We start from the raw sequence: 72,089 nt of genomic DNA, 5'->3' as shown, positions 1-72,089 counted from the left end.
GGATGTCTCAGTTTGCACAGATTAGTAAACTGAAGGGAAAAGTAGAGAAAATATCAATCTAACATGGAACCTATGAAGATCATTCAATGGTGGGCGCCAAGATCCCTCTGGGATCTCTTGTTCATTTTGGGACCAATCCGAAAACAACATGGCCGACAGACAGCCATTATCGCTAAATCTTAAATTTTATATATAGGTTCCCCTTGTTTGAAAAGTACTAGAGGGCTGTTTCTGAATTTACACAGATTAGTAAGACTTAGAGGAAGGGAAAAGTAGAGAAAAGATCAATCTGACATGGAACCTATAAAGATCATTCAATGGTGGGCACCAAGATCCCTCTGGGATCTCTTGTTTGGGGTACAGTGGCCTAAAGAAAAAAATCAATATTAAGGTTTTGCATTTCTTGCATATTTAGCTGGTTCTGGCAATCTATAAAAGCTAGAGAATCTGTTGCCTATACCTGGTATTGAGCCCATATGTATTACAGTTCAGTGAAATATGTTAACAATGGTTATTTCACACCACCCCATACTTACTGTCAAAGTTTAGGTTTTGGTCCCTGACTGATTTTAGGAGTGGATAAATACAGGCTAGGGTATTCCTTGTACTTGATTGTAAAAGCTTTTTAAAGAGCGATGGTCACTACTGCATTATTTGAAAAACATAAATAAAAATTGAGGCTTCAGGCTGCTGTTCCAGCTGTTCAGAACAAAAAAAAAATTGTTTCTGTAATAAGTCATGTTTTTAGTATTTCATAAATATGGGGGTCCTGGTCATTATCCATCATTACTTCATTGTTTGAATTTTATATGCCCATTACCTACAAATGGAATTATAACTGTTATTTTCCCCGATCGATCCTTTCATGATTTTGTGCTTATAATCTTTACATTTTGAGAAAGAAGATTGACGACTGCAAAGATATAACTCTCAAAAAGAAAGATTTCTACTGAATTTATACTTGACTGCTTTATGAGAAGATATTGTAATGTGGACAGGTGGAGGTCGTCTGGAGATTGAAGTGTCCCATACCCTGGCTGTAGAGGGATACATCATGGCCAATAGTGAGGATGTGTCTGGGAATCCATCTGACCTTTCCAGTGGTGGAAGTGGAGGCAGTATCCTCATCAACACTGTCAATTTCACAGGTAAAATAGTGTTGAATATAAACTTATTCTCATTTCTTTGATGTCTTTAATAGACCCCTACCAGTGAAATTGGGGGGGGGGGGGGGGGGGGGGGGGGGGGGACGGGACTGTAGGTTTCCTGCCTGTCTTGTATGTTCATATGTAATCATTAAGTACGTAACACTTAAGTTTGTCAGTGATCTAGCGGCTTCATTCCTTGAGAGATTTTGATAAAACTTCACAAAATGATAGAAGACCATAATATCTCTGACAAGTTTGAGTTACAGGGATTTTGGGTCAAGGTCAAGGTCACTTACTATTTTTATAGGGATTCAATAGGGGACGTGTATTACTACTATATAAAATAAAATGTTTGTTATGATTAAACTTTCGATGTTTTCATGGTTACTGTGGAATCACGAATAAAACTAAAAATAAATCTTGTTGTGTGTATTATTGTTAATAATTATTGCTGCATGGGCTAACCACAAAAGTTTGTACCCTCAATATAATTTGAAAGCTGCAAACCATGTAAGAAATTAAGCATGTACATTTCCTGTTATAAAGCAATATGCTTGTTAAGAGTAAAAAGAAAATCTAAGAATAATTGAATGACAAAGAAGAAAATCTTAAGAATGATACAATGACAATATATATATTCCTTTAAATTGATGCTGTTTCTCTGAAAGTACTGCATGCATCTGATTCAAATTCCATACATAGTTCTCCTTTTTGCATAGTTGTATTAGTTGAGACTGATCAGAAATAGCTGTGCTTCAGTCTTGGATTTTGACTGTTGGATAAAGATATTTCTCAAATTAGATGCCTGTAGATCCCCCTAAAATATCTGGTTGTGCATGTTTAATTTTGGGACAATTTAAAGAACAATCTCAACACCTGACCACCCAATGACATAAACTGTTTACTTAATTTATACCCAATATGGGATTTTGGATCATTGTATTGATTTCTGAATCGGTATTTTGTCATTTAAAAGTGTCAAAGTAAAGATGGTAAGACATATTCTGTGAATTCTTGTTATTCAACTTATTCAAAACCTACCTTAACAGGAAGCCACACTGGAAAGATCATGTCTAAAGGTGGTCAGGCTGACAAGACAAAAGGAGGCTGTGGATCAGGAGGAAGAGTAGCTCTGTACCATGCATCAAGCTTCAACATACCACCATACCGCGGATACTACGAGGTTCAGGGTGGGGCATGTGACTCAGGATCAGGGTCAGAAGCTGGCGCATCTGGAACTGTGCTCATCCAGAACACGACCTCAGGTCATACGACCCTCAGAGTGGATAATGCTGGACAGACACAAGTGCAAGAAGAAACCAGTATCAAAAATGAAGGACAACGCCTTGATCTCAGTTATTCTGGTAGGTTTTCAAGTGATACAGCTATTTATGGTGTGTGTTTCATTTTTTGAAATGATCATTATAACTTTGAATCCTTCAGACACTGTCATTGTAGTGGATGAAATATTTTCTCTAAATTCTGTACATACCAGAGTTGAGGTAAATTCAAGTATATCTCTAATTTAATATATAGATGGTAGAGTATTCATATCAATTAATTGAAAAGTTGTTGAGCAGATAGTGGCAGTGTAACAATGTTTTATTGTACACTAAGGAATATTACAGCTAGTGAAATAATACTAAGTTTTCTTTGTGGAATTTTTAGATCACCTGAGACGAAGTCTCTTTGTCTCAAGTGACCTATTCTAACCGTCTTTTGTCCGTCAATGTCCGTCTTGTGTCCTTAAACAATTTACCAATTTTGTGAATTATTTGGTCCCGACCCTCCCAGGGGCCTGATGGGCGGGCCAAATTGACTAAATTTCCAAAATCTTCTTCTCAACTTCCAGATATGGTAGAATCAAATAATCTTCACAGATAGAAAGGTCTTAAGGTTCTTTACCAAGATTGTGAATTTCATGACCCTGGGGTCTCATGTTTTTCCCCTGGGAAGGGGGTAAACTTTGCTTATAGTTTATATAGGGAAGTCATATTTTTGACTATCATTTGTATTGATTTCTATTGGAATTCATTCTAACTTTGTTCACACTATCAACATTAGATGAAAGCTCGAAGGTATGCACATGTTGGCCCTGACTGACCCCCTGGGCTGATGGGTTGGGCCAAAAAGGGTCAATTTAATTAGCTTAAATATTTCAAAACAGATTGCTTGATAGATACAAATTGACATACTCATCTATATTTACTTGTTGATATCTCTTTTTCTCCCTTTCATAGGTACATACTCCAAAAGTTCTAGTTTCACATCAGTTGGGGGACACACCGTGTCATCATCAGCTTCAACATTTAACTATTACCAATATTACTGGAGCACATATGGTTCTACCTGTCACTTCTCCAATGATGGGACATCATACTCGCTGATGAACCTGTTTGACCAGACGCTGTCTAGCAGTCGTTACCAAAGTTACCTGGCTCAATCAGGGTCATTTACTCTAACCATCACTCTCAGCAGTGCGAAGTTTGTCAACCACATCAAAATCTATCCCAGCAGCACCTTCCCATCAAGGTTTAAGGTGAGTAAAGTTCCTTCTGTATATGATGTGGGATGGCCTTGCATATACAAAATGTTAATTAGTTTTAGCAGTTCAGCCTTGTTGACGGATATGGATCCCTTTAATGATGGGATCCATATTCCTTTGATAAAGTTGATATAAATTTCAGAGTTTATTATTATTCCCTCCCCCTCCCCCTGGCGACAAAGTGGGAGGGAGGGGGGGGGGGGTATTTTTCATTTCAACATATTTTATTGTATAACATTTATACAAATGGGTTAGACAGCAGGCTTGGCCTATATAAGTCTTCCCCAATACAAACAGAACAATAGTAGAATTAAACTACAACAATTGAAAGTGAAGAAGTATAAGAAATATGTATATAAATTAAGTCAATGGAGATGAAATATCTATGGAGATGGAATTTTTTTTTATGAATATATTGATTTTTATATATGGTCAAAGGGAGGTAATTATAAAAAGAACTAACAATTAGTGGAAAAGGGAGGTAATAAGGTTCTAGTATATCCTTTGTCAAATTATGATCATGTTACAGAGTTATAAAAAGATTTTGTTCTCAGTTAATAGCTATTGCTTAGATACAGGATTGGCACCCAGCCTTAAATCCAGCAGCACTATAGATGTTCAGGGGGGGGGGGTATACTGGAATCAGGTTTTCCATCCGCCCGTCTGCCCGCCTGTCCCTCTGTAGACACAACGATCTGTCAGCTTTTCCTAAACTACTAAGGGGATTTCAACAAAACTTGCTGGCAATAATTCTTATACATTGTAGATGTGCATAATCTATATTGTGTTTCCAAACATTTATCCAAGATGGCCGTCACAGCCACTGATTTGCTGAAAAACTAATTTGCTATTTAATGGAATTCAATAAAAGTTTGGTGGAGGGATGGTTACAAGAGGAACCTTTAATTTTGTATTAAAAAAAGTTCTAGCTACATTTACAAAGTTTCAACATTAAAAAGATACTTCAATCATTTAAGTGGTACAGACAAAAATTATATTCTTATTAAGTATTTATTGTGTTGTTTTCTAATTAATATATTTAATTCTTAAATAGGTGACTGGATACGATGTTGCTGGAAACTCCTTCCCAGTAACTTCAACCTACGTAAGTTTGAGGAGCCCTGTAATACAAGGGTCGTACCTTGTGCTTCCTTTGATGCAGACAGCTACCAAATTTAAAGTGGAAGTGACCACCACGAACACTGGATGGTGTAATTCTTACGCTGGTATGACTGAGATTGAGATTTTTGTGGATGGACAGCAGTTAACAGACAGGTATAAAACCTTCCATAGTGTATAGGTAGTGTATAGGTACCAGTAGAAGCCTTTCTGTACTTGCAGGAAATCAGTTAGATTTTTCGAAGTTGGTGTACACTGATGCCTTTTCAAGGCTATGGGTATAATTGCAAGAGTGTACATAGAAGTTGTGTCTAAATATAATGGAGGTTGTAGAGGTGTTGTTTGTATATGTGTTCAGTTATCTCTGTTTTCTTTTGTGTAAGTGAACTACTTGGTGTGGGTCTGTATTTCAAAGGGTTCATAATATCACACCACTTTTATATATTTTTAAAATTCAGCTTGTTTCTGTTGGATTTTTATACATTTTGTAAAAAGTACATAATGGTTTGCATTAATGATTTCTGGAGTTATTTTTGTTGTCTCTTCATTAGTTAGTTTGGTTGTTTACGGTCAAATTTATAAACATTTTTGTTAGAGAAAAAATTGAAATTCAGGCTACTTATCCAAGATGGATATATTGATCTGATTGACTAAGTGCTGTTTAACAGATATGATCACCTGGACCTCAATGGAGCTGCCACCTGGATATTTACAGACAGTTACCAGGGCACCAATGGAAATTTTGTATTTGACACTGTCCAGCTCATGGGCAGTGCTCATTTAGCTTTTATGCCTGATCCTATAACCTCTTCTATTTCTTTGAATATTGGAGAGTTCGAAGGTGATAAAACAGGTAAGCTGTAAGTTTAAATCATTCAAAACTTCAAATAAGAAATCTTTGAACCGTAAAATACATATTTTACCTATGAAATATCACTTGAAATAGATGTGATCTAGATCTGTACACAACTTATTGTAATAAGTTACAATTTGTGAATGAAAATTTAATTGCTTTATCCACTACACAGGCTACATTCACGTTGGCTTCAATCAGCAAATGTTCGTCAATAAATCTGACTCGGATATTCCATTCAACACCCATGTTTACGAGACTGGATATGCATTATTTCCTCCGCGGGCATTCTTCTACAAGACACACCTACATACATCAGGGGAGGTAAGAGGCATACTAAACAGTCATGTTGAAGTTTAGTACATACAAGTAACGCTGGGTCCTGATGTAAGTTTGTGTAACACTAAACAGTCATGTTGAAGTTTAGTACATACAAGTAAGGCTGGGTCCTGATGTAAGTTTGTGTAACCCTAAACAGTCATGTTGAAGTTTAGTACATACAAGTAAGGCTGGGTCCTGATGTAAGTTTGTGTAACCCTAAACAGTCATGTTGAAGTTTAGTACATACAAGTAAGGCTGGGTCCTGATGTAAGTTTGTGTAACCCTAAACAGTCATGTTGAAGTTCAGTACAGTGCATTCTGCTTAATTGGGTTGCCTATTTGCAGGGACTTTTTACTCGATTAACCGACTTATGCAATAAGCAGAAATGCACGTCGCCATCTTAGATTTGGTCCATAATGGTTGTCAAGACTTGGTTCGATTTTGGATGAAAATACTTGCGTTATTATTGTTAATAAACGGTGTTGTTGTTTGTGCTTTTACTGATGTCAAATTATCAGATTACTATTACTAATTGTATAAAAATACATGTATTAAAATAATAAAAACTTAAAGATTGTTTCTTATTCGCGACACAGTACAATCGTAGCACCTCAAATCGGGGGTCGTACATCCCTGTTTCATCCACGTGTTCCTAATTTGACATACGATCTAAGGAATCGCCGACAATTACAGCTAAAATCATTTATGTTTATCATTGAGACATTCTTATGTTCGCTATGACGTTTAAAATATTCCATATTATTTTCAATTGCCAAAGCACAGATATCGGAGAAACCGAGTTTCGTTTCCGGCGGTATAAATTTATACGAACTTGACACTGGCAGTCACTGATAAAAAAACACGAAATCCAATGTAATGTTTTTAGCCCACCATCATCAGATGGTGGGCTTTTCAAATCGCCCTGCGTCCGTGGTCCGTCGTCCGTCCGTCCGTCCGTCCGTCCCTCCGTCCGTCCGTCCCTCCGTCCGTAAACAATTCTTGTTATCGCGAATCCTCAGAAAGTACTGAAGGGATCTTTCTCAAATTTCATATGTAGGTTCCTCTTGTTGCCTAGTTATGCATATTGCATTTTGAGACCAATCGGAAAACAACATGGCCGACAGGCAGCCATCTTGGATTTTGACAATTGAAGTTTGTTATCACTATTTCTCAGAAAGTACTGAAGGGATCTTTCTCAAATTTCATATGTAGGTTCCCCTTGGTGCCTGGTTATGCATATTGCATTTTGAGACAAATCAGAAAACAACATGGCCGACAGGCAGCCATCTTGTATTTTGACAATTGAAGTTTGTTATCGCTATTTCTCAGAAAGTGCTGAAGGGATCTCTCTCAAATTTCATATGTAGGTTCCCCTTGGTGCCTAGTTATGCATATTGCATTTTGAGACCAATCAGAAAACAACATGGCCGACAGGCAGCCATCTTGGACTTTGACAATTGAAGTTTGTTATCGCTATTTCTCAGAAAGTACTGAAGGGATCTTTCTCAAATTTCATACGTAGGTTCCTCTTGTTGCCTAGTTATGCATATTGCATTTTGAGACAAATCAGAAAACAACATGGCCGACAGGCAGCCATCTTGGATTTTGACAATTGAAGTTTGTTATCGCTATTTCTCATAAAGTACTGAAGGGATCTTTCTCAAATTTCATACATACGTTCCCCTCAGTGCCTAGTTATGCATATTACATTTTGAGACAAATCGGAAAACAACATGGCCGACAGGCAGCCATCTTGGATTTTGACAATTGAAGTTTGTTATCGCTATTTCTCAGAAAGTACTGAAGGGATCTTTCTCAAATTTCATACGTAGGTTCCTCTTGTTGCCTAGTTATGCATATTGCATTTTGAGACCAATCGGAAAACAACCTGGCCGACAGGCAGCCATCTTGGATTTTGACAATTGAAGTTTGTTATCGCTATTTCTCAGAAAGTACTGAAGGGATCTTTCTCAAATTTCATACATACGTTCCCCTCAGTGCCTTGTTATGCATATTGCATTTTGAGACCAATCAGAAAACAACATGGCTGACAGGTAGCCATCTTGGATATTGACAATTGCAGTTTGTTATCGCTATTTCTCAGAAAGTACTGAAGGGATCTTTCTCAAATTTCATATGTAGGTTCCCCTTGGTGCCTAGTTATGCATATTGCATTTTGAAACTAATCAGAAAACAACATGGCCGACAGGCAGCCATCTTGGATTTTGACAATTGAAGTTTGTTATCGCTATTTCTCAGAAAGCACTCAAGGGATCTTTCTCAAATTTCATATGTAGGTTCCCCTCAGTGCCTAGTTTTGCATATTGGGACCAATCCAAAAACAACATGGTCGACAGACAGCCATTATCGCTAAATCTTAAATTTTATATATAGCTTTCCCTTGTTTGAAAAGTACTAGCTATAGAGGGCTGTTTCTGAATTTACACAAATTAGTAAGACTTAGAAGAAGGGAAAAGTAGAGAAAAGATCAATCTGACATGGAACCTATGAAGATCATTCAATGGTGGGCGCCAAGATCCCTCTGGGATCTCTTGTTTATTAACCAGTTCTAATCCTTACCTAAATATGAATTAAAAGCTAACGTCGGGCGTCTGTCCTTTTACTGCTCGCTACTGTTTTTTAGCCCACCATCATCAGATGGTGGGCTATTCAAATCGCCCTGCGTCCGTGGTCCGTGGTCCGTCCGTCCGTCCGTCCGTTAACAATTCTTGTTATCGCTAATCTTCAGAAAGTACTGAAGGGATCTTTCTCAAATTTCATATGTAGGTTCCCCTTGGTGCCTAGTTATGCATATTGCATTTTGAGACCAATCGGAAAACAACATGGCCGACAGGCAGCCATCTTGGATTTTGGCAATTGAAGTTTGTTATCGCTATTTCTCAAAAAGTACTGAAGGGATCTTTCTCAAATTTCATATGTAGGTTTTCCTTGGTGCCTAGTTATGCATATTGCATTTTGAGACCAATCGGAAAACAACATGGCCGACAGGCAGCCATCTTGGATTTTGACAATTGAAGTTTGTTATCGCTATTTCTCAGAAAGTACTGAAGGGATCTTTCTCAAATTTCATATGTAGGTTCCCCTTTGTGCCTAGTTATGCATATTGCATTTTGAGACTGATCGGAAAACAACATGGCTGACAGGCAGCCATCTTGGATATTGACAATTGAAGTTTGTTATCGCTATTTCTCAGAAAGCACTGAAGGGATCTTTCTCAAATTTCATATGTAGGTTTCTCTTGGTTGCCTAGTTATGCATATTGCATTTGCAGACCAATCGGAAAAACAACATGGCTGACAGGCAGCCATCTTGGATATTGACAATTGAAGTTTGTTATCGCTATTTCTCAGAAAGTACTGAAGGGATCTTTCTCAAATTTCATATGTAGGTTTCCCTCGGTGCCTAGTTATGCATATTGGGACCAATCCAAAAAGAACATGGCCGACAGACAGTCATTATCGCTAAATCTTAAATTTTATATATAGGTTCCCCTTGTTTGAAATGTACTAGCTATAGAGGGCTGTTTATGAAAATACACAGATTAGTAAGACTTAGAGGAAGGGAAAAGTAGAGAAAAGATCAATCTGACATGGAACCTATAAAGATCATTCAATGGTGGGCGCCAAGATCCCTCTGGGATCTCTTGTTTAATAACTCACCTGTGTACCGGTGTTGTCACATTTCCCCGTGGCAAACCCCTCACTTTGGATTCGCCACATACAGTAAGCGGTGAGATCAATCGATCTGTAGCAATGTCAGACCCAGGTCAAAACCTATTGTTTTGGTTTCTGCTTCGAAGATTTTACATCCCAGAAGTAAAAGTTTAATAGTCTAGTAGCTTAATTATGCTTTTAAACCCCCATTACGTTGGCCTGCTGCTGACTCTAAAAATAACATTTAATTTTACCCACAATTCTTAATCGACTTCCTGTTGGGGAAAACCCCCACGAGGCAGAATTAACAACAACACAGTTCTGATCATGCAACATGACAAAACCCCGACATAACATTATCGTTTAAGGTAATATTTTACCGTTTTTTGACATTTTAACCATCTAAATTACCCTATTTGTTGATAAATGTCTAAAAATTTTACCCACAATTCTTAATCGACTTCCTGTTGGGGAAAACCCCCACGAGGCAGAATTAACAACAACACAGTTCTGAACATGACAAAACCCCGACATAACATTATCGTTTAAGGTAATATTTTACCGTTTTTTGACATTTTAACCATCTAAATTACCCTATTTGTTGATAAATGTCTAAAAATTTTACCCACAATTCTTAATCGACTTCCTGTTGGGGAAAACCCCCACGAGGCAGAATTAACAACAACACAGTTCTGAACATGACAAAACCCCGACATAACATTATCGTTTAAGGTAATATTTTACCGTTTTTTGACATTTTAACCATCTAAATTACCCTATTTGTTTATGAATGTCTAAAACTTAAAGAAATACGTGATGACTTTCGTGAAAATCGGAGCATATCTGGGTTTTTTTGTCAAATTATCGTATTCGAATAACCGAAAAATACGACTTTTCCAACCCAATTAAACAAATTTTTTTAACATGATTTAAGAGAAAATGGTTTGGGTTTTTGAAATTTTACCCAATTAAACGAAATACCCGATTAAGCGTTACCCGATTAACTGGAATGTACTGTACATACAAGTAAGGCTGGGTCCTGAAATAAGTCTGTGTAACATTAAACAGTCATGTTGAAGTTTAGTACATACAAATAAGGCTGGGTCCTGATGTAAGTTTGTGTAACACTAAACAGTCATGTTGAAGTTTAGTACATACAAGTAAGGCTGGGTCCTGATGTAAGTTTGTGTAACACTAAACAGTCATGTTGAAGTTTAGTACATACAAGTAAGGCTGGGTCCTGATGTAAGTTTGTGTAACACTAAACAGTCATGTTGAAGTTTAGTACATACAAGTAAGGCTGGGTCCTGATGTAAGTCTGTGTAACACTAAACAATCAGATTAAATCTATGTATCTATCACTAGGTAACACTGTATGTATTTCTACAGGTACAAGGTATGGAGGATATCTATGTATCTAGTACTAGGTAACACTATGTATTTCTACAGGTACAAGGTATGAAGGATATCTATGTATCTAGTACTGGGTAACACTATGTATTTCTACAGGTACAAGGTATGGAGGATATCTATGTACATGTATATAGTACTGGGTAACACTATGTATTTCTACAGGTACAAGGTATGGAGGATATCTATGTATCTAGTACTGGGTAACACTATGTATTTCTACAGGTACAAGGTATGGAGGATATCTATGTACATGTATATAGTACTGGGTAACACTATGTATTTCTACAGGTACAAGGTATGGAGGATATCTATGTATCTAGTACTGGGTAACACTATGTATTTCTACAGGTACAAGGTATGGAGGATATCTATGTATCTAGTACTGGGTAACACTGTATGTATTTCTACAGGTATAAGGTATGGAGGATATCTATGTATCTAGTACTGGGTAACACTGTATGTATTTCTACAGGTACAAGTTATGGAGGATATCTATGTATCTAGTACTGGGTAACACTATGTATTTCTACAGGTATAAGGTATGGAGGATATCTATGTATATAGTACTGGGTAACACTATATATTTCTACAGGTACAAGGTATGGAGGATATCTATGTATCTAGTACTGGGTAACACTGTATGTATTTCTACAGGTACAAGGTATGGAGGATATCTATGTATCTAGTACTGGGTAACACTGTATGTATTTCTACAGGTACAAGGTATGGAGGATATCTATGTATCTAGTACTGGGTAACACTATGTATTTCTACAGGTAGAAGGTATGGAGGATATCTATGTATCTAGTACTGGGTAACACTATATATTTCTACAGATACAAGGTATGGAGGATATCTATGTATCTAGTACTGGGTAACACTGTATGTATTTCTACAGGTACAAGGTATGGAGGATATCTATGTATCTAGTACTGGGTAACACTGTATGTATTTCCACAGGTATAAGGTATGGAGGATATCTATGTATCTAGTACTGGGTAACACTGTATGTATTTCCACAGGTATAAGGTATGGAGGATATCTATGTATCTAGTACTGGGTAACACTGTATTTCTGCAGGTATATGGTATGGAGGATATATATGTATCTAGTACTGGGTAACACTGTATTTCCACAGGTACAAGGTATGGAGGATATCTATGTATCTAGTACTAGGTAACACTATGTATTTCTACAGGTACAAGGTATGGAGGATATCTATGTATCTAGTACTGGGTAACACTGTATGTATTTCTACAGGTACAAGGTATGGAGGATATCTATGTATCTAATACTGGGTAACACTATGTATTTCTACAGGTACAAGGTATGGAGGATATATATGTATCTAGTACTGGGTAACACTGTATGTATTTCTACAGGTACAAGGTATGGAGGATATCTTTGTATTTAGTACTAGGTAACACTGTGTGTATTTCTACAGGTACAAGGTATGGAGGATATCTATGTATCTAGTACTGGGTAACACTGTATGTATTTCCACAGGTACAAGGTATGGAGGATATCTATGTATCTAGTACTGGGTAACACTGTGTGTATTTCTACAGGTACAAGGTATGGAGGATATCTATGTATCTAGTACTGGGTAACACTGTATGTATTTCCACAGGTATAAGGTATGGAGGATATCTATGTATCTAGTACTGGGTAACACTGTATGTATTTCCACAGGTATAAGGTATGGAGGATATCTATGTATCTAGTACTGGGTAACACTGTATGTATTTCTACAGGTACAAGGTATGGAGGATATCTATGTATCTAGTACTGGGTAACACTGTATTTCTGCAGGTATAAGGTATGGAGGATATATATGTATCTAGTACTGGGTAACACTGTATTTCCACAGGTACAAGGTATGGAGGATATCTATGTATCTAGTACTAGGTAACACTATGTATTTCTACAGGTACAAGGTATGGAGGATATCTATGTATCTAGTACTGGGTAACACTGTATGTATTTCTACAGGTACAAGGTATGGAGGATATCTATGTATCTAATACTGGGTAACACTATGTATTTCTACAGGTACAAGGTATGGAGGATATATATGTATCTAGTACTGGGTAACACTGTATGTATTTCTACAGGTACAAGGTATGGAGGATATCTTTGTATTTAGTACTAGGTAACACTGTGTGTATTTCTACAGGTACAAGGTATGGAGGATATCTATGTATCTAGTACTGGGTAACACTGTATGTATTTCCACAGGTACAAGGTATGGAGGATATCTATGTATCTAGTACTGGGTAACACTGTGTGTATTTCTACAGGTACAAGGTATGGAGGATATCTATGTATCTAGTACTGGGTAACACTATATATTTCTACAGGTACAAGGTATGGAGGATATCTATGTATCTAGTACTGGGTAACACTATGTATTTCTACAGGTACAAGGTAGCGAGGATATCTATGTATCTAGTACTGGGTAACACTGTATGTATTTCTACAGGTACAAGGTATGGAGGATATCTATGTATCTAGTACTGGGTAACACTGTATGTATTTCTACAGGTACAAGGTATGGAGGATATCTATGTACCTAGTACTGGGTAACACTGTATGTATTTCCACAGGTATAAGGTATGGAGGATATCTATGTATCTAGTACTGGGTAACACTGTATGTATTTCTACAGGTACAAGGTATGGAGGATATCTATGTATCTCGTACTGGGTAACACTGTATGTATTTCTACAGGTACAAGGTATGGAGGATATCTATGTATTTGATGGCGGTTCTGTACGAGTAGACAGTAATGGCAGTATTGGAGTGGCCACCCCTGCCCACATATCTGCTAATACACTTCACGTTCAGGACAAGGGCACATTTGCCATGCAGTCTTACAACGAGTCCAACATGTTCAATGTCTTCATCACTAATGTCACTGTAAGTATACTCTAGGAGTCTTGGGATAGAGGGAATGTCATCTTTGTCTGGCTACTTATATATTTAGAAAAAAATCAATAAGCGGTAATTCTGCATAGGATTATCCAGGATGTCTCTGTGAATTTTCTTTGTTTACATTTTCTGCAAGCCACAATGAAAACAATTAAATGATGTCACCATTTAGAATAAGTTTTACATTGTAGCTGCATTGGTGTACATACAAGGCATGCAATGTATTATTTTACATATCCTGACAAAAAACAAGAATTTCTGTCCTTTGGGATATTGGATAAAGGATATTTTACTTCAGAACCCTTTGATCTCAAACAATTGACAATTTAGGTTTTTTTCTCATTTGAGTTGAGTTATGCAAATTTCATCTCTAGATCTATGGTGGTGGAGAATTCAATGCAAACACGGGTGTGAACTTCACCTCTCACCATCTGTTGGCTATTTACTCTGGTGGTCTGATTGACCTGTCAGGAGCTGGACAGCGTAGGCCAGACGGAGTAGGAGGAGGCACAGGTTAGTTCTTCAGGCCTGTAAGAGTTCCCACTGACTGTATACAAATCTAAATAATTTTGTATGATTGTAAAATCTTAATGTTCAGCAGAATGCTACATATCTGAATTGACACATATCTGTATTTTCAATCAAATGTATCAAAACTCCTGGTCCTATTGAGATGAAATCACATATCTGAATATCTACATTAACGTACCCAGAGTGTTCCTGGTATGATACATTCTATCTACTGTTCTATTTGTCTCCTTTACTAATAATGATTTTGGTCTGTATGTAAATTATATTTCTAGTTATTGTGTTTTGGTTAAATAACTGAAATCCTATTCATTTGTAATGTGATACATATTTTTGAGTTAAAAACTATTCAGGAAATAAAATGATACTACTGCAATTTTGTGTCAAAGCTGTTTTCTTGAAATTTGAGAGCTGTATCAGTTTGTGGAGACATGAATTAGGAGTATGGTAAGCCTGACCATTTGTTATAGGTTCAACGTCTGGTGGTAGTGGTGGCGGTCATGGCGGCAGTGGAGGCCGAGGCTCGTCACAGAGTACTACGGGGCTAGGGCATGACTCCATCTACGGCCCAGACCAGTACGGTAGTGCTGGTGGTTATGGTTACTATGGCGGTAAGACACTTACAATGTAAACTCTATATAAGGAAATTTGTTGTAAAAGCTGTGACTTTGCTATTAATTTAAATAATGTTCCCTTCTAAAAGGATTTAAGATATGGTACAACTGTATTTGAAACCATGCATTAAACTATCACAACACATTTATATCGTGCGTGTTGATTATATTTATTGCTCTTCATGCTGGTTATACCAGTATTCTTGCTTTTACAGATTCTCTGTACTTTGGTGACAACTCTCTGAGAAATTATATTGTGACTGGTGATGTCGGTGGAGAAGGTGGTGGACTTTTGTACATAAAAAGCCGACATGTTGATATTGATGGCGAAATACGTTCCAATGGGAAAGAAGCACACAGTACTTTTGGTTTAGGAGCAGGTAAGAAAGTCTTTGTACAGTAATCTATACAATCAATTATAGATTTATTGTCCAGGAATCAAAATCTTTGCTCCAGACTGACTATCTAGTACAATGTTAGACTTATGTGGTAGTTGCTGTTGTGATGTTTATGCATATTTCTTTTTCTTAACAACAGCTGGCCATTTCAGAATTACTTCAGAGGAATTATTTGGTTTGCTGGACATTAAAGATACTTTGTCCAGGAAATGACTTACCTGCTATTATGTTCACCAAATTTTAAATAAAGTGACATGTTAAAAAGACCAAACTTTCTGTAATTGCATATTGTAGGAATACAAAGAATAGTGTTTGCATATTGGGACTGAAAGCCCTTCGATATTTTGTTACAGAGATTGTATTGGCTGCAAGTCTTCTTTGCTATTTCATTTCTGTTCCTCAAAGTGATGGAATTGCACACTGAACCCTGGGAAGATCAAAGATAGGGAATGACAGTTCACATGTCATGCTGATAAATTTTTTGTTTTTTTTTTGTTTTGAACTGATTGGATTAACTGATTATTGTTTGATGTATTTCACATTCATTTGATAGATTTTTCAGAAGTCATAAAATGTACTAGTAGAATGGCATTGATATATTTTTCAGAAGTCACAAAGTATACCGGTAGATTGGTAGAGTCTCAAGTGACCTATTCTAATCACCCTTTGTTCGTTCATCTTGAATCATACATCGTCAGTCGTGCATCGTCTTTTCATAAACAATCTACATTTTCAACTTCTTCTCAATAACCAAGAGACCTGATATTGGCCCTATAGCATGCTGGGACGAAGGTTATGCTATCAGGATTGTTCAAATGAATGACCTTGACCTTCATTTAAGGTCACAGGGGTCAAATATGCTAAAATCTTTAAACAACTTCTTCTCATTAACCATGAGTACCAGAGACCTGATATTGGGCCTATAGCATGCTAGGGTGAAGGGTTATCTAGGATGTTCAAATTTATTCAAGGTTACGAGGGTCAAATATGCTAAAATCTTTAAACAACTTCTTCTCGCTAACCAAAAGGCCTAGAAACTGATATTGGGCATATGGTACGCTGGAGTAAAGGGCTATCAAGATTGTTCAAATCAATGACCTAGACCTTCATTCAAGGTCACAGGGGTCAAATATGCTTAAATCTTTAAACGACTAATTCTCGTTAAGCAAGAGGTCCAGAGACCTGGTATTATGCATGTAGCATGCCAGGATGAACGACATTGACCTCAAATTCAAGGTCACAGGAATCAAATCTGTGAAAATGTATCACAACTCGGATAACATTTGGGCCTCTTGTTCAAAATGAACTGATAGCTCTCACATTCTGAGTAAGGTCTAAGTAACAAAAGTTCAAAATGTCTAATAATGGCAAGTTAATATCTAATACTATACAGGTGGAGGTGCTGGAGGAAGCATATGGATTGTCTGTGATGAAATTGTTGGTCATGGTATAATGAACGCCAATGGAGGCAATGGTCGGTCATATAACAGTACTAGTGTCCATGGTGGTGGGGGCGGAGGAGGCCGTATTTCTGTCCAGAGCGGCAACATCATCAAGATGAATATCACCATGAAGGCATATGGAGGTTTGTTAATGAATCTTGATTTTGATTTCATTTGTTTTTGTCAAGAAATGTCTCACAACGTAGCTGAAATCTTTTGACATTTTGAATTTAAGTTTTTTGTTAAGGAATATTTCACCATGTAGTTGTTTCGTTTTTTAAGGTTTTATCTCACACTGACTAATTTAAGCACAACATTGACAAGTACAAGAATCTAATGATACAGAGAAGATAAATAATTAATATTGGTATTCAGGTTTCATTACAAATGTTTAAGATACATTCAGAATGTTTCTTATGATATAAATCATAATGAGAAAACTAATGCTTTCTTTGAATTTATAGAGTATAATTATTGAACCGTTTGATGTCCTTTATGATACTGATATATAAAAGGTAAAGTAATTCACAGTGAATCCTGTCTAATCTGAAACCATGTGGGACATTACACATTGATCCAAAAGGATGCTGGAATATCTCTGCTCCAGAATATGCAGGAAAGCATTAGATGTTTCACTAAATGATTGTTTTGACTTTGAACACTTATTATTTACAATATTCCAGGTACAAGTTCTGCAGAGACAGGTGGAGCTGGAACCATGTATGTTGAGACATTTGACAAAACTCACGGAAACATTACCAATCGTGCCCTGTACATTGACAACAATGGCCACGCTTACCCTAGGGGTTACCAGTTTAGTCAAGGTGATAGACGAAACTTAAATGACGGTAATTATGTTGACCGAACAGAAGCAGGTGGTATCACCTGGTTGTACCATGATTTGGGAGACTTATACGAGTTTGACAAGATGTCCCTCAGCGGAAATGCCCATATTGCCATCCAGTCCGTCCCCCCATCTACAGCTACCCTTGATGTGGATGTCATCAGTGGAGACAGAACTGCTGTGTTACATTGTGGTGTATTTCAGACCTGCAAATTTTTGAAGTTGAACGAATATTTACCATTCAACCTACAGGCATATAGGTTTGTACCTCCTAGAATGCCATTAAGAATACTTTTGATTCAGTTATCAGATATTCTCATTATTCCCTGTATTGCACTATCATATTTCAAATCTTTTTCTTCAAATGCATTTTAAAGAAACATTTACAGTCAAACCTCGATGATTCGAACTTCGTTGATTCAAATTTCTCGCTGTATCAAACTTTTGGCTTGGTCCCGAATTTTCTCACTATATAACACTACTAACGAAACTATGTATGATTCAAATTTTTTTAAATCGAAGTTTTCGATGTATCAAACTTTTTTCATGACCCCTTAGCTATGATATTATAGGTAATTGACATCTCAATGATTCAAACAAAAAATTTACCTGTACTGACCACTGAACAGGTGTTTGTCGTGACCCCTGTGGCAAGATTTCACACCTCTCCCCCAAATGCCCTGACTGACAATAGGGATAACGATAGCGAGTGTTGTCACTCCCGATCATGGGGTTAATTAATAATCAGACCAAATTGATAGATAAAAGGTGTATTTAGAAGCCATGACATTAAATCACTCCGGTAAAACATTTCGGTAGTCGTCTTTGATAATCTCCGCCGCCATTGAAATCAGCGGTCGGTGAGTAAATTTTACGGAACTGTAAAACAAGCGGACCAATTTTAAACACAAACAATTAGCGATGTCTTCACTCATATTCAAAGTGTCACGTTTCAAACTTATACATTAATATCCAAGTAAATCGATTATTTATCATTCAATCATGCATTCTCCAACCGATCGGCATTCCGTATTTTATATGCACATAACGTAAACGCACGTGTCTTTAGCAGAAAAGCCTAACGACTTACGTAAGTGTGCATTGTACTTATGCTTTATCTGTTAAACGTGATATAAGTGTTTTGTAATCGATACATAGTTTGTTTAATTAATAAAATGCTTAGGTATAATTAATGAAAAGTATTTTTATTTTGTTGTGTTTGAGGTATAAATTAACTAAACTTTTTGAGCCTGACAGGCGACGATCAACACGAAGACACTGCATGAGGACATGTAACGTTAACAGATATGGTCATTATCAAGAAAACATCGATCTTTTGTCAACCATGAATAATTTGAAGTCCCGCTGTTTCAAAGTTTTTCTGTTAGTCCCTTGAACTTCGAAACATCAAAGTTTGACTAGTTAAAACTGTACAGGATATTTTTGAATTACTGTTTTTTTCAAAAGTTCTGTATATAGAGTTCAAGGAATCCTGGGCCGATTTAACTTAGACTAAATTTATTCATTAATGAAATAATGACAGACCATTTGATTTCATGTTACTTATGGATGAGCCTGGACAAAGACTTTCAAGGGCTGTATCAATATTTACAGGTCTGTCTAGAATTATACCTGAAATAATACAATTAAAAATGGACAAACTGGTTTGTCTGCATCAACAAACAGACCACAAGTGTGACGATTTCTGTATAAAAGAATGTTTCCTTTAAATTTGAAAACTCTGTTCTTCCATGCATAATCCCCTTTGATCACCTGTTTGATAAATGAATTCATTATTTTGTGAAACAATCTCTTATATATTGTTATATTTTGAGTGTAATACTGTGTCTTTGCTCTGCAGACTAAGTGTCATAGAAATTCCCGAGAAGATAACAGTTCGAGAGGTTTGGTCTGAGATTAACGGAACAGTTAAAGGATTACAAGACTTAGCAGTAGAAGATAAAGGAGAAGTCTACATCTGGTCCTATGTCAACACTGAGGGCTCGCCATTGGGGACGTTCTCCGTCACCAACATATCTGTACGAGCTGGCGGGAAGTTTGAGCCGCTGATGACAAATGACACACAGATCACTGTGGAAGCCATCAGAGTCATAGTAAATGGTAAAGGCTATATCAGAACTAACAGCCTTCAGATGAACGCCGTCAATATCACTGTGGACTTGTCAGGCAAGTATTAGCTGTAGTCTGGAGATTTGTTTAAAATAGCAAAATATAGCATTCATTGAAAATAGCAACATTCAGAGTGCATTGTAAGTAATGAGGGTGTGATAAATATTTATTATATTCTATACAGGTGACTTCCATGCAGACTACACCGGATATTCCTCCGGCCAGGGTCCAGGTGTCGGACGATCGGCTACAAACCACAGGGGAGGATCAGGTGGAGGTCACGGAGGCCGTGGTGGGAGGTCACTTTACGGTTACTACTCTGGTGAAGCGTATGACTCCTTCAGATTCCCTATTGATTTTGGTAGTGGAGGAGGAGAAGGTCTTCTAGGAGATCAGGGAGGCCGTGGAGGAGGTAAATCTAACATGCATTAAAAGCAGTTTTGTACCACAGGGTATTGCAATGTATTTCTGATCTTCTTGTGGAAAACTGTAACAGTTCTTTATAAGGTTGCCTGAAAATCTGTTCATCCGTTATTATTTAACAAAAATAACTACTTCTTAATTACTGATTGAAGTTTAACCTTATTTGACTAGAAGCATCTATAAGTGCTGGTAATTCAAACAGCTACAAATGGTTGGGATGACACCGGGGGTTGGGGGGAGGGGGGACTTAGCAATGTATATCACTTGTATATTATATATGACTAGTAGCATCTTTAGGTGAAGGAGATTCAAAAAGCTACAAATTGTGGGGCTAAGAGGCGAGGCCAAAAGGGAGCGATTTGCCTATATTGCTAGGAACAACTTCTTCTGTGGAACTAAGCAATGGATACTGCTCATAGTTGACTGGTAGCATCCCTAAGTGGTGGGTATTCAAAAATTTACAAATGGTGGGGCTTGCCCGAAGGGTGCTGAGGTTTGTGGCCAAAACATAGAAATTTTGCTCTATTGCTATAAACAATCTCTTTTCTCTGTGATTTATATTGATTACATTTAATTGGTTGCATCCTTAGGTGTTGGGGATTCAAAAATCAAAAATCTACAAAATTAATTGTGGGGCTGACCCCAAGGGGCTGAGGGGCGGGGCCAAAGGGGAGTAATTCGGCTATATTGCTATAGATGACTTTATGTATTATTGAAACCATTGAGATCCCCACTTCTTAACCATATATATTCGCTGTATATGTATATAGCATTGTTGGGAATCAACAGATAAATCATGATTTAGAAATAGGGCCTCGGGTCTTTCCCCAACCCTAGGGACTTAGTTTCTTGAGTATTAGCTCACCTGCCTGAAGAGTCTGCAGTATGCTGGTGTGAAGTGCTACCAAGTTTGTTCAAATGAATGACATCGACCTACTTTTGAGGTCACAGAGTGACACACAATAATTTCTTAATAGCCAAAAGACTCCCAATACATGATATTGAGCCAATAGAAGGCTGGAATGAAGGCTTACAAAATTCATTTACATGAATAAACCTAGCTTGCCTTCTCTGATAATAAGGGCCTAGTATCCAAGTTACGGGTGCCTTATAGGCCTATATAGTAATCACTTTGTCCGTCCTGATGGATGGGTGTCTGTCCACAATTTTTTCTACTGGCTACAACTTTGGTATTTATCGACTGATTCACAGAAAACTTGGTCAAGATGTTAAGTTTACAAAAATGCATAGTCATCCAATAAATCAAAGACAAGGTCAATAGGGTAAAAGGTCAAGGTCAAATTGTGCATCTCTTCAGTGATAAACATTTTATTAGGACATTATCAAGTAAAATAAGTCGGAATTTAACAAGAAATAAACAAGGTCAGCAGAATATAGTGTGCTTATTTTTGGTTTATCATCCCTTGAACAGCTTATGTTTATTGAAGCAGGGACTTCATATAGTAGATAGTGGCTACCTCACTGTACAACATAGGGAAGGCCTGTCGCATGCCATCCACGGCAATTAGGATGAATTAAAAGTGTCATTCTGAAAAATATCAAGAGCCGGGGTCATAGATCCACTTTGTCTTAGAAATATGGACCCAAATGACCTTTACCTTTAATCCAGTGAGGGGCTGCGATAACTCATATCAGAAGGTTAAGGTATTGTAGCTTATATCAGTTGGTTAGAGTGCTGGCCACAAAACCTCAAGTGAAATCCCATTTGAGTGGTTCAATATTCCATAGGGGAGATTTTGAAATAAAACCAGTATTTTCATTTCTGCCCATCAAATATGGAGGTGGAAGGAAACAAGAGTCGCATCATAGCAAATGTGAAATGTACCTTTTGCTTTCTTACTATTATTTTTGTCCAAATGTCAAACATCAACTTCAGCTATAGGGGCAGATGTCTTTTTAGCCCACCATCATCAGATGGTGGGCTATTCAAATCGCCCTGCGTCTGTGGTCCATGGTCCGTCCGGCCATCCGTCATCTGTAAACAATTCTTGTTATCGCTATTGCTCAGAAAGCACTGAAGGGATCTTTCTCAAATTTCATATGTATGTTTCACTTGGTGCCTAGTTATGCATATTGCATTTTGAGACCTATCGGAAAACAACATGGCCAACAGGCAGCCATCTTGGATTTTGACATTTGAAGTTTGTTATCGCTATTTCTCAGAAAGTACTGAAGGGATCTTTCTCAAATTTCATATGTAGGCTCCCCTTTGTGCCTAGTTATGCATATTGCATTTTGAGACCAATCGGAAAACAAGATGGTCGACAGGCAGCCATCTTGGATTTTGACAATTGAAGTTTGTTATCGCTATTTCTCAGAAAGTACTGAAGGGATCTTTCTCAAATTTCATATGTAGGTTGCCCTTGGTGCCTAGTTATGCATATTTCATTTTGAGACCTATCGGAAAACAACATAGCCGACAGGCAGCCATCTTGGATTTTGACAATTGAAGTTTGTTATTGCTATTTCTCAGAAAGTACTGAAGGGATCTTTCTCAAATTTCATATGTAGGTTCCCCTTGGTGCTTAGTTATGCAAAACGCATTTTGAAACCAATCAGAAAACAACATGGCCGACAGGCAGCCATCTTGGATTTTGACAATTGAAGTTTGTTATCGCTATTTCTCAGAAAGTACTGAAGGGATCTTTCTCAAATTTTATATGTAGGTTCCCCTTGGTGCTTAGTTATGCATATTGCATTTTGAGACCAATTGGAAAACAACATGGCCGACAGGCAGCCATCTTGGATTTTGACAATTGAAGTTTGTTATCGCTATTTCTCAGAAAGTACTGAAGGGATCTTTCTCAAATTTCATATGTAGGTTGCCCTTGGTCCTTAGTTATGCATATTGTATTTTGGGACCAGTCGGAAAACAACATGGCCACCAGACAGTCATTATCGCTAAATCTCAGATTTCATATATAGGTTCCCCTTGTTTGAAAAGTACTGGAGGGATGTTTCTCAATTTACACAAATTAGTAAAAGGAAGGGAAAAATAGAGAGAAGATCAATCTGACATGGAACCTATAAAGATCATTCAATGGTGGGTGCCAAAATCCCTCTAGGATCTCTTGTTGAAAATTATAGCGGATATATTGCCACAATACAGTGTCTTTGCTATCCTGTCAGAGTCCTAGTTTAATAAAGTGGTAATCTGCATTAGTTTGTATCTGCATATAAATGACCTAGATCGACTTCAGAGTTGCTCTGGAAGCAGGTGAGCAATTCAGGCCAATAAAAATGGGCCCCTTTATTTAAAAAAAAATGTTGAGATCCCCACCTCATAACCATATTAAACATTGCTGGGATCGAGAGATAAACACAATCCCGAGGGAAAAAAAATAGGACAAGGGGTCTTTTCCTCACCGGGTCTTTTCCTCACCCAAAGGGAGTTAGTGTCTTCAAACACAATCATAATGTAAAAACAATCCTTGGTTCTTTTGGACCCCTAGGGAGTTTGGACTTCATTTCTGGATTATATCTGTGAAGCTGTTGAGATTCCCACCACATAACCATATACAGTAAAACTCGGATAAGTCGAAGTCGACGGGACCTAGCAAAATATTTGACTTATCCGATGGTTCAACTTATCTGAGTCCGTTTGTATATGGAGACAAAATACCTGAATATCATCGGCTGTATGCTGATCAAAGTGCTTGATAACATGGTCGAAAATAAACAATAAATAATATCAAAGAAATTAATTGTACGTGATAACAATTATTCGTTTATCTTATAAACAATATTGTGCACGGTTACAGATCAAAACAAAATTCATGGGTAAAATTATCTTTGCCATACAGACACGCGATTTACACACGGAGTCGTACACATTACAGCACATTATAAGAATATAAATGTACATTGTGTATATATTGTACTCACATTATTTCTCTTAAAATCCGTTTATATTGTTCTACAATTTAACAATGTAACATTTAATAGCATTTGATAGCATGTATGATGGACACAGGCTGAAAGCCTATATATCCATATCATGTATAATAATACAAAACATAATCATAAATATAAATGCAATCGGAATTCTTAATGCAATTAGATAAAACGCTTATTTTTCCAGTGTTCATCTAAAATGATTTCGAATTCTAATACAGAATCAGCATCAATGACACTGTCTGATAAACTATTCCAGGAGTCTCTTATTCTTTGGCTAAAGAAATGTTTATGAATGTCTAGCCGACACCATAGTTTAAATATTTTTTTTAAATGACCCCTGGTTCTCATCGAATCGTCCATCTGGAAAAAGAGTTACTCTATAATCATATACATTATTAAATATTTTGAATACATTTATCATATCTTCTCTATCCTTTCGATATCGAAGTGATGGGAGATTAGATTTCTCCAAATGTTCGGGTATGAAAAGTCTTTGAACCTGGAATATGAAACAATAAACAGTTCAGGAAAATTTAATCGACTGTACACATGCTGATTTTTTAGCTCGTCTCTTCAAAGAAGAGTGAGAGCTTATGTCGTCACTCCGGCGTCGGCGTTGGTTTTCCAAATGTTAAATTTTTGGTGCAAGTGTTGAAAGGCATAGTAATTTATAGTAATATGGTCCCTGTGGGGGTCAAACTATCCCCTGCCGGAGTTAAACTAAAAGATTTTTTTGAGAAAATTTCTGCGTTAAGTTTTTGGTGCAAGTGTTGAAAGGTATTAATACATCACTATATAATTGTACTAGGGTGCTGATAGTTGGTAATAGACTCCCTCTTGGGTTAAACTATCCCCTGCCAGAGTTAAACTAAAAGATGTTTTTGGGAAAAAACCAGAATTTTCAAATTTTTGGACTTAGAATATTTCTGTGTTAAGTTTTTGGTGCAAGTGTTGAAAGGTATTAATACATCACTTTATAATTGTACTAGGGTGCTGATAGTTGGTAATAGACTCCCTCTTGGGTTAAACTATCCCCTGCCGGAGTTAAACTAAAAGGTTTTTTTTGGGAAAAAACCAGAATTTTCAAATTTTTGGACTTAGAATATTTCTGCGTTAAGTTTTTGGTGCAAGTGTTAAGAGGTTTTAATACATCACTTTATAATTGTACTAGGGTGCTGATATTTGGCAATAGAGTCCCTATGGAGTAAGACAATCCCTTCCTGGAGTAAAACTTTTAAAAAAAATTGGATTTTTTCTTTTTAAATCTGTGTTTTTTGTTTTTGTTTTTAAATCTTTGGACTTTTTGTTAAGTTTATATTGTGAGTGTTGAAAGGCATAGTAATACATGGTATTAGGTTCCCTGTGGGGGTTAAACTATTCCTTGCCGGAGTTAAACTGAAATATTTTTTGGGGGAAAAAACACATTTTTTAAAAAATTTTGTGCAAATGTTGAAAGCTATTTAACACATCACTTTATGATTGTACTAGGGTGCTGATATTTGGTAAAAGAGTCCCTATGGAGTTACACTATCCCTTCTTGGGGTGAAACTGAAAATAAAACAATGTGAAAATGCTCACAATAGACAATTTATACTGGTCCACATTTTTCAAGGGAGACAACTCTCATTAGGATAATATTTTGTCAAAAAATTGGAGAAATATGTCCAAAAGCAATTACATTTGTGTTTAATATATTCATTTAATCTACAACAGCATAGCTTGTCTCCCGAATGTTTGTCAATAAATAATTTATATATATATAAATTGGTATGGTTTTGAAAATTGCATGAATTCACAAAGCATAATCTGATCGAGTAAACAATATAGATATTATTAATGCAATTTGCGAAACCATTCCAATTAATATATTTTAATTATTTATTGACAAACATTTGCGAGACGAGCTATGCTGTTCTCCAACAGCTCTTGTTATAAAAGGTGAAGTCTGCAGTCAGTGTTTATAGGATGCATAATTATGCATTGCCACGATGTTTTGTACAGAATAAAAACATTCTCCATATTATTTGTACTATTTCATCGGTGTACTCAGAATCAGGCATAGGTAAATAAATCAATGACAGACAAGTATTTTTAATGTGCATTATTCGGGTGGAACCTTTTATTTTTTGGCGGCCATGTGTATCAAAACAGTAAACAGAAACAAAGTAGGTCATGATCTTATGGTTTGTAGACTAAAACTTGTACATTTTATTCTAAGTTATTAAGGCTCATTCCCCAAACACCCTTTCTGGTTAAGACAAAGGAAGGTGTTTCTATAGGAAGTTCTTTGAAGTTTAGTTATAGTCTGTTTCAATATGAAATACCAATTCAGGTAAAACAAAATAGGGTCAGCTCAGGTATATGAATCAGATATAGTTTTCTAAATTCAAAGCACTATCACATAGAAAATTTTGATAGTAACAATGAAATGACAATATTATATTAATAGATATACATGTATATAAAATAAATTAAAAATCAAATTTTCAAAGCACTATGCCTAACTATATATTTTGCTATTGATAATAACAATAAAATGAATATCAGAATAAACATACAAATAAAAAAAAATCTATAAAATTAGAAGTAGTTTTCTAAATTCAAAGCACTAATTTTAGATGTTAACTGTTAATAATGACAACATCTGTTGATGACGAAGTTAACGTTGACCTGTGCATTCGCCATTCCTTTTATAATAAACCAAAAATATTTCTATTAATGAAACCTGAAATAGATACACAGAAGAATATTGTTCTACAAGAACTGATCTACAAAAATAACGTATAAAAGTAATCATATGATAATCTAGACAAATCTGGAAAAAACTATATGTATAGCTATTTGAAGAAAACCTGTACTAACTAAACCTGAAACAGATACAACTTTACAAGAATATTACAATAGTTCTGCAGTTACTGATCTATATTTTGTTATATAATAACAAATGTAAAAAAAAATCTAATACAATACAAATGTACATGTATAGCTATTCTAGGTAAAATAAAATATAAACAAAAACTGTTACTACTAACTAAACCTGAAAGATATATAACTTTTAAAGAATTTGACAATAATTCTATAATAACTTAATTATCTATACAAATCTAAAAAACGTAAAAAGTTAATCAATATGAAAAAAATACAAAGTCTTACTAATATTGCTTTATAGTGAAAAAGGATGAATTTAAGATTCCATAATTATGCCAATTTAAATGTGTATTAAAATGTTGATAATCAGATATATATTTACACCATCAATGAAAAATAATATCAGGCTAAATTTCCTGAAAAAATAATAAAAGAACGTAAATTAAATAATTGCATTAAAGTATTTTTTTAAAATATTTACACTAAATCTGAAAACAAGCACAAATTAAATGAATATGGTACGTTTTTACGGAAAATATGATTCAAAAGTATCCAACGATACAATCGTTTTACAATTCAAGATTCAGTAAGTACATATGTATGCCAAGGTGTTGATAATTCAAATATCAAAGCAAAATATGATGATTTTCCAAAGTGTGCTTCAGTTTTATGCACTATTTCTGAAACAGTTTGGCAATCATCAATACAATACAATAATATTTTATTAGCAGCTAATGATTTTCTGATCACCCAGCAGGTGAGTTGATTTACCTGTGTTTTCTACACTGAGAATATTTCTGTAACAGACTATAACACACCTTACCCCCTATGTAAACACCCCACCCTAACCAGAGTTGGTGTTCGAGAAAGACCCCGTTATTAATACCCTGACGTTTTACTTCACCTGTGCACCTGTATAAGCTATGGGATGATGTGCGACCGACAGCAAGAAACTAACAATAGGCTCAGGTAACACTCGGCCAATCAGGCCTGTGTCAGCAAATTTTACCTGAGAAAGCATGACGCCTTTGATGTTCGACACAAAAATGGATATTTTGGTGTAGTTTAGAAGGGAGGGACCACAAAATATATTTGACACAACCGCAGTATTCGATTCAACAGTGTTCGAATCATCCGTGTTTAATTTACTAAGATAAAGAAGGGAAAAAATAGGGACCGAACGAAACATTTGACTCATCTGATGTATTCGATTTAAGCGTGTTCGACACAAGTGAGTTTTACTGTATAGCATTGTTTGACATCAACAAATATAGCTATCAACATATTGAATATGAACATAATTTTTTGATGTTTAGTAAAATCCAACCAGGTGAGTGAAACAGGCCCTCTTGACCTCTTGTGTAAGAAGCCAAGAGTCTTGATATTGATCCATTAGTATGCTGGTATGATAAGTTACCAAAGCTGGTAAAATGTGTTAAGATATCAAAATAACTTCTCAATAACGAAGAGGCCCAGGGTCATGATATTTGAACAGTGACATGCATATGCTTCGATAACAGAAAAATTTGTTCAATTGAATGACCTTGACCTTCCTTCAAAGTCACACTGGTAATGTGTGTTAAATTCTTGATTTTAAAACAAACAAAACATCAACAATCATTATTTATTTCAGAACTCCAGTGACCGTTTAGGTCCATGGGCCTTTTGTTTCATTGTCGAAATGACTTAAACTCAACGGCAATTTGCAATATTAAGGGGAATCTGCATTGGAATAAAATGTTGCTTATAAAGTGAAACACACATTTATTGTGACATCTAGAGTTGAGTGAGGAATTTGTGTGATAAAGCCAAAATTTTCTTTGGCATTCATATTTATGGGACATGTTTTTTCCACAAATGAGTTTTACTGCACAATGATTGACCTGTTCTGTGATTCTTGCATCTCTATTTCAGGTATTATTCATCTGAATGTGTCTGATGAGCTGAGAGTAGAAGGTCGCCTCCATTCAAATGGAGAGATTGGTGCTGGGTCTACTGCAGGAGGTGGTGCTGGTGGCTCCATATATATAAATGTTGGCCACTTGGATGGTGCTGGAAGTATAGAGACCATTGGTGGATCAGGTATAGTATTACCATAACATGGACTGTATGCTCTCTCCTCATTATATACCTAGTATTTTCTTGAAACAAAATTAAAAGTCTTCTGCATTAAAAGTTCTTCTTTAAATTTTGGTTAGACAATACTCAGTAATGCATAGTTATTGATGTGTAGCTGTTACAGTATTGCATTATCACAGATAAAAAGAAGCATATTTCAGACTCGATATATCTTTAACTTGGATAACTTCGAAAACAGAAATTCCATTGAATACCTTTCTGACAACCTGAGGTTTAATACACACATACACATGAAAAAACCCCCCCAAAAAACAGCATAACATTCTTTCTGGAAGAACGCTGTCCTTCATTACTTAGCAGTTGTTGAATGGTTGACTTCAACAAACAACAACATCCTTTAACATGAAGGTCATTCACGTTCTTTTTGTTTCATAGGAGCCTCTACACAAGGAGGAGGTGGTGCAGGAGGGAGGATTGCTATAGTCCATAGTCAGGAGAATCACTTTACAGGCGAGTACCTCATCCACGGTGGTTACGGTAGAGAACAGTACGGAGGATCTGGCACTGCCTATCTCCAGGATGATACCAACTCCACACACACTTACCGCAAATTCATCGTTGACAACAATGGACACTCAAGTAGTGAAAGGATATCTTCTGAGTTACTGAGTTTGGTTTCTCCATCCAGTGGTACAAACCGTTCATATCACACCTATGGTAATATTCTGGTGGAATCTACTGGTTCTCCCCGTTACATTTCTCATCCACTGTCAGGAGTTACCAACACCGGGGCACCATTCATCAGCTCTGATAGGACCATCAATGTGACCTTCACACTGCCAGATCATCTATATATAGAACAAGTCCGAGTCTACCCATACTGTGATGAGTAAGTATATGATATATGTGTCAACCATCCCGGATTATGTCGGAAGTGTCCGCAAAATCATTAAAGTTTCCCCTAAATCCCGATTTGGTACATTTCCCTAATCTGGGTTAAATTTATCCCGGATTTGAGCAATCATCCCTAATAAAACTCCGGAAATATCGGACACTTCGACCCTGGACTGATTATATAAACAAAACACCCCTTCAATTAACCTATTATAATTACTGTAGCTGCCTTGGCCTGGGGCTTGGTGACAGAGGAGTCGGTCGCTGACGAGTGTATACTTTACAGCTGTGCCTAGCTAGGTGGCTTCATTTGACATGGTCAGTTAATTTGGTGACTACAGCTAGGATACATCACTTCAAGAACAAACACTGGTCATGTCTGCCAATAAGATTTACTCACATGAAAGCCAATAATGCCTTTCTTAATCGTAGCTGTCAGTGTCAAAAATCCGGATTTCAGTTTGGGTCAGAAAAAAACAAACTTTCAAGAAGTTTGTTTTATGTCACAACAGAACTAAAAGTAATACAAACATAATTTATAAATCATTATGTTATTTTTATTTGATAAAGGAAGGGAGATAATTTGATAAATACAGAGCAACCCGCTTATTTGCATAGCCCTTTTTCCATGACAAAATATGCAAATAACCGGAGTATTCGTATAGGCGGAGTTGGGTTTTGGCCCCTCTTATACACATGTAGATCGTCAAGTAGGTACTCAAAATGGGCGCTATATGATTGTTTACGTCATTTGCATTAAAAATATATTTAAAAAAAAAACATTATTTAAAATATAAGAGTAAATACGAAATACATGGGTTGTTTTTCTTTGTAAATGTACAAATATTTGCATACACTTCATCGTTTACTACTTGTCACTCTGAGTCTCTGGGTCCGATATCGGTCATACACGCGTGGGTTGACACTACGATGTACAATGTCATCGTTTCAATTAACATTCATTATCGTCTTGAGATGCGTTGTGTTCCTGCTATGAGTATATTAGTTGTTTGATCATAGATGATGAACTGCTGAAGCATTATAATAGACTGTCTTAAATGACCGTGACATGTGTATTGTCATTTGGGTTTGTTTTGGAAAATGGCGCACACACACAAAGAGTTGTCGTTCATTACACATATGCCCCCACAATGCAACGCGCCTAGTAAACAGCATGGCGATCGCAACCTGCCTCAGCGAGTGTTCAAGTGTACAGAACACAGGTTTGGAGCGATGCTATAATAAATAAACAAATCTCAGGATTAAAATACAAAGATAAAGAAGAAAAAAATCGGGACCTGAGAATTTTATGCAAATAAGCGGGATATTCAAATAACCGATATGCAAATAAGTGGGCTCCTCTGTACATTTAGAAATATTTCAGAACAATATATATACAAATGTATATAAATAAAAAAAAATCAGCAGATAAGTAGTTACTTTTATATATTGGTTGGAGATTCCAAGTGACTATATCATTAATAATTGACTATACAGTTCCTCTCTATGAAATTTCTTAAAACATTTTTTGAAGAATCAATAATTTGTTTTTTAATTTTTTTATTATTAATATTCATTAAAATTAACCATTGTTGTCAAATTTTAACATCAAAATGTACTTTTCAATTGCCTGAGGAAATTTACACCTGTGCAAGCTCATGAGGAACATCCCCTAAATGCAACAAAAAAATGTCGCGATTTTTTTCACGCACTTTCTCCCTCATTTTGGATGTCAAATAAGGGAGATCTCCTTCATTAAACGTTTCAGAGGTTGACATGTACATATGATATGTCAAAATTTGCAAATTTACTGTTGGACTGTTCAGTAATGAATTTAACTTGCTCATTACTCCTTGAAAATGATCTAGAATATATACACTAGGCCAAATGACATATTATTTTCTCTGAAGGATTGTTTTGAAGTTTTGTTGTTACTGTGTATAGAATATTAATAAAAATCTGCAAACTTTTGTGTAAAACTCTTAGACAAGACAGTATGAAAATGTTTCATATGTTGCTTCACTGCATATATACAGAAACATAAAAAAAAAAAAAAATTATATGACAGAGATAAGTAACTCTCGATCTATTTGCCGCTATAGCCTACGTGGTGGCCCCTGACCTTCGCACAATCCTTAGCGGTCGCTCGGTTCAGTCTTCACTTGATGCTATATTGGAAACCAGACACTGTGGGTTTTTGAAAATACAAAATATATCATTAGTTAGTTAGTTTGTATTTTAGGTTATAGTGTTTTTAGAAAATTTCATTGCGATACGAAATGATGAACATTTTTATTTGTCCATTCGACAACATATTCAAAAGTGTTGTGTGAGGACCCAATGGATTTTCGAAAATACAGATAAATGAAAACAATTTGCATGATCAACAAGACTATATTCCATAATTATGATAGTTTTTGGATCATGAAGTAACTTTTGTAATGGTTGACTACATAAAATGATGTGCTTTTTGTGTGCGTTTAAAATTGACGATGTTTTGGTCTGACGTAATGGCGGCGTAATTACAAAACTTGGACATGTTGAATATGACCAAATTGATTTTCGAAAATACAGATATATGATAAAACTTCCATGCATTACCATTTTCGCCTTGATTTTTTATACACCCAGGTAGCTTTGGTTACTTTTTGGAAAAAGGACGGGAGAAGAGGCGAAGAGACATGCTAAATCGATGTATTTTGCTAAGCTAAAAGAATTTCAAAAAATATATATAATTAACATAATAATAATTGTAAAAAAAAACAAATAAAAAAAAAACAACAAAAAACGAAACTTTCAAATGGACGGTTCATTTTTCACATGTATTGTTAATCATTATTGCCAATTTATAAAGTGAATAAAAAGCTTATGAACATTTTATTAAATCTAAGATACCATCTTTATTAAGAGACCACTCTCCATTAAGAGACTGTGTTTCAACTTCCCTTGAGTGGTCGCTTAATACAGATTCAACTGCATTCCATAAGTATGATAATTTTTGGATCATGAAGTTACTTCTGTTGTGTTTTTTGTGTGTATTTAAAAGTGGCAATATTTTGGTCTGACATGATGGCAAGTTCCGGTATATTGATACACACATGGGCAAAGCCCGATTAGCCTGTGCTCGCGTGTGTTTGATAGGGGACAAGGTGCTCTCGATAAGGGATACGCTTGACTGGTCACAAATAAAGGGAGCCACCAGTTGTAAGGGAAAATACTGATGTTACTTATCTCCCTAAGCTGCATATGTACAATTCTGGTTGACTTTTCTGCAGCTCCTATGGGAGATACCGCAGTGATTACTGGGTACTGAGTGAGCTAGGAGGAGTAGAGGTGGACCATACTGGGAACTACCTCGCCAGTGAAGGCTGTCAGTATCCAGACACACCACAGATATATGGGGAAGTGGACATCAAGAGGACTATTAATAAGGTAAAAAATATGGGTGTCTAGGGAGTCTTCTATTTATTAGAGACAAACATTGAGTGCTGGGGCACTCTATCTTAAGGCTAATTATGTCCCCCAAACAATGTGGTGGAACATATTCTTTTTGCTCCGTTTCTTATTTAATTATTCTTGTTTTTTCTCATTTCTTCCGCCGTGGATGTTTCTGTCACTTTTCTCAGAAACTACTGGGAGGATCTTCATGAAACTTCACAGACATACTTCATAAGGGGTCGGGGTTTGTGCATGCATGGTATGTTTTTTTTTTCGCTCGGAAATCCGAGATTGCCACCAAACCAATTTCTGATTTTTGATTTTGGTCTCCAATTTCGGCAAAAATAGGTACATAGGGTTTTTAGGGATGCCAAGTAATGTGGTAACATCTTTGGAAAGTTTGGTTGCCAATGCAAGCTAACGAAACCGAGGCCTCTGGTCAGTCGAAATTAGGAAATTGTCAGATGAAAGTGAATATGGGTATAGATAGGTTATGAGGGGTGCCGAACACAATGATATTACTGTGGGGGTGTTTGGGGACATCTGTAATAGTCCCCATTACAATCAGTAGTTGTTATATATATGACATATACATAAATGCTATGTGAGGTCTTTTTATCCCCTGCTTTCACCAAACAGGGGATATTGATTTGGATTTGTCCGTTGTCGTCAGTTTGTCACACTTCGTTTCCATGCAATAGCAGCTACAAATATTATCAGATTTTCTTGAAACTTAATAACACATTAAATGCCTAAAGGGCTTAGCCAAATTCAATCGCCACTTTTTGCAGGTGTTATTTGGCTAAGTTATGGCCCCTTGATTGACAAAAAATGTAAATTTTTTATGTTTCCTTGTAATTACAGCAACAAATATTATTGGATTTTCTTGAGACTTGGTAGCAACATTAAACACCCAAATGGCTCGGCCAAGTTTCATCACCACCTTTCACGGAGGTTATTTGGCTGAGTTATGACCTTTGATTAACGAAACATGTAATTTTTAGCTCACCTGGACCAAAGGTCTGGTGAGGTTATGTCATGGCACAGTGTCCGTCGTCCGTCGTCCGCCCGTCCGTCGTCCGCCCGTCGTCCGTAAACATTTGCTTCAAATCGCTACTAGTCAAAAAGTTCTTGTTGGATTTTGACCAAATTTAGCCAGAAACATCCTTGGCGGAAGGGGAACAGATTTTGCATAAATGGCGACTCTGACCCCCCGAGGGGCCAAAGGGGCGGGGCCCAATAGGGGAAATAGAGGTAATTCTTTTAAATCGCTACTAGTCATAAAGTGATGAATGGATTTGAACCCAATTTGGTCAGAAACATCCTTGGGGGAAGGGGAACAGATTTTGCATAAATGGTGACTCTGACCCCAAAGAGGCCAAAGGGGCGGGCCCAATAGGGGAAATAGAGGTAATTCCTTAAATCGCTACTAGTCATAAAGTTATGAATGGATTTGAACCCAATTTGGTCAGAAACATCCTTGGGGGAAGGAGAACAGATTTTGCATAAATGGTGACTCTGACCCCGAAGGGGCCAAAGGGGCGGGGCCCAATAGGGGAAATAGAGGTAATTATTTTAAATCGCTACTAGTCATAAAGTGATGAATGCATGTTCTTAAAACAATTCTTGAGGTCTTTCAGACCTTAGAGAGTCTGGACTTCATTAATCTTTAAAGCAGTTCGGATTCCCACACTATAACCATATATAGCATTGTTTGAGATTTACAAATAAAACAAATTAAATATGAACATTATTTTGACATTTGGTCTAATCCAACCAGGTAAGCGATACAGGCCCCATGGGCCTCTTTTTTTTTTTTTTTTTTTTGACGTTTCCGTGCAATAACAGCAAACAAATATCATCATATTTTCTTGAATCTTAGTACTTATATATTTTTTTTCTACTAGCTTACAATAAGATTACATAATACGGACCATCAAGCTTCCCTCGACCAGGTGGAGTTTGTCGTGATTGAGGATCCAGCGGTCAATACTCAGACCCCATACTCAAGATACCAGGGAACTGCCTACATTCTCCATGAAACAGACAACCTGGCTGTTTATGAGTTTGAGGAGGTGAGACAGACTAAACCAATAGATTTATGTAATATGAATTTTTTTATTTTAAAAACTAATCAATGCCTTAATATTGAAGTATGCTCTTAAGCTTTTCTTTTTCTAGCCATTTTTGAAGATGAAATATATTGTCGCAAAAAATGGGTATTTGAAAAATTACAGCAAAAAATATGTCCCATATTGTAATTTTATATTATAATTTTGGTGAAAAATACATTCTTTTTTGTGTTAAACTTGTTAGAAATTTGATTTGTTTCTGAGTATGAAAATCTTCTGAAAAGATATGCAAATTAACACTTCTATTGTTATTAAAGAACATGGTTTGTGTTTGTCCAGATCCATATTCAGGGAGGTGGTAGCTTGGCCATGTCGGGTAACAATGCACACTTGAAAGTTCATCAAGTGAATGGAGACAACACAGGTCTGATGAAAGTGAAAGGGAACCAGACAATGACCACCACGCAAAACAGAGCACTAATGCAGTTTAGTGTTCTTACTGAACGTAGCTCCCACCTCACCCTCCCACCTACCATTGACTGCAGGGATATTGACTTCTATATCAAAGGTTAGACTTCCGTCTTTTAATATTAAAGGGACATACACTTCTTTAGTAATACTTCAATATGGAACCGATACATCTTTCTACACAACCGTTTAAGGGTTTTTAATGTCAATATCACATGGACACAAATGTAAGATTATGTTTATTGCATATATATCTATAACGATTCATATGAAATATTTAGTTTCTGTATGACACATGTGAATTTTGACTCTGACTCCATGTATATATCATTGGTAAGACAATCATGTGACATGAATTCATGATGTCATTATAGCACACATGCTGATTGAGTGATACTTATGACACAGGTGTGTTATATGGCAGAACAGCAAGGCTGATTATGTGATAAATCAGAATCTTATACCTTTCCTTACAGACATTAATTCATAGCTAAAACAAACACATATTGTACCATAATACAAAAATTTTCACAAATTGAGATTTCAATTTTAATTATCTTTTGTTTGTTTCATTTTAAGGTCACTTTGATGTGATGTATAATGTGACTCTGAACTCTGGCTGTAGAATGACTCTCGATCACTTTAAAGAGACTGTTAATCAGATAGAAAACCTGGACATAAAGACGTTTGGGGAGTTGTATGTTTTCACTGATCAGGAGGCGCTGACCACACTGAAGGGAACCTCCCTTACTGTGAGGAGTGGAGCTAAGGTATACACTCAGAGTGATACTGAGAAACTTAATGGCCAACAGGGAATGTTATAGAGCTAAGGTATACACTCAGAGTGGTGTTGAGAAACTTAATGACCAACAGGGAATGTTATAGAGCTAAGGTATACACTCAGAGTGGTGTTGAGAAACTTAATGACCAACAGGGAATGTTATAGAGCTAAGGTATACACTCAGTGGTATTGAGAAACTTAATGACCAACAGGGAATGTTATAGAACTAAGGTATACACTCAGAGTGGTGTTGAGAAACTTAATGACCAACAGGGAATGTTATAGAGCTAAGGTATACACTCAGCGGTATTGAGAAACTTAATGACCAACAGGGAATGTTATAGAACTAAGGTATACACTCAGAGTGGTGTTGAGAAACTTAATGACCAACAGGGAATGTTATAGAGCTAAGGTATACACTCAGTGGTATTGAGAAACTTAATGACCAACAGGGAATGTTATAGAGTTAAGGTATACACTCAGTGGTATTGAGAAACTTAATGACAAACAGGGAATGTTATAGAGTTAAGGTATACTCAGAGTGGTACTGAGAAACTTAATGACCAACAGGGAATATTATAGAGCTAAGGTATACACTCAGTGGTATTGAGAAACTTAATGACAAACAGGGAATGTTATAGAGTTAAGGTATACACTCAGAGTGGAGTTGAGAAACTTAATGACCAACAGGGAATGTTGTAGAGCTAAGGTATACACTCTTTGGTATTGAGAAACGTAATGACCAACAGGGAATGTTATAGAGCTAAGGTATACACTCAGTGGTATTGAGAAACTTAATGACCGACAGGGAATGTTATAGAGCTAAGGTATACACTCAGTGGTATTGAGAAACTTAATGACAAACAAGGAATGTTATAGAGTTAAGGTTTACACTCAAGAGTGGTACTGTGAAACTTAATGACCAACAGGGAATGTTATAGAGCTAAAGTATACACTCAGTGGTTTTGAGAAACTTAATGACAAACAGGGAATGTTATAGAGCTAAGGTATACACTCAGTGGTACTGAGAAACTTAATGACCAACAGGGAATGTTGTAGAGCTAAGGTATACACTCAGAGTGGTGTTGAGAAACTTAATGACCAACAGGGAATGTTATAGAGCTGAGGTATACACTCAGAGTGGTATTGAGAAACTTAATGACCAACAGGGAATGTTTTAGAGCTAAAGTATACACTCAGTGGTTTTGAGAAACTTAATGACAAACAGGGAATGTTATAGAGCTAAGGTATACACTCAGTGGTACTGAGAAACTTAATGACCAACAGGGAATGTTGTAGAGCTAAGGTATACACTCAGAGTGGTGTTGAGAAACTTAATGACCAACAGGGAATGTTATAGAGCTGAGGTATACACTCAGAGTGGTACTGAGAAACTTAATGGCCAACAGGGAATGTTATAGAGTTAAGGTTTACACTCAGAGTGGTACTGAGAAACTTAATGGCCAACAGGGAATGTTATAGAGCTAAGGTATACACTCAGTGGTATTGAGAAACTTAATGACCAACAGGGAATGTTATAGAGTTAAGGTATACACTCAGTGGTATTGAGAAACTTAATGGCCAACAGGGAATGTTATAGAGCTAAGGTATACTCAGAGTGGTATTGAGAAACTTAATGGCCAACAGGGAATGTTGTAGAGCTAAGGTATACACTCAGAGTGGTGTTGAGAAACTTAATGACCAACAGGGAATGTTATAGAGCTGAGGTATACACTCAGAGTGGTATTGAGAAACTTAATGACCAACAGGGAATGTTTTAGAGCTAAAGTATACACTCAGTGGTTTTGAGAAACTTAATGACAAACAGGGAATGTTATAGAGCTAAGGTATACACTCAGTGGTACTGAGAAACTTAATGACCAACAGGGAATGTTGTAGAGCTAAGGTATACACTCAGAGTGGTGTTGAGAAACTTAATGACCAACAGGGAATGTTATAGAGCTGAGGTATACACTCAGAGTGGTACTGAGAAACTTAATGGCCAACAGGGAATGTTATAGAGTTAGGGTTTACACTCAGAGTGGTACTGAGAAACTTAATGGCCAACAGGGAATGTTATAGAGCTAAGGTATACACTCAGTGGTATTGAGAAACTTAATGACCAACAGGGAATGTTATAGAGTTAAGGTATACACTCAGTGGTATTGAGAAACTTAATGGCCAACAGGGAATGTTATAGAGCTAAGGTATACTCAGAGTGGTATTGAGAAACTTAATGGCCAACAGGGAATGTTGTAGAGCTAAGGTATACACTCAGAGTGGTGTTGAGAAACTTAATGACCAACAGGGAATGTTATAGAGCTGAGGTATACACTCGGAGTGGTATTGAGAAACTTAATGACCAACAGGGAATGTTATAGAGCTAAGGTTTACACTCAGTGGTATTGAGAAACTTAATGACAAACAAGGAATGTTATAGAGCTAAGGTTTACACTCAGAGTGGTACTGAGAAACTTAATGGCCAACAGGGAATGTTATAGAGTTAAGGTTTACACTCAGAGTGGTACTGAGAAACTTAATGGCCAACAGGGAATGTTATAGAGCTAAGGTATACACTCAGTGGTATTGAGAAACTTAATGACCAACAGGGAATGTTATAGAGTTAAGGTATACACTCAGTGGTATTGAGAAACTTAATGGCCAACAGGGAATGTTATAGAGCTAAAGTATACTCAGAGTGGTATTGAGAAACTTAATGGCCAACAGGGAATGTTATAGAGCTAAGGTATACACTCAGAGTGGTACTGAGAAACTTAATGACCAACAGGGAATGTTATAGAGCTAAGGTATACACTCAGTGGTATTGAGAAACCTAATGACCAACAGGGAATGTTATAGAGCTAAGGTATACACTCAGTGGTATTGAGAAACTTAATGACCAACAGGGAATGTTATAGAGTTAAGGTTTACTCAGAGTGGTACTGAGAAACTTAATGACCAACAGGGAATGTTATAGAGCTAAGGTATACACTCAGTGGTGTTGAGAAACTTAATGACCAACAGGTAATGTTGTAGAGTTAAGGTATACACTCAGTGGTATTGAGAAACTTAATGGCCAACAGGGAATGTTAGAGCTAAGGTATACACTCAGAGTGGTATTGAGAAACTTAATGACCAACAGGGAATGTTATAGAGCTAAGGTATACACTCAGAGTGGTATTGAGAAACTTAATGACCAACAGGGAATGTTATAGAGCTAAGGTATAGACTCAGTGGTATTGAGAAACCTAATGACCAACAGGGAATGTTATAGAGCTAAGGTATAAACTCAGTGGTATTGAGAAACTTAATGACCAACAGGGAATGTTATAGAGCTAAGGTATACACTCAGTGGTATTGAGAAACTTTATGATGAACTGAGATTTTTATAGAGCTAAGGTATACACTCTGAGTGGTGTTGAGAAACTTTATGATGAGTGGAATTAAGAAACTTTATGAGTTGTATTGAGAAACTTTATGATGAACAGGGAATTTTTTAGAGCTAAAGTATACTATCAGAGCGCTATTGAGAAATTTTATGATGAACAGACATTTGTAGAGCTAAGGTACATACTCATCATGTTGTATAAGTAAGGTAAAGATATTTCTTCTGTAGCTTCTTTCTTGAAATATTACCTGGAGATAAACTCACAGGTGAGGTTTTATGATAATCAGTATCGCAATGTCATATTGATGTACAATTTTGTATTTATGTTGTAGCTGGATTCCAATGACTTGGCTCTGTGGTATACAAACATCACAGTGGAACCATATGGAGAGTTGACAGTAGCTGAAGCTGTACCAAAACAAGATAAAAGCACTGGTAACAATTCTAAGTTTTTCTCTTCATGTTGAGTTGTCTTCAAACTTTTCCTGTTTTTGGGGTTGATATTTGGAATCTTAAGAACTTCAAGTTACTACAAAATAAATTTGAGACTAGGCTACCTGGGTGTATGACATTGTTTATATGGGTTATTACTATGATGAAACTCTCTTAATTGCTTATAATACACAAATGTACTACAAAAGAAAAGTACCAACAAACATTTTCTGTTCAGGGGCTGACCCCAGGGCTCACTAACCATGGTGGAAATGAAATATGTAATATATATTGTGAAAAAAAAAAAAACTTTTTCTGTTTACAGAATTGAATAAGATTTTTTATTGGTCAGACAGACATGGTTCAGTAGATTTCTTTATGGAAATTTGTTTTTCAAAATCACATAGATGACAGTTACATGTATCTATATATGAAATAGAAATTTTATATGATGTTCTGCTGAAATGGTAGAAATTGTATGAAGTAAAATCTGTCTTATCTGACAACTGTTGGGATATGAATTAGTTGGATTAAACCAGTGTCTGGATATAATGTTCACAAGACATGGGAATACTCCAGGTTTGAATTGTCAGTTTTTTGTATGATTGCTGGTGGAACTTTATATGCATGGACTAGTACTGAAAACACATGTTACGTTTACTATAATCTAGGAGTCATTTTACACCCATTATTTCATATCACTTCCTTTGGCTTAGGGTTGTTTTGTAGACAAATTCTGACTTTATAGTGTATGTTCCAAATATATTTTGACAGGTATTGGTGCTGGTCACTGTGGAACTGCTTGTTCTGGTGGTGGTCATGGTGGCAATGGAGGTCAAGGTCAAGGTCAAGAAGTCGTAGGAGCAAGTCACGGGTCTTTTGTGTCACCAACTACATTTGGTAAAGATGGCGGTTATAACTCCTTCCCTCACAAAGGAGGTAAAGGTGGGGGTCGATTGTTTATCAATACAACACACACCCTCACTGTAGATGGTGTGATATCAGCTCAGGGAGGTAACTGGGGCTCAGTGAGGAGTGGCGGAGGATCTGGTGGCAGTGTCATGGTCTATACCTATACAATGGATGGTGATGGTAAATTTGATGTCAGTGGTGGGAATGGCTACGATGGATCTTACACACCCAAAGCTGGAGGTGGAGGTGGTGGAAGGCTGGCCTGGTACTACGAACACAACTTCTTTGTTGGTAAGCAGACTTTTTTTTTATTTGATATAACCAGACGAAGTAACACAGCAATGCCTTGCTTTTCAGTTCCTATGAAATATTTTTTTTTTTCCATTCAGAATTTTATGATTTGTTTTTGCAGGAACCTTCCAAGCTTTTGGTGGTACTGGTGGTTATGAAAATGGTGGCCCTGGTACAATATATGCACACAAGATGCCAGACCGTGAACAACCATTCTCTTCTTTTACATCCAACCGCACATTATACCTCGACAACAATAACAGGAGACCCCGTGACCCTTCTCGCAATCTCACAAGTTCCTATGGTAACTACACATTGGGGAGTGCTGTAGCCTGGCTCATCCCATCAGAGTACCCTTCGTTTGTTAATGAAACCAGAAATGACACACAAGTTGTACTTGAAGAATTTCAAATATATCGTGGAGCTCAGATGGCTTTTCTGATGCCAGACAATCCTTTTGGCTGGATCGACATCAAAATTGGAATCATTGAGGGTGACCGATCAGGTCATCTCCATGTTGGTTTTAACCAGTCACAATATATTGCCAGTGGCAAACTTCCTAATGACCTGTCCATTTATCATGGAGGGGACATAACTCTGAAGGGAGAACTGCGAGCAGCAGGTGTGACCATCAGTATGGAGGGAGTTATCAATAATGTTGAGAACTTGACAGTTGTGGACGGAGGTAGGTGACATTACAATGTTGTGATTTGGCACTTATTCATATGTAATACCATTGGGTAGTCGATCACATTTCAGTCAGACTGAATGGATAATATGAAATGATTTTGATTGTTATCAATTATTACCGGTATCATAACTCTTCAGCCCTCACGATTTGGGAAGGAGCCTCTAAGATTTTGAGCTCTGTATTAAGACATGAACTACCAATTAAACTTATTTCAAATTATTCTTAACTTGTGAATGGATTTGAAACAGTTATGTTGCTGTGATATAGCAGTATATAAAACTCCAAATTATTGTGTTGTTTATTGTTGAAATGTTAAATTTTACAAAGATCAGCTGATGTTAGGTAGTGCAAGGGTCATTTTGTCAAAAGGAAGTTTCTTACGTCATAAATGGTGACTCTGAACCCAAAGGGGCCAAAGGGGTCAGAAGGGCAGGGCCCAATAGGGAAATAGAGATAATTCCTTTATGTCGCTACTTGTCATAAAAATATGAATGGATTTGAACCCAATTTCGTCAGAAAAATCCTTGGGGGAAGGGGAAAAGATTTTGCATGAATAGTGACTGAACCCCCAGGGTCCAGAGGGCAGGACCAAATATGGGAAATAGAGGTAATGGTTTTAAATTGCTTCTAATCATAAAATTAAACCCAATTTAGTCAGAAACAATCTTAGGGGAAGGGGAACAGATTTTGCATAAATGGTGACCGACTCCCAAAAGGCCAAAGGGGTGGGGCCCAAGAGAGGAAATAGAGGTAATTCCTTTAAATCACTAGTCATGAAGTTATTGATGGATCTCAACCCAATTTTGTCGGAACCATCCTTGATGATGAGCAATAGATTTTGCATAAACAGTGACTCTTACCCCTCCCAGGGGCCAGGAGGGCAGAACCAAAAAGAGGAAATAGAGGTAATTCCTTTAAATCGCGCTAGTCATAAAGTTATGAATGGATTTGAACCCAATTTAGTCAGATAAGTCCATGGGGAAGGGAAACATATTTTGCATAAATGGTGACTCTAAACCCTAAAAGGCCAAGCCCCATAGGGAAATTGAGGTAATGCTTTTAAATCGCTACTAGTCATGAAGTTGTTGATGGATTTGAACTCAGTTTAGTCAGATACATTATTGAGGGAAAGGGGAACAGATTTTGCATAAATGGTGACTCTGACCCCCCAGGGGCCAGAGAGGCAGGGCCCAGTATGGATAATAGAGGTAATATTTTTAGAACTCTACTAGTCATAAAGTTATTGATGGATTTGAACCCATAATAAGTCAGAAAGATCTTTGAGGGAAGGGCAACATATTTTGCATAAATGGTGACTCTAAACCCCAAGGGGCCAAAGAGGCAGTGCCCAGTATGGGAAATGGAGGTAACGTTTTCAAATTGCTACTTTTCATAAAGTTATTGATGGATTTGAACCCAATTTAGTCAGATACATCCTTTGGGAAGGGGAAAAGATTTTGCATAACTGGTGACTCTGACCCCCCAGGGGCCAGAGGGGCAGGGCCCAATATGGGAAATAGAGGTAATGCTTTTAAATCGCTACTAGTCATTGATGGATTTGAACCCAGTTTAGACAGAAACATCTTTTGGGGAAGGGGGACAGATTTTGCATAACTGGTGACTCTGACCCCCTAGGGGCCAGAGGGGCAGGGTCCAATAGAGGAAATAGAGGTAATTTCTTTAAATTGCTACTTGTCATAAGTTACGAATGGATTTGAACCCAATTCGGTCAGAAAGATCCTTGGGAGAAGGAAAACAGGTTATATTTTTGAAACTGTTGAGAGCCCACCCCATAACCATATATAGCATTGTTGGGCATCAAGAGATAAACACAATCCTGATGTAAAAATGGGACCTGGGGTCTTTCCATACCCGTAATGATTTACCAGTAGTGTCTTTGTTATATCTTTTAAACTGTCGAGATCCCCATCCCATAACCATGTATAGCATCGCTGGATGTTAATGGATAAACACAATCCTGATGTAAAGGTACGCCCAAGGGTCTATCCCTACCCCAAGGGACTTAGTTTCTTTAGACACAATCATGTTGTAAAATAATCCCTGGGGTCTTTTTACACCCTTAGAGATTCTGAAATTCATTTCTTGGTTATTTCTTTAAAGCAGTTGAGATCCCCACACTACAACCACATATGGCATTGTTCAAGATCGATAAATGAAGCTATTAACGAAATGAACATGAAGATCATTTTGATGTTTGGTCAAATCCAACCAGGTGAACGATACAGCCCCCATGGGCCTCTTGTTTCCTTTCGTGAAGTTAAACAATTGGCAGCTTGAATTTTTCTCTGGTTATTGAGTGACATGGGGTAAATTCAGTAATTTAAATGTAAATATAGTGTCTTTGTTTCAGAGTAACACTCATCTTACTGAATAATAAATTCTTTTCAGGTATCTTGAAAATTTATGAGATGATAGATGTGCATTATGTTCGTCATGATCAATTGGTATTCAACACCCTGAATGTCCGTAATAACGGCAGTATGTATACAGAGAATGGCAACGATTCCCACAATCTAATAGGTAAGATTTGACAGCATGTCATAGGAATCGAAAGTATCATGTTCAAGTTCTGTATTCCTTAACTCTTCAGACTTACCAGATACAGTACATACACTAATCATACAATACTACAGCAATACAATGCACAGAAATAATACATTACATCATTATTATTTTACCAATATCACACACATACAATTGTAGTACAGTATATATCTGATGTTATTATCATTAAACCAATGAATATAGATATATACTTACGTGACATCATCACTATACACGGCGTCAGCATGACATTATTAATGTTTCCATTACTATGTCATCATACTACCAATGCACATACGGAAAAAAAATGTATACTTACGCATAGAATAAAAAACACTGGAGATTATACACGACTTTGTATTAACTCAATGTCCACACAAGTTGTGATCTTAACTTGAAACAAATACTTTCCTTTTAGAATACTTGTAAAAGCTTCTCATTATATACAATTCTCTGGCAACAATGCCTAGAGCAATGTTATCATTAGTTTGTAGTTCAGTAGAATAACTTTTTTGTCCTGTAATACGCCAATCCCTGAGTCAGAGGTTAGGTGTACTCAATATGAAAATAGAATGGCACCCTGCTAAAAAAATATGCCTCTACAGTCTCACTTCTTAAGCATTCAATAAATACATGATTTGTTTTTAACCATTTTCTTGTATGTTCATTTGAAAGAAAAGCATCTTTAAATCAAATTTCTTTCTATGATTGATTTGAAACCAATCTGACATACAATACAAAACCTTGCTGTCACGATGATCAACATAGCGCCAAAATAACATAATTTTGGACCTTTAGCCCTAAGTCATTTGGTTTTCATTATTACACTTTCTCATATATGAATAATTATACTGTACAATTACAACGTACTTAGTGCAGGACCATTTCTCGTCCGGTTTTTCAGGACTCGCTTGGCTTTTCTGGTTTGCACAGGCTTTCGCTTGGTTCTTCATATGTACCTGGACTTGACCTGTCGTCCTGTCAATTTATCATATTATATTATATACACCAGCCCCTATGATTTCCCTTGCCAGATCTTTCACCTGATTTTAGTTGACAAGGTTTACTCATAGACTTTTTATTGCTGGTTTCATGCAGCAGCTAAGATAGCCCCGAAATCAAATTTTATTTGTGTATTATGTAATAGTTTGATATATTGTAGTTGTGTGTGTTGATGTAGATACTGCATTCCCGCAGGTTATGATACCTTTTCAGCATTAATATGTTCAGTATTTGATGTCTCATTATGTATGTTTTATAAATATCAACAATACATGGTTAACTTAGCTTTTCTTGTTTGTGCATTATCTGTTTCTGGATTCTTAATTTTTTTTTTTTTTTTTTTAATTTTGAGGGCAATTTTAACAGAACCTCTCAGTCTAAATGATGATTTTGGCATGTTTAACCCAAAATATCTCAAAATTTTGCACAAGGATACCAAATACATCCAGACCTATATCGAGTCTAGTTTTACAATGTTGCAATAAGTCAGCCAAATCCTATGTACTATTTTTTCAGCTCCCAATTCGCTATTATATACGGCAAAATCAGCAAATTAGCTCAATCTTTCATTATGTTCTGTAAGAAACGATAACATAGTTATTGCCCTTACTACACTTCATTCTTTATACATGTAGTTAACTGTATTCCAAACAAAATCATATATTGATAAAAATCATGCTTAAAAAATATGCAGATCTGCCATATTGTCAACACCTAAAATGTGGAATTAGCACATGTGCATTATAGTTAGCTATAAATGATGCTTAAGTGATATTAGAAAGAATTGCATTTAGATAAGATACTTTCATCAAAGTTATCTGTGCATTAAGGTGATACACTGCGTGTGTTTCCCGGGGGACTATTGGAGTCAAAAAACCTGTACATAGAGGCAAAGACAGTCATCATCGATGTGCTAGGAAAGATAAGCTCAGACTTCAAAGGTCACTGCGGGGGAGGTAAGTGAATTAAAGGTCACTGGACTGACAGAGGTGAATAGTAAGAATATTTTAGATGTGCAATATCTATTTCTGCCAATAAGATTGCATAAGGAAGAATAGATTTAAAGGTTTTTTTCGGGTCTGTTAGTATAAACTTTGTACTATCTGAAAACTGTTGGTCTGTATCACAAGAGTAATCATAGCCACTTTTTGTTTTAAAATAATCCTGAGTGTACCAGTATATATTTACATTTTTATATGTTTCGTTTGTTTGATATCATTTCGTCTTTTGCCCATTTTGCTCATAATTTTTACTCAGCATTTTTTGGCCCTAATGACCTTTATTGTGTTGTGTTAAAAACTAATAACTAACTAACTAACTAACTTAAACATCTTTGCGTCGCCTGTCTCAAAAAGAACTTATAACTGAGTAACTGGCTAACTCAAACATCTTAAACATTTTTACATCATTTTTATGGAGGGGCGGTGCAAAAAGGGGTCAAATTGAGCTGCTCTTTATCATTTGGCAGGGAGATGCTTGCCCATGGGGAGGGAGTAAACTTTACAGTTTCTATAAGGAAATCACATTTTTGACTATCATTTGTTGAATTTCTAATGGAATTACTCCTAATTTGGTTAGAATTAGCTGTTTGGGATGACAGTTTGCTGGTGTAAATTTTAAACCTGTTGGCCCTAACTGACCCCAGGGGCTGATGGCCGGGGCCAAAAAGCATGAAATTGACTGAAAAATTTCCAAAATCTTCTTATCAAGACCAAAATAAGGTAGAATCAAGTACTCTTCATAGATGGAAGGGTCCTAACTAAAGGTACTTTACCAAAATTGAAAATCTTATTATCCCGAGGTCTCTGTTTGCCCCCAGAATAGGGCAAACTTTACTATAGTTGATATACTAGGGAAATCACATTTTTGACTATCATTTATTGAATTAAATTCTATCAGAACTAATTCTTACTTATTAGAACTAGCAGTTTTTAGGTTAGCTGAACAAATTCCTTGCTACGGGGTCAAAAGTAGGACTAAAATGAAAATAGAGTAATTTTTTTCATCGCATATGAAGAACATGATCCACTGGAACAGAATGTGGAAGTTTTATGATCATTAGATAAAAAAAGAGGCCAAGGGCTACGTAGTTCTTTGGGCATGGTATTATTATTCAATTTATTGTTGTCAATTTTCTTGCATTTGGTAATTATAATTTGTTTGTCAGAACCAACATCTCAACTGTGAACGATCTTTTACAGTGCAATGATCTGTTTGAACAATTGCTGAAAAAAAGGTTCTTGTGATGTATCACAGTATTATTATAGTATTACAATCTAAAATTATTTTCTTGTGAATTATGTGCACGCTATATTCTTACATTGAACTTTTGTTTGACAAACAAGAGTCCTTTAACCTCGTACCATTTATGATTATTTTTATTTCTATAGCTGTCGTCATCCAAATGATGTTAATGTTGTCAATATTTATACGTTATAAACTGTCGCACCGTACATGTACATACAGTGGTATACATGTGCTTCACCGTTGTAACTCAAAATAGACATCAAAACTTAAATATTCTTAAATTAAAAGAATTCCAGTTGATATTGAATAATTTGCATTGTTATCAGCACAACAACTACACCATACCTATTATCTGGCATCACAACAAAATTACAGCTATGAATGCAGTTAGGCTAAAAATCTGTTTACAAGGTGCAAAGCAGCAAATTTTCCGACCGATGGCTATAGTTCTCGGGGCTATAAACAGCCCAAGAGAACTGAAAATGACAGAGATATGGCGCTTTGAAAAAAATAAAGCAAATTTTCCCCACCAAAATTCAAAAGTCACCCAAAAATCATCAGATGGTGGGCTATTCAAATCGCCCTGCGTCCGTGGTCCGTGGTCCTTCCGTCCCTCCGTCCGTAAACAATTCTTGTTATCGCTATTTCTGAGAAAGTACTGAAGGGATCTTTCTCAAATTTCATATGTAGGTTTCCCTTGGTGCCTAGTTATGCATATTGCGTTTTGAGACCAATCGGATAACAACATGGCCGACAGGCAGCCATCTTGGATTTTGACAATTGAAGTTTGTTATCGCTATTTCTGAGAAAGTACTGAAGGGATCTTTCTCAAATTTCATTTGTAGGTTCCCCTTGTTATCGCTATTTCTGAGAAAGTACAGAAGGGATCTTTCTCAAATTTCATTTGTAGGTTTCCCGTTGTGCCTAGTTATGCATATTGCGTTTTGAGACCAATGGGAAAACAACATGGCCGACAGGCAGCCATCTTGGATTTTGACAATTGAAGTTTGTTATCGCTATTTCTGAGAAAGTACTGAAGGGATCTTTCTCAAATTTCATATGAAGGTTCCCCTTGGTGCCTAGTTATGCATATTGCGTTTTGAGACCAATCAGATAACAACATGGCCAACAGGCAGCCATCTTGGATTTTGACAATTGAAGATTGTTATCGCTATTTCTGAGAAAGTACTGAAGGGATCTTTCTCAAATTTCATATGAAGGTTCCCCTTGGTGCCTAGTTATGCATATTGCGTTTTGAGACCAATCAGATAACAACATGGCCGACAGGTAGCCATCTTGGATTTTGACAATTGAAGATTGTTATCGCTATTTCTGAGAAAGTACTGAAGGGATCTTTCTCAAATTTCATTTGTAGGTTCCCCTTGTTATCGCTATTTCTGAGAAAGTACAGAAGGGATCTTTCTCAAATTTCATTTGTAGGTTTCCCGTTGTGCCTAGTTATGCATATTGCGTTTTGAGACCAATGGGAAAACAACATGGCCGACAGGCAGCCATCTTGGATTTTGACAATTGAAGTTTGTTATCACTATTTCTGAGAAAGTATTTAAGAGATCTTTCTCAAATTTCATATGTAGGTTTCCCTTGGTGCCTAGTTATGCATATTGCATTTTGAGACCAATCTGAAAATAACATGGCCGACAGGCAGCCATCTTGGATTTTGACAATTGAAGTTTGTTATTGCTATTTATGAGAAAGTACTGAAGTGATCTTTCTCAAATTTCATATGGAGGTTCCCCTTGGTGCCTCATTATGCTTATTGCATTTTGAGATCAATTGGAAAACAATATGGCCGACAGACAGCCATCTTGAATTTCGACAATTGAAGTTTGTTATCTCTATTTCTCAAAGTACTGAAGGGATCTTTCTCAAATTTCATAAGTAGGTTCCCCTTGGTCCCTTGTATTGCATTTTTGGACCAGTCTGTCCTGAAAACAACCTGGCAAACAAACAGCCATTATCGTTAAATCTCAAATTTCTATATAGCTAGGATTCCCTTGTTTGAAAAGTACTGGAGGGATGTCTCAATTTGCACAGATTAGTAAAATGAAGGGAAAAGTAGAGAGAAGATCAATCTGACATAGAACCTATAAAGATCATTCAATGGTGGGTGCCAAGATCCCTCTGGGATCTCTTGTTATCTATACACGTAAAGGCTTGATGTTTGGCACATCGATAACGTATGGCTGGCTACAAAAGTTATGCTTACTTTTGACCTCGACCTTTCTTTCAAGATCACAGGGGCCAAATGATGAAAAAATAAAAAAAAAAAAAAAAAATTCCTTCAAAATGGTTTATCTGTGTCATGTTTTAAAGAACCTGCTCTTATGAAGGTGTATGCAATGTTTCAAGGTCAAATAGTTGACCATGACCAACCAAGTTCAAGATCACGGTAATCAAATGACCGGTCAATGAATGGAAGTGAAGAGAAAACATAGGTATAGCATAAGAAGGTGACCATCAGATCAATAACATATCTGAGATCATTTCCTGGATGTTAATTGCATGTTTTGGGTCAAATTGACTGGAATTTCAAAATTCTTCTCAAAACCCAGATTTGGTAGAATCAAATACTCATTATAGATGGAAAGGTCTTAGGTGATCATCAAATTTGTAAATTTCAGGCTCATAGGTTTCATGCTTCTCCCTGGAGAGGTGCTTAACTTTACTGTTACTTATGCAGGAAAATCACATTTTAATGGAGATGATTCAAATTTGTTTAGAACTGTGAGGAGGGGTGAAACTATACTACTCCTTAAATTGGAACAAAAGTGCTGTTTTCGCATTATTGATGTTACCATGGTAACCCAAATTTATGATTTCATGAAAAAAGTTACTTATTTCATATGTTTATACATATTAAGCCAATGAGAATGAATTAAGTGCTAATTAATAAAATTAATGATATATCAGATTCTTGAGGAAGGAGGATAAACACCAATAAAAGTAGTATTTTCTATTGGTTTGCAGTTGTTGTCATGGTTACTGACTGAAATTAAAAGCAGTAATTTTTGTTGAAGTTTTTATTTCTGTTTTATCTGCCTAGACTTCATTGTGAGAAATTTGGTTTTGTATTACAGGTATAATGGTTTAGTCAGCAGTCTATATATAAATTGAAACTTGTAAAGAGGACCTATCCAGATTTTATGGCAAATCTTCTATTTTTGGATTTAAAATGTTACGGCAACCAGAAGTGAAAATACGTAAAAATGTGATATTTTACTTAGAAAAACATGCGCAAGTGCTCCCATCTGAATAAAAATGTAAAATGTAAAACTGTTTGCAGCTTAAATTGCTGTATTAGGATTATAAATGTTAATCATAAATCATATTCATAATTAGGTTGTTGTTTTCATGGTTTTAACATTAATAATTAATCTTTCAAAAGTTATATTTAGTTATATTTATTCCTTTCCTATTTTATGGTTTTAGTCAACAGCTAACATTTCTCCAAATCATGATATTGAAGCTGATTTTATCAATGTGAATTTTACCATTATGTAGAAAATGTAAAATGGCAATTTCTCTCTTCAAAATGTAGAATCTATGTACATTCTGTATCCATTTTTAGTTGCCATGGCTACCAATTTAGCAGGTGACCATTTTGATGTTTCATATCTACTTCACTTGTTGTATTTGTTCTAGTTTCTCAATACTTATCATAATTAGACACTTGTTCACAGAGATAGGATGATTAACAAAAAGGTCATAATAACTAGTATCTGGTACTACTAGTATACTAAAAACAGATTTACTGATAAAACATTAAATTATTGAAGGCATGCAAATCAAATGGTTATAACCATATTTGCTCATCATTCTATGTGTGTATGTCTTCCAGGTTGAGAAGTCCTAGACTTAATTCATAGACAAAAGACATGTAGAAATATAGACAAGTGAAGAAAGTCCAAGTTCCCCAAAGGAACATATATATTATTGATGAAATTTTCAGTTTGAATAAACACTTGAATTTGGTTGGTTACATGTTTATTATGGATTATAAAGAATTCTGAACTATATTTATTATGATTGGCCAGGCAAGCCATATTTGGTATTGAATGATATATTAATGTACCATGTTTTTGAAAATAATAATTTACTTAAGATCAAAATTGCATGATTCAACTTGGTAGCAGTTGAAAAACAACAACACAAATATTAAGTTATGTAATTTTAATCAATGACATAGAATAGTGGGAGAGGGTAGCTATAGGGAAAAGATGCCTAAATCTGCATGCTGTCTCTGGTGGCAGGGGATGGCATTTATCTTCTAGTATTGGTCACACCACAAATATCCATATAAATAAAGTCCTAAAGCCGATGTACCTGAAATTTGAAATAGGAGAAAATCAATATCATAAGCATCCAGATACATGTACAGTGGACCCTCGATAATCCGAACACCTTCGTTCCCAGCCCAAACCGTCCGGATTAAGAGTTTTCCGGACTGCCGAGTTTCGTCTACCAGGTCTAAAAAATTGTCGTGTAAGAGTTATCTCCCTTGACTATATACAATGCGGGACGTTTAAATGACATACTTACATTTCATAAACGCGTCTAATTGTCAGTCTTTTTTAAAATAAATATACTTATGTTTCTGATATGATTCTTGTTTTGTTTTATTTTGTAGAAACTAAAAAATAAATAATGTTTTTAAAAGAACATGTAAAGTGAAAGTTGTTTTATATTTCGTTACACGTAACGGTGTTACAAGCCGATATCCTTGTTTACCCAATACAAATGTAACCGAACCCCCCTTAGTGTTCAAATGTTACCGATCATGAATGTATTACATGTATTTGAGATTGATTAATTATCGTATCACGTACTGTATGTTAGTGCATGAATTCTTGCGAACTACGAAATAGCAATATGTGTTCCTTTTAAAGTTGCCGTATGTAAAATAACTATCATAGATATTGTACGTCAAGTTGATAAAAGCAAGACCAGTCTATACTGTGCTTAAAATCCTTTGATACTGTAGCATTTAGGTCATGAAGAAAAGCAATGTACCGTTATAAAAACAAAGCTACATTGCAACACAGGTAAACACCCGGGGCTATGATCTGGCAGCGGTCGCTATGACTACGCACAGTGTCAAGCGATAGTCTGTACAGCTGTCGACACGGGTGACTTGCCCCGACATTTTCCTTCCTCGTGGTGAAAAAATTGTCCGGATTATTGCGGGAAATTTACTAATGAAAAGTACGTTCCGTTCCCAAAATGGGGTTCCGGAATCGGAATCCGAATTTCCGGACTGGTGAGTGCAAATAACGTTACGGAAATCCGTTCCCGTGCATTTCCGTCCGGACTGCGAGTTTTCCGGACTATCGGGATCTCTTCTTATCTATACACTTAAAGGCTTGATGTTTGGCACATCGATAATGTATGGCTGGCTACAAAAGTTATGCTTACTTTATATACTTTATATACACAAATAAAATATTTTATTTGCAAGGCATTACAGATTTATTCTAAAGAACATGGTAATATATAATGCTCACTTCAAAATTTCAATGAAACAGTCAATAATGAAATATAGGAAATGAGCTCACATACATATAGCATAACAGATACTTATGATCAATTGAAACAAAACCAAGAATCTTCAGGAGCTATAAGATAATAAACATTTTAATTGTTGTGAATTTATAATTAAGATAAATCTATTAGCTTACCTTTGATGTCATATATTAGGCAGAATCATCCATAAGCCAATGCTCTCATTAAATTTTGTAAGCCAGGCTTGCTAGTAAAATTGAGACAGCTCCAGACCTTACAAGTAAAGGGAATATCTGAAATACAAAATAAACTTTATTCAAATATCGTTGATTGCTTGTTTCACATGGTCCTTTTGTGACATTTTTTTTTCTGAATTATATACTATGAATAGGTCTCACTTTTTCATCTCTCATGTATTTCATTATGTAAAATGCAATAAAGGCAAATTTATCCAATTTTAGTTGATACATGCATGTACAGAAACTTGGCAAACACATCAAGAACTTTTTACTATTTGTACCAGTATGATTACATACAAACGTATGTAATATACTGATGTAAAGTAAAAAAATCTAATTTAAATTCATAGAGATAAATATTGATCATTCTGATACAAAATACAGTAATGATGAAATTTAGTGTAACATCCCCCCTCCACACCCCCAACAAACAAACAAAAACGAAAAGAAAAAAAAAGAAAAAAGAAAAACAAAAATAAATGAAATAAGAACTAAATCGTTGTTTTTAAAGTGAATATTTTTTTAAATGGTAATATTTCATTTGGAGCCATTGTACAAATTAATGTAGTCCTATCTTGTAACACAATAAATGAAATTAAAGCAATATTACATGCAGATACTCATGTATACATATAATATATATAAGATATTGCTGGTACATTTTGTATTCCCGTGTTCATAGAACTTCACTTTATGTTCTCACCATACCTTACCTACATATGTACATGTATGCCTACATGTATCTGAACACAAGCTGGTTGTTTGTCGGTTTGTGTCCATTTACACTGTATGTCCGCAGCTCTTCATAATGCCGAGTGTCACTTCACAATTTGTTAGTTGAGTTGACAGTGGTCACTGCATATTGTTTTGGTGACGACTTCTATCGGTTAACATGTGAGGTCAGCGAAATCAATCGACACCAGGCACATGTCTGTCCCACCGTTTAGAAACCGAAAGTGATCATCTAGGAAATACCCGCTTACTATAAATAGCTTTTGCTGTCGTCGGTTTTACTTTTATTTATTTATTTTTTTTATTTGTAGATATCAAAATATGTACTATCACTTTATTTATCTTGCGACAAAAGTAATATTTCCTGATGAAACCAAGACCTTTTATTAGGTTATGAAAACAGCAGAAACTAAAAGTTGTCGATCATATTCGCGCAGGTGCTTGTGTTATCGACTCGCTCTTGCATGACGTCAAGTTACTGCGGTGTTTCGTTCAAATAATGCGGATTTGTGGAAACTTTGCATCATTTATTTGGTACATTATGAATGATGGAATTGTGTTTTGATCAGTTTTTTCGGTATAGAACCATACATCACATGTACTTTATTGATAAAAATTAAAACATTACTTTTTGGAGGATTACTGTAAAATGGTGGAATATACATAAAATTGGGAGTATTTACTACCGCTATTATGAATTACAGGCATTATTTCTCGCTATGCTTTAAGTAATGTGAGAAACAAAATTGAACCGCGCATGGACGATTACACCAGCTGAAACACAATGTCAACAATTCAAAATATGTAGTCTAAATAAAAGTTGGCTTGTTTTTTCAACTCATAAAATGCATCAGAAAAGTTTGTCAAATGACATTTTACAAAGAATAAATGTTGTTGGATATTATCTCCTGTTTTACTTGGTATATTCGGTATTTCAATAGGTAAACAAATAAAGGAGATACGACCATTTCCCTAACACCGACGTGCTATTGGCGTAGTTTGGGGTAGTTGGGAGTTAAGGGGTTAAGGCCAATGGGCCTCCTATCAAAGAAGAACTGTAATGGAAAAATCATATAATGATACAAATAATAAATGATCTAATTATAAACATGATTGTTTGCATTTCAGGTACTGGAAAAGGTCTTACTATTAATAATATAGGTTTAGGAGGTAGTTATGGAGGTGAGGGTGGGGCAGAGAATGAAAACCAATCACCTGCCACAGGCTACGGCTTTTTTAATTCTCCCAGTGAGTATGGTAGCTCTGGAGGAACCGGTCTAAACAGTGCAGGCAGTACTGTGGCAGGTGGGTGTGGTGGAGGAATTCTCAAATTCCACTTGAGTTCAAAAATACAAATTGATGGGAACTTGAGTGCCAACGGACAATCGGCTGACTCCACCTATGCTGGTGGTGGATCTGGTGGCAGTATATTCATCAACACCACAGCATTTGATGGCACCGGGAAAATTGAGGTATGTTGTCCTAGATTTAGCCCCTTAAATTCAGACTTTCCGAATGTATTGTGGTGTATCTCTTGTCTTTAAGTGTAAAACTTCTAAGGAGTCACGGCAGCAATGTAAAAGTTCTGGCTCCTGAGACCAGTGTATCCTCCTATAATGATTTAAAGTTTGTCTCGACTTTTATGGCTGGCTACAGATCAATGAAATGACAACAGAGTTTATAAAGTTCAACATTTTATTATATTTAGAATGTAGAAGTGATGAAACATGATGACTGAATATATACACAATGCTCCTAACAATGTAACCTAACCATGCGTACTGCCCATATCTCCTATGAAAAATATCCATCCCTGTCCTTCCCTAGGGATAAACGTACACAAAAATACCACGACTATAACATGCCTACAACTGGAAAGACCACCCGAAATAACAACGGAATTACTGACTATATCATGCCTATAATTGAGAGAAAAAATACCACCAAAACCTGGATAATTTAGAGGTCTATGTCCGAAATATACTACATACCTGACTCTATGAAAGAGAAAGACGAGCCAGCCAACTACATTTAAGCCTCTACAAGACTCGTATAATACTAAAATTCCCAGCTATATAGCTAAATTTAATTGTATGCCTCGAAATACACGTGCAGTTTGTCCTAAGACTATAGATAGACTGATACCTGAGCGTAGAGTAATGTACAGGTAAGGTGATTATAAATAAACACATACCCCGAACATTAGCCAATCAGAAACGTCAACAAATACAACTGGAAGGGATTCCCCAACGGGAATACCCCGGATAAACAATATGGACGGATGATCACAATAACACGCACTCTGGTTTACAGGATGTAAATATGGAATTATAAACAACATATAAGTGTTCAAAACCCAAATCTTTTACATAAGCAAGCTTCCTATTGTGTCACTCTTACTCTGCAATAAATATACCATGGCCACCATAGAGATGACTTCTGATTGGTCAAAATTCAAATATTGTCTGTTTTTGATGAAATTTGGTATATATATTTACCATGGAACACTGTTCACTTTTGCATCCTCAATTTCACATTCTAAGAAAATGGCTGCCATTTACTTGCTTCCGATTGGTCAAAATTTACATATTGTTTCATTTCAATGAAAACTGGTTTATAGAAGTATCCTGGGACTGAATGGGTTTCATTGATATAGTAACCACACGGAGGTTTCTTAATTGTCAAAATTTAAACATTGTCCAATTTTGATGAAAATTTGTATAATGGATGTATTAGAGGACTGCGGATTCAACTGTATTGGTTTGGCTGCCATAGTAACCACATGGAAGCTTCTGATTGATGGAAATTTAGATGCAAATTCAGCTGCATTGGTTACGTTGCGATAGAGACCACATTTGCATCTTTGGGAATATGGGAGGTATTTGTGGTACTACTGTAATGGTTTCCCATTACTATAAGGTCTTGTTACATAAATGCAGTGGGATTTCAACTTAACATACCAACAATAATCCTTATACATTGTAGATGTGCGTAATCTATAACAGGTAGAATTTACCTACCTATTTCGGAAAGCTAAATTGACCTTGACCCTGACCCTGTGTTACAAGACTACAATTAATTTCATTATGTAATGGATAATAACCGAAACCTGGAATTTCTTCTGAATACAACCCAGAGATGAGGGTGTTAGCCCGAATCTCTGGGTTGTATTCAGAAGAAATCCCAGGTTAAGGTTATTATCCGACTTAAACCAATGCGCTTTTATGTTTAAATAAATGCCAGTTATAAAATAAATACCATTCGCCACCGTTCATCAGTCACGTACACTTTTGCCCTGCCTTATTACGGAATGTCACGAGTGTTGCGGTCCAGAAACAGCCGAGATGTTAGATTACATACATTTCACCTGAGAATGTTTACGAAACTATATCAAGCGCGTACACGTGTCCAACAGAAGGTATATGAGTTAAAATACAAACAAGGATTACAATATTGACACTGTTCTATGTCAGGTATTGGATTTATATGAACATTAAGCCAAGCAACAGGAAAACGAAAGTGTTTTTTGACACAAAATAAGTTCACCTGTAGTGAAAAGGAGACGAAAAATGATCAGGTAGAAAACACTGAAATACTGGAAACTATGGACATAGGCACTGGGGGTGACATGGAAATTAACGTTGGCTAAGGTAAATGTCGAAAGAGAGTTATATCATGTGTGATATAGTCATCTCTTTGTTTTCGCAGAATTATTTCACATACAGTAGCTATATATACATAATATGTGTCTGGTTCAGTAGCCCTTTTTCCATGCCAAGTACAGTTATATCTAAAAATGTAACTTCTATTTGAAGAAAACTTCTGATTATTAAATCAAACTTTATGAAATGTGTTTTCTTGCTCTCTCTTTCCTTCTTTGCCACATAACTTGTGAAATTAACAATTTTTTATGTGATTTTGACATGGTTTTTTTTTACGTTTTACGTCCACTTTTAACCAGTAGATGATTTCATTGATATATACATAATAATAATTACTACGTTAATTTTAGTTGTAATAAATGACTATTTTACATTCTACCCTACATTTTTTTTTTGTGGGAAATATTACCATGGTGGCGTGGGGTTACGAGTTGGCCCCGGACAACAGTTCTAGTTTATTACAAATGTATCTACAATAACAATAACTCTCTAATAAGCGATCAGAAGTCTCCAAAAAGCCTTTCATAAACATTTTCGCCTTGATAGCACACAAGTAGTTTTACTTTTCGTGAATAAGGATGGGAGAGGAGGTGAAGAGACTGTCTAGAATTCTGACGATTTTAAGACGTTTTGACTCATAAACTACATAATGCATGATATGTATAATAATTAAGGAAAACACTCAACTGACAGTTAAATCGTGATTTGTTATCTTTTTTGAGACATAAAAACAGATATTTGCCAGTGAAAAAGTCGCCGTTTATCAAGTAGGAAATGCAGTAACGTAACTAATAATCTGGGCGGATGTCCGGACCAAGATTTCAGGAATTCAAATATATATACATGTACAGGCATTGGAAAATTATCTATTAAACCAATAAAATATATTTCTAATGTTAAATCGATGTGTTTAACTATGCAAAATAATAACAAAAAATATATATGAATGAAAAAAAATAGTATAATGATAATAATAAAAAATGAAATAAATATGAATATTGCCAATTTATAAAGTTAATAAAAAGCTTAGGAACATTTATTCAATCTAACATACAATCTCTATTAAGAGACCACTCTCCATTAAGAGACCGTTTTCCAACTTCCCTTGAGTGGTCGCTTAATACAGATTTGACTCTTAATTATCATTCGAAATAACATAGACTGTTGTCTGTAGCATTATATATAAATACTGAACAATGTATGACTATAACTACAGTTTTGGTAGGTCTTAGAAATGGATGTTATATATCTGTAAGGATTTGATGTACTGGTAATTTATTCACCGAATTCCATCTCAAGGTTAATGGTGGATCAGGGAGGAATGGAGGTGGAGGAGGTAGAGTAGCAATCATCTATGAAAATGACTACTACATTGGTGACATAACATCCATTGGTGGTCTTGGTGATGGTGAGATGGGAGCGTCTGGCACCGTCTACAAACGTGACGCTGGCACTGAATACAAACACCTACAGGTCTACAACCAGCAAGGCAATGGGGTATGTTCTGGCACTGTGTAACAAGGGTCTACAACCAACAAGGCAATGGGCTAGGTTCTGGGGCTGTATAATAAGGGTTTACAACCAGTACAGTAATGGGTAATGTTCTGGGGCTGTGTAGCTAGGGTCCGCAACCAGCAAGCAATAGGGTAGGTTCTGGTACTGTGTAATGATTGTCTGTAGCCAGCAGGGCGATAAGGTAGGTTCTGAGGTAGAAATGGTTAACAAGCAGCGAGACAATGGGGTAAGTTATGGGGCTGTGTAACAAGGGTCCAAAATAAGCAAGGTAATGGAGAAGGCTCTTGGGCTGTGTAACAAGAGTCCACAACAAGCAGGGTGATGGGGTATGCTCTGGCACTGTGTAACAAGGGTCCACAACCAGCAGGGGGATGGGTTAGGTTATTGGGCTGTGAAACAAGGGTCTACAACCAGCAGGGGATGGGTTAGGTTATTAGGCTGTAAAACAAGGGCCCACAACCTGCAGGGGGATGGATTAGGTTATTGGGCTGTGAAACAAGGGTCCACAACCTGCAGGGGGATTGGTTAGGTTATTGGGCTGTGAAACAAGGGTCCACAACCAGCAGGGGGATGGGTTAGGTTATTGGGCTGTGAAACAAGGGCCCACAACCAGCAGGGGGATGGGTTAGGTTATTGGGCTGTAAAACAAGGGTCCACAACCAGCAGGGGGATGGGTTAGGTTATTGGGCTGTGAAACAAGGGTCTACAATGAGCAGGGGGATGGATTAGGTTATTGGGCTGTGAAACAAGGGTCTACAACCAGCAGGGGGATGGGTTAGGTTATTGGGCTGTGAAACAAGGGCCCACAACCAGCAGAGTGATAAGGTATGTTCTGGAGCTGTGTAACAAGAGTGAACAACCAGCAGGCAAAAATGATATGTTCTGGAACTGTTTAACAAGGGTCCACAACAAACAGGGCAATGGGGTAGGTTCTTGGACTGTGTAACAAAGATCCATAATGAGCAGGGCTATGGTTTAGTTTCTGGAGCTGTGTAACAGGTCAACAACCAATAGGGTGATAGGGTAAGTCCTGGGGCTGTGTAACAAGGGTCCAAAACAGTCAGGGCAATGGGGTAGGTTTGTACTGTGTAACAAGGGTTCACAACCAGCATGGCAATAGGGAAGGTTCTAGGTGCTGTGTAACAAAGGTTCACAGCCAGCAGGGCAATAGGGTAGGCTCTGGGTGCTGTGTAACAATGGTTCACAACCAGCAGGGCAATGGGGTAGGCTCTGGGTGCTGTGTAACAATGGTTCACAACCAGCAGGGCAATGGGGTAGGCTCTGGGTGCTGTGTAACAATGGTTCACAACCAGGGCCAAGTTGTTCAAAAGGTGAATAGCTTAATCACTTGATTAGTGAAAATTTTCATTTCTATTTGATGAAAAACTTGTGTGTATACTGTCTTGAAATTATGCCAGTTGGAAGAGAACTAAGAATTACAAAATTTCATAAAGTTTTGTCAAGTAAGTTCTACCAGAAAATATTATATCAGGATTTGAAAAATGTTGTTAAAATGTGATAAGCATAATCCCCTTTTGAACAACAGGGCCCAGAAGGGCAATGGGGTAGGCTCTGGGTGTTGTGTAACAAGGGCTCACAAGCAGCAGGCCAATGGAGTAGGTTCTTGGGCTGTGTAACAAAGGTTCACAACCAGCAGGGCAATGGGGTAGGCTCTGTGTGCTGTGTAACAAAGGTTCACAACCAGCAGGGCAATGGGGTAAGATCTGGGGCTGTGTGATAAGTGAAAATTGATATCATTTGATGTAACTTATGGAATTTGTCAATATTGATTACTTTGTGAAAGGTTTGAAACTTATACTACAAAGTACTTTTAATGAACAAAAGACACAAAGAGAAAATAAAAGAATAAATACAATTTTAATTTATTTTTGATGTATTGGGCAGAGGGACTATAACAGCTGTGACAGTTGACGAGACTTCAGTTAGACCGGGTAGGATTGGTCGTTACATAATTAGCTTTACAGGTGAAGTTGTTGACCCAAGTCCATGAGATTTAATGGAGCAAGCTTGATAACAGAATTCTTGGGTACTTGTCCAAATTGAAGCTGTGTCACAGCTGAATTGTGGCAATGATTTGAAATGATCATTTAAAGGTAAAATAATGAAAGCGTTTAATTAAAATAGATGTACATTTGGAGTTTAGAACCTTGGAACAATAAGTACAGTATAGATCATGTGGTTCCATTTTTTTTTTTTTTTTTTTTGTACTCAGCTTTGGCTCATTGACAGGTTGGCTTGGTCAATCTTAACAATCAAATAAACTCTTTAAGAAGCAAAAGTTAGAGTGTTAGCATTAATTAGTAAAAATGTGATTTTTAGTGCACCTACGTTTGCTATTGCTTTATCATAATATGTCTTATTTGGTGCTTATAGCACCGAGCCATTTCATCATCGTACATATATAATTATTTATTTTCGATCATTTTCATGTCTATCCTGATTTTTTTTTCTTTTACTTTTTGTTTTTTTTTGTTTTTTTCTTTTCTTTTTGGTTTTTGGTTTTTGTTTTTGTTATTGTTTTTGTCTTTACATCAATTTTCCACACTCGACGTTTATAATTCAGTCGTGCTCTTTCAAAAGTACATACACACACACATATACATTAGGTATATATATATATATTTTAATTAAATTCTCTTTATCTCCCTCAATCTGAACATCTTCTTTCATTCCCGTTTACTCTCACGTTGTTATAATGACCGTGGTGTTAAACAAATCATTATTATTGTTACTTATATAATCACACACATACATATATATTGTAACTTTATTATCTCTCTCTCAATTTGAATATCTTTCATTCTCTTTCACTCTCACTTTGTTATTATGGCCGTGATGTTAAACAAAATCATTAGTAGTGTTACATTAATTAATTACGTATAGGTATGGCTAGAGGTAGTCCGAGTGGTCGGGCCAATCCCTACCGACAAAACTTCCTCCAGCCATATCTATCACATAGTTATCAAATGTAAATGGTCCCTTAGATAAACAACCATTTAGCAATAAATAATTCGTTAAACAAATTAATACCACAAAATGCCTGATTGTTTGGGTTTATCGCTTCAGACTTTTATCCGTCATAACCTTTAAAATATCCATTTTCTCTTTCAAATAACGTTACCAGATAGAAGGTACATAATTATACATATGTAGGTATGGCTAGAGGTAGTCTCAGTGGTTGGGCCAATCCCTACCGACAAAAAACTTCCTCCAGCCATATCTATCAAATACTTGAAAGTAATTGTTCACCCTTATTTGTATCACGATATATTGTGCTCCAAAACTTCAACGTGTTATTATAAAGTATTAACTGCGTTATGATATTTTGCGCAATCTCAATAGACAATGGTTTCTTTTTCTTAGAATTAATATAAAAGCGCATATTCTCTAATAAAGAAGAACGAAACTTGTTACACGTTTCTTCCATTGTATAATTACGGCTCTTGTATTTTACGTCATTTCTGCTCTTCCAGATTAGCCACTTTACAGTAATGATGATTGTATTAGATATAATCAAGTCCTTATTGTTTCCATGGAAACCATGCAATCATCATTACTTCCTCGGATATCTGATTTCTGTACTCTGGAATAACACAAACCACTAAATCACAACAAGCATTTATGATGTTTTTCACATGAGCACATCCATAGAATAGATGGTATATATTTTCTTCATACACTTTACAAAAATAACATTTCCCGTTTGATTCGCCGAACTTACGTATTTTAGATTCTGTGTATAAAATGTTATGGATACATTTCCATTGAAATTCTTTCATTTTCTTGGATGTTATTGTCAACCTGATATTATCCCAGATCAGGTCCCATTGAAATTCTTTCTGAAATTCAAATTCCCATTTATCTTGACAATTCGGTTTGTTTTCATTTAATTTCACCATCAAAGTTTTCAGTTTTACTTTTTCGAATGAAATTTTTCGAAAATTTTTGTCAATTAAATCACAGTTCACATTTGGTTCCATTTTTTTCATTATTTTTGAGGAAAGAATAAGATTGTGGAAAACAACAACCTTGAACAAAAAATTTGAGAAAAGAATTGTTTGTTTCATAATTCCCACAAGAAACACATCCTTTGCTGCTACAAGTTGATGGAAAAACTGCATAAAAGACCATAATTAATATTTAAAGTTATTTATTTAAGATAAGAAAATACCTAATGAAAATTTTTGATTAGTTATTGCATTAATGTGATTTGATTGCTTATAATATTGGATATTTAACAGGATTCAAAATCGAGAATCTCAATCTCTGAAGTTCAAACGCCTGAACAAGAGCTTGATTTGCTTGACCTCGGCCAATATGCACAAGTTGGTTTCCTGGCTGTGGACTCGGTTGGCATGCCTGTTGTTGGGGAAAGGACACAGAACTTAACCCAAGTGGGCGGTGATCATACTGCTGTAGTCCATATAGAGCCTGGTTATAAACTAAATATCGTCTTCAACGATTCAGCAATACTCTCCTTTGATGTCCATTTGTATGAGGTAATTGTGTAATTAGCTTTTACTTTATGTGATATCAATAGTTTGCAAATGATGTCTGGAAACTCTGCTGTCTATTAATTCTCAAGATGGAGTAATGAAATAATGGGAAAATTTTCATCATAGCTGGCACTATTAATTCTGTAATTCTCCCAGAGGGAAAGCACATTTTTGGATAAAAAACAGTAAATATACTATTAATCTATGCAGAATGCTACTGTAAACTTACCGTACGAGACCTTCCTGCTAGACTGTCGTGTGATTCTGTATGGTGGAGTACTACAGGGTGTAGAGAAACTTAACATCTCCATGGATGGCTCCTTCACCATTTACCCACCGGCTCAGCTGGGATATTCCCAAAAATATGTTCTGAACAGCATTGATATTCTAGATGGAGGGTTGTTCAATTTCCAAGGCAATGCTGAAAATGATTCCTTGATAGAGATTATATTGGATGGTGGATTCCATGTTCATGGAGGAGGTGAAATGCAAGCTAACAACCTTGTCTTGAGAGGTATGGGTTCTTTTTATGCCAGCACATTTTATGTTCATAGTAGTAGTTAGCATAATAATTTTGTGTAAGTGCATGACCTGTGAAAAATACTGAAGTGTGTCACATTGTCTGCAGCCATCCACACAAAGGCACACATCATTCTCATGATGCCCTTTGTTTCATGTAGAGATATTGACACTCTTACAAAACATTGTTTACCTTTCACCTTAACTTAAAATATCACTAAACAAGTTAGAATTGATGCTGCTTTATTACTGATGTACTGATCACAGGATGAATAAGAAACTTTTCTATTGATGTATCTATAAAAAATGTCTAACCACTTACCAGTCACTCATGTTGTGTTTATTTGATTTTAGCTGTCAACATCACTGTAGATGCCGATGGTCTTGTCAACAGCAGTGGAAGAGGTTATGATGCTGGGCAAGGTCCGGCTGCAGGAGTATACAGTCCGACAGGAGGGTCTGGTGCTTCTCATGGAGGTCTCGGTGGTATTGGTGCTGGAACCTTGTACACAAATTCTGCAATCGGTGACATGACTCGTCCAGTGAACTATGGCAGTGGTGGGTCGGCTGGTAGTGGAAGGGCCTCTGGTGGTGGTATCATCCATCTTAGGGCAGAACACCTGATGGAAATTGACGGATCCGTGACAGCTAATGGCATGGATGCAGAAATTGGTAGTCAGGGTAGTGGAGCTGGAGGGAGTATACTGCTGGAGGCTCTTCACTTCCTTGGTAAGTAATGTACAGGATTAGAAAGTTCTGTGGGCATCAGTTGTTCACGAGTACTGCATATGAAGAGAATGAAGAGAAAAAAGCAACATAATATGTACTCACCAACCATGAACACAAAAGATTCACACAACCACACTCACATCTCCGTCAACATACCAGGCCTTTGGCGACACAAACTTGGTAAACTGTTGAAAGTATATCAAGCAAAGGTATTATTGCTGGACCGCTCGCGGGTACGTCCAGCAATCGAATGAGGGTTAAGTTTGGAGAGGGTAAAAGGAAAGCTAAGGAAGTGACGTAGATGGGTGTGAGAACTTGAAAAGCATACCACAGGACAATTACGTAAACAAATCACACAGGTACATTTACATGTACTTGACATATACACATACAGGTATTAGGCTAAGGCCCTGGTCACATGAATTAATTGCTTAAATAAAGATGATGAAGAGTATTTATTAGAGGAGGCTAAATTATTATACACTAAGGTACATGTAATTGAATGGGATTTGCAACTTTGTAAAAATGAATTGTTAAAACAACTTTGATTGTTAATTGGCAGGAACTGGAACAATTTCTGCCAACGGTGGTGATGGTGGAGTAGTACCTAACTGTAACAGCTATGGCAGTGAGCGACGCTGCCTTCAGTGTAACTCTGGCTATTTCTGGGTCCAATATAATTGTGTGTCAGACTGTCAGAGTCAAAATAGTAGCTGCTGCGAGGCATCTACCTTTGTCACCAACTGTGTCAGTGGGGGCAACAGCCGATCTGCCTGTAGCGCTAACGGTGAGAACTGTCAGAGTGGATTCTCTCTTGGAAGCCACACCACATTCCTGTATTACTGTGGGGATATTGGCAGAACTTGTGCTGGTGAAACCAATTCACTTCTGGTAGGTGTTTCGATCCTATTTTACTGACCCTGGTTTCATAAACATTCTTAGACTTACAAAATAATTCCATAGGAAAGCATTTAGAGAAAGTCTTCAAGTTGCTAAAAAAACTTTCCTTAATTTCTGTTATGCTTTCTCAATGAGGAAAATTCGAATTAAGGAATGTTTATGAAACTGGGGTCAGGCTTTAGAATAGGCACTGATAATTACATTCAAACTTTTCTCTAATGACCACTCAGGTAAACAGTGATAATTGACCCTGATGGACAAGAGGCCTTAATATAATATAGTAGAGGTTCACTTACTGCACTTTGTGTAATATTTGGAACTAAAATAGATGGGTTTCTTAGACAGGTATTATAAAGGTTCTTTTTATTAGCTCACCTGGTCCGAAGGACCAAGGTGAGCTTATGCCATACCATTAGGCCGTGGTCCGTCCGTCAGTCTGTCAACAATTGACTTCTTCATAGCCGCTGATCGGAATGGAACTAAATTTGACTGGAAGCATCATTATGTGGTGGGGATTAAAAATTGTACAAATGCTGGGACGGGCAAAAAGGGTCAATTTGGCTTAATTGATATAAAAAACTTCTACTCTGAAACTAAGCAATGGATATGGGATAGGGATTCAAAACTGAACAAATGGTGGGGGCTTACCCTCTGGGGGCTTGAGGGGCAGGGCCAAAAGGGGTCAGTTTGGCTTAACTGATATAGATGGCCTCTTCTCTGAAGCTAAGCAGTGGATATCACTCATATTTTTCTGGTAGCATCTTTATGGGGTAGAAATTCAAAATTTTAGTAATGGTGGGGCTGACCCCTGAGGGCCTGAGGGGCAGGGCGAATGGCTATAAACAATTAATTGTCTGTAAGTAAGCGATTAATATCAATCATATTTGACTGGTAGCATCCTTAAGGGCTGGGGATTCAAAAAGCTATAAATGGTTCAGCTGACTCCCAGGGAGCTGAGGGATGGGTCTAAAAGGGGTCAATTTAGCTACGACTTCTCTGAAACTAAGTTATGTACATCGCTCATATTTGATTGGAAGCATCCTTATGGGGTAGAGATTCAAAATTGACCAAATGGTGGGGCTGACCCCCTTGGGGCCTAAGGGGCGGGGCCAAAAGGGGTCTATATAGCAATATTGATGATTTGATATTAATGACTTCTTCTCTGGAACTTATAAGCAATGTACAGTGCAACTTCCGAAAAACTGAACCTTCTAAAAACCGTACCCCTCTGAATACTGAACGAATTGTCGTTGTACGGAATTGGTCCTTCTTTATTATAGTATTAAAAAACTTACAAATACAGATCCTTCTGAATTCCGAACACCAGACTGATTTTGTGTCCGGTTCCTGTTAAAGTATACCAAAAATTACTTCTGAAAACCGACCTTACCTGAGTGATTATGACACGAGGTCCCGCCAGTCAACCGTGAAACAACACCTGTTACGGGTATTGTGTGAAGCCTAATTGTGTCTCGATCGGGACTTACGTATACATGTAGGGGATTTTTACAGGTATCCAATAAATATTCGATATGTTATCTTCTCAATACAAGTAGAGCTAGAAGCCCGAGTTTCGCATTCTAATTTAAATGAGGCCCAATGAGGGTTGTTCTTGCAGGGTCATAAATATACACACTGAAATGATGCCAGTGTTCGATGTTTATTTTTTAAGGCAATACCGATATCGGGAATACGACTGGTATCAACTGATCAATTGTGATTCATATTGAAATAAGACATCTTCTCACACTTTTATATCATTGATTTCCGTTTTTAGCTCACCGGTTACGAGTAACCGGTGAGCTAATGCTGTCACCCTGGCGTCAGCGTCCCAACCCAAAACTTTAAAGTTTTTTGGGTAAGTTTTTGGAAAGCTTGAAAGTCCAAAAGTATATATATACACCTCACACCCTTCTAATTTGGTTTATACATTCATTAGAGGTCTAGGAGTGATGTTATAGCAAAATCATGCAGAAAAAAATTGTGACTTTTTGGCATTTTACCATTTAGTGAACTTAACTTTTTTGGCACCAAAACCCACAAAACCCACTTTAAAGTTTTGGGGGTATTAGTCCAAAAGTATACACCTCACACCCTTCTAATTTGGTTTATAACTTCATGAGAGATCCAGGAATGATGTTATGGCAAAATCATGCAGAAAAAAATCGTGATTATTTTTTGGCATTTTACCATTTAGTGGACTTCATTTTTTGGGACAAAAACCCACTTTAAAGATGTTGGGGGTTAGTTTTGGAAAGCTTGTAAGTCCACACTATTATTATTATGTGACATACAATTTCAAAATGACATGCTTATACATACATAAAAAATGAATGCATAGTGTGATTGCTGCCGCCGGTGGGCTTTCGCAATCATTGATTGCACTTGTTTTGTAAAATAATGAAATATCCTGTATAAGGCCCCACCACATGGCTCAAATAAACCAGGTGAGCAATACATGCTCTCTGGGCCTCTTGTTTTATATAAGTATTGAATATGTGAATATCACTTTGTTTTCAAAAACATGGGAAACATGTAGAGCAGATGTATTTTGTCAGATGAAAACTAATGTGGAATTTTTTCCCTTTTTTAGGTCATCTGACTCGAAGGGTCAGGATGACCTATAGCCATCGTGCTTCGTCCGTCGTCGTCCGTAAACTTTTCACATTTCAATCTTCTTCTCAAGTTCTACCAGTGAGATTAAGCTGAAACTTGCCAGAAATGATCCTGAGATGGTCCTGACCAAGTGTTGTTATTTTTCGGGTCGGTCCGAAATCCAAGATGGCCGCCATAGCCGCCATTTTGAAAACACATTTTAAACTTCTTCTCACGTTCCACCAGTGCTATTGAGCTGAAACTTGCCTGAAATGATCCTGATATGATCCCGACCAAGTGTTGTTATTTTTCGGGTCGGTCCGAAATCCAAGATGGCCGCCATAGCCGCCATCTTGAAAAACACATTTTAAACTTCTTCTCAGTTCCACCAGTGCTATTGAGCTGAAACTTGCCTGAAATGATCCTGATATGATCCCGACCAAGTGTTGTTATTTTTCGGGTCGGTCCGAAATCCAAGATGGCCGCCATAGCCGCCATCTTCAAAAACACATTTTAAACTCCTTCTCGTGTTCCACCAGTGCTATTGAGCTGAAACTTGCCTGAAATGATCCTGATATGATCCCGACCAAGTGTTGTTATTTTTCTGGTCGGTCCGAAATCCAAGATGGCCGCCGTGGCCGCCATCTTGAAAAACACATTTTAAACTTCTTCTCAAGTTCCACCAGTGCTGTTGAGCTGAAACTTGCCTGAAATGATCCTGATATGATCCTGACCAAGTGTTGTTATTTTTGGGCTGATTCAAAATCCAAGATGGCCGCCATAGCCGCCATCTTAAAAAACACATTTTAAACTTCTTAAGTTCCACCTGTGCTGTTTGGCTGAAACTTGCCAGAAATGTTCCTGAGATGATCCCAACCAAGTGTTGTTATTTTTTGGATTGATCTGAAATCCAAGATGGCCGCCATATCCGCCATCTTGAAAAACACATTTTAAACGTCTTCTCGAGTTCCACCAGTGCTATTGAGCTGAAACTTGCCTGAAATGTTCCTGAGAGGATCCTGACCAAGTGTTGTTATTTTTTGGATTGGTCTGAAATCCAAGAAGGCCGCCATGGCCAACATCTTGAAAAACACATTTTAAACTTCCTCTCCAGTTCCATTGGTGCCATTGAGCTGGAAATGGGTGAGGATGTCAAGGAAGGCGAGCCAACATAGTGTTGTTATTTTTTCAGCCTCGTAAAAACTTTGACATGGCAGCAATGGCGGCCATTTTGTAACATGATTGCGCAATCATGGTTTTCCTAAACAACACCTATTTCAAACTTCTTCTCAAATTCCACCAGTGGGATTCAGCTCTAACTTACCAGAAATGATCCTGAGATGGTCCTTACCAAGTGTTGTTATTTATCGGGTTGGCCAGAAATCCAAGATGGCCGCCATGACCGCAATCTTGAAAAACACATTTTAAACTTCTTCTCCAGTTCCACTGGTCCCTTTGAGCTGGAAATTGGTGAGGATGTTAAGGAAGGAGGGCCAACAAAGTTTTGTTATTTTTCGGCCTAGTAAAATCATTGACTTGGCAGCCATGGTGGCCATTTTGTAACATGATTGTGCAATCATGGTTTTCCTGAACAATGCCTATTTCAAACTTCTTCTCAAATTCCACCAGTGGGATTCAGCTCTTATTTACCAGAAATTATCCTTAGATGGTCCAGACCAAGTGTTGTTATTTATTGGGTCGGTCAGAAATCCAAGATGGCCACCATGGCCAACAGTGCCACTATATTTACTGAACAATACCTATTTCAAACTTCTACTCAAATTCCACCAGTGGGATTCAGCTCTAACTTGCCAGAAATGATCCTGAGATGGTTCTGGCCAAGTGTTGTTATTTATTGGGTCAGTCAGAAATCTAAGATGGCCACCATGGCCAACAGTGCCACTAAACCCGCTACAGAGAATGCATACTACAATAGTATAAGGGTCTTTAATTTAGAGTCGGATGACCGTTAAGGCCCCTGGGCCTCTTGTTTTTTCTAGAAATATGGAGGTGGAGCTGGTGGAGGCAGAGTGGCTGTTCTAGCCAATGATAGTTATTCCTTCCGTGGCAATTACGAGGCCTTTGGAGGAAAGAGCGGGAAGGAGAATGGTGGATCAGGCACTGTTTATCTCAGGCAGCCAGACTCTTCTGGTGGTTACCAGGACACACTCAGAATTGATAATGGCGGGTCAAAACCTCTCAACACCTTCATTTCAAACCCAGACCAGGACAGCGGGAAGACTTATGTTACTATGGCTAGCACCACAAATAATGAGCTCTACATCCATAATGTCCAAATTTATGGATCTGCACATCTTGTCTTCAAGAATACCACACAGGATGGATCTATCCCTGTACAAATTGGTCATCTCACTGGTGACAAGACTGGAATGCTTCATAGCTTGGCAGATATACCGGAAATCAAAGTGAATGATAGCAACAGTCCTTTTCCATCATCCTTTGCCATATATGAAAATGCTGATCTGGTGCTACCTTCAGGTATCTATAAAGTGTATTTAATGCTGAAAAAATTGAAGTTTCACTATTGCAATAACCAACATTCATAAATTGTTAATATAAATATTCTATACATGGTATTCACCACGCAGAGTATACTTAGTAGTTGGTAGTATTCTCCATTGTTTGCACTCATTGAAGATAACGCGAAAATAAATACAGTGTATCTAACAAATAAATCTGAATATATGTACCTTGAATTATGAATATACAC

The 72,089-nt window shown here is 36.7% G+C and overlaps 2 protein-coding genes across 2 annotated transcripts; both read left to right on the top strand.

Annotated features, from left to right (window-relative positions):
- Nucleotides 1-14,774: 14,774 nt before the first annotated feature.
- LOC117331112 (outer membrane protein IcsA autotransporter-like) lies at nt 14,775-20,029 on the top strand. Its single transcript, XM_033889707.1, has 6 exons — nt 14,775-14,787; nt 15,004-15,144; nt 15,363-15,527; nt 16,939-17,130; nt 17,671-18,091; nt 19,693-20,029. The coding sequence occupies exons 1-6, from the start codon at nt 14,775-14,777 to the stop codon at nt 20,027-20,029; spliced, it is 1,269 nt and encodes a 422-aa protein (XP_033745598.1).
- A 9,241-nt stretch (nt 20,030-29,270) lies between these two features.
- Nucleotides 29,271-52,294, top strand: LOC117331111. The gene is made up of 12 exons (XM_033889705.1): nt 29,271-29,304; nt 29,685-30,138; nt 33,419-33,575; nt 35,489-35,656; nt 35,993-36,221; nt 36,701-36,891; nt 40,623-40,725; nt 41,497-41,925; nt 42,047-42,610; nt 45,026-45,157; nt 47,014-47,139; nt 52,290-52,294. Exons 1-12 carry the CDS (start codon nt 29,271-29,273, stop codon nt 52,292-52,294), a joined length of 2,592 nt encoding a protein of 863 aa, XP_033745596.1.
- Nucleotides 52,295-72,089: the final 19,795 nt, after the last annotated feature.

The sequence above is a fragment of the Pecten maximus genome, chromosome 7 (assembly GCF_902652985.1).
Source record: "Pecten maximus chromosome 7, xPecMax1.1, whole genome shotgun sequence".
Classification (NCBI taxonomy): Eukaryota; Metazoa; Mollusca; class Bivalvia; order Pectinida; family Pectinidae; genus Pecten; species Pecten maximus.
This window is presented reverse-complemented; position numbering and strand designations above follow the sequence as displayed.

Excerpts from the sequence above, each read along its gene's own strand:
- LOC117331111 (XM_033889705.1), top strand. The coding sequence starts at position 29,271 with ATGGACTGTATGCTCTCTCCTCATTATATACCTA. Across the intron at positions 36,222-36,700 it reads TATTGACTTCTATATCAAAG|GTCACTTTGATGTGATGTAT; the intron begins GTTAGACTTCCG and ends TTTCATTTTAAG. Across the intron at positions 45,158-47,013 it reads CGATTCCCACAATCTAATAG|GTGATACACTGCGTGTGTTT; the intron begins GTAAGATTTGAC and ends CTGTGCATTAAG.
- LOC117331112 (XM_033889707.1), top strand. Across the intron at positions 15,528-16,938 it reads TACTTTTGGTTTAGGAGCAG|GTGGAGGTGCTGGAGGAAGC; the intron begins GTAAGAAAGTCT and ends AATACTATACAG. Across the intron at positions 17,131-17,670 it reads CACCATGAAGGCATATGGAG|GTACAAGTTCTGCAGAGACA; the intron begins GTTTGTTAATGA and ends ACAATATTCCAG.